The sequence below is a fragment of the Nomascus leucogenys genome, chromosome 7b, assembly GCF_006542625.1.
Source record: "Nomascus leucogenys isolate Asia chromosome 7b, Asia_NLE_v1, whole genome shotgun sequence".
NCBI classification, from domain to species: domain Eukaryota; kingdom Metazoa; phylum Chordata; class Mammalia; order Primates; family Hylobatidae; genus Nomascus; species Nomascus leucogenys.
The window spans coordinates 91476819-91548907 of NC_044387.1; positions in this window are offsets into that span (position 1 = coordinate 91476819).

Genomic DNA, 72089 nt, shown 5'->3' on the forward strand with positions numbered 1-72089 from the left:
ATATGTATATGTATCTATATATATATATGTGTGTGTATATATATATATCCATCAAAAGTTATAAGAATGTTTCTAGCAGCATTATAAGCAACAGCCAAAAATTAGAAATAAACCAAATATTCTTCAACAGAAGAGTGGATATATATATTTTGCAAAATATAATAGTAAAACATCATTGCATGAAAGACAACTAGTACATACAAGACACATACATGAAACATTCAACAAAATACTCAGTAAAAGAAGCCAGGAGCTGATGAGTAAATAATGTGTCATTCTATTTATATAAAGTTTTAAAAATAGCAACTAAACTATGATATTAGGAGTCAGGACAGTGGCCACTTTTGCGTGGGGAGAGAGAAGATAATCTTCAGGGTGATGACTTGCCAGATCATTAAAGTTATATGCTTTAACCTCCCCTTCTTGCAGAGAATAATGCTGGGTAATTTGCCTTTCTCACCCGCTAAGTTAAGTAGAATGGAAAGTCTCTGTGTAACTGGTAAATATTATAAGTGCCCAGACACCCAATAAGAGGGAACTCTGGCCTCTTTTTCTTCGAAACATATATCTGCTCATATGCACTTTGCTTTGTAATAAAATTATTTACAACAGCTAAATATAATAAAAACATGCTACTAGAAATATTTCCATGATATACCATGGAGTAAAAAAAAATAAATTCTTAATTTTTTTGTTTTTTTAGAAAGTCATTTTTTTATACATTCGAGAAACCTTTGACTTTTTGCTTTGTGTATTTGTGTATTTTATTTTACCATGAGCGTATATTGCTTCTATGATTTTAAGAAGTTGTGAATAAGCATAATGATGCCTTGGAAACTTTAAAGACTGTATCAGAGAAACAAATAAGTAGGGAAGTATGACCTAAATGGCAGAGAAAAATCAACCAATAGAAGCAGGTGCAAAAATGAAGCATATGGTAGGATTTATTGACAACGGCATTAACAGGATTATTATAAGTATATTCCATATGTTTAAAAAATAGATCTTCCCATAAACATGTTTAAAAATGTATAGAAGATATAGAAGAGACACAAGTTGAGCTTCTGGAGATAAAAAAACTCTAAAATAAAATGTGATTAAAAGAAGTTTAAATGTTGCAGGAGAAATGATCACTGAACTTGTATACAGACTACTATAAACTATCCAACCTGAAAGATAGTGAGAATAAAGATGGAAAACAAATAACAGACCAACAGTGGTCTCTGGGAAAATATCAAGAAGATAAATGCAAGTGTAAGTATAACCACCAAAGAAGGGAGGACAGAGAAATAATTTAGAAAATAAGATATATATTATTTTTCATATTTGCTGAAAACTGACCCCACAGATACAAGAATTTCAAAAAACATAAGAGATATAATGATAACACAGCAATGCGCATAATAATTAGATTGTATAATATAATAATAAAGAGTAAAATCTTAAAAGGATTCAGAAAGAAAATGACACATTATAACATAGAGTATAATATAACAATAGCAGCTGACTTAAATTTTTTTAGTGAGAAGAGAGTGGAGTATTATTTCAAAATACTGGGAAAAATAAAAGTCCTGTAACCTAGAATTCTGTATCCAGTGAAAATGTCTTTAAAAATGAATGCAAAATAAAGATTATTTAAGTTATAAAAATATAAAATAATTCATCAGCAGCAGACCTATCCTACGGAGAAATGTTTAAAGAATTTCTTTTAGCAGTAGTATGACAAGGTGGCTCATACCTGTAACCCCAGCTACCCAGGAGGCTGAGATCAGAGGCTTGCTTGAGCCCAGCAGTTTGAGATCAGCCTAAGCAACATAGCAAGATCCCATATCTATTTTTTTTTCAAGTAGTCAGGAAGTGGCACATACCGGTAGAGCAACTACTTGGGAGTCTGAGGTGGGAGGATCCTTGAGCCCAGGAGTTTGAGGTTACAGTGAGCCGTGATTGTGCCACTGAATGTCAGATTGAGTGACAAAGCAAGACTCTGTCTCTTAAAACAATAAATTTAAAAAGTTCTTCAGCAGAAGAAAATGATACCAGGTGGAAATCTGGATTCACAGAACGGAATGCAAAGCACCATGAATGCCAAATATACCCATAAACATAAAATACTTTTCCTAGTTTAAAAATATCTTTAAATTATAATAAAGTATTTAAAAACAAAATAATAATGTATTATGAGATTTGTAACATAAATTTAAAGAAGTGAAATATGTGATAACCACAGCAGAAGACCAGGTGAAGGAAAATGGAATTACAGTATTAGAAGGTTTTTATATTATACACTGAGTGATATAATATTGTTTTAAGTAAGGCTTCTATAAGTTTTTAAACTATCACCTAATGCAACAATGAAAAAGGGCAAACAAAATATCTTTATAAATACTCCCATAAAAGAAATGAAAAGGAATGATTTAAAAATACTCAAAAAGAAGGCGGAAAAGAGAGGAAAAGGGGAAAATTGCAGATGAAACAAATTGAGAAAGAAAATACCAAGACGGTAGTTTCCATCTATGTCAATACTCATTTTATATATATGGTCTAAGTACTTAAACAAAAATAATCAATGTTCACATTGGATTAAAAAGTAAGACCCAATTATATGCTTTCTCCAAGTAGCCCACTCTAAATATAAAGACAAAAAATATTATAAATAAAATAATGAACATAGACATAGTAATGAAGAGAAATCTGGTCAAAGTAGATTTCAAGAAAATATTGTTACCTAGGATAAAAAGAGACATTTTCATAATGTTGTGTCAATTATTAAAAGGACCAAAAATCCTAAATCCTTATTCACCTAGTAACAGAACTTCAAAATACATGAGGCGCAAAGTCTAGGAAAACTCAAGACAAAATTACAACTGTTTTCTGAGAAGCAAATAGCAAAACAATATTAAACATGTAAGAATCATATTTGGAAAAACTTGTATAAAAGAAATGTGCGTGAGGCCAGGGAAGACTGAAAGAAGCATCAGACCTTGACTTGTGTTTGACCCTGAGTGTGGAGAATGGGATAAAGTTTGTGTGAAAGCATCTTGGAATACCTTGTAGCCTAGGGAAGATTCAGACAGGCCATCAGATAAGTCCAATATTTTCCAAAAATTGTAATGCTTACTATTTCTGCCACACTGCATTGGCTAGCCCATGGGGATCTACAATAATACATCGTGTAGTTCAGCACTTGGGGCCCTTGGTTAATTAAGCTCCCTAAAATTGGAGGTCTATAAGGTACATTCACACTGGTTACACACTGGTCAACCCAGTTCAACCATTTTGCCACACAGATCCACTTATCCAAAAAGGATTTGTGGCAGCAACACTGTGGTCCTGTGCATTTTTCATCAGGTAAAATTTGAAAGAAGAAAGTTAGTGGAATAAACTACATCTTCATCAATACAATTGATATTGAGGCATCTCTCTCTCCTTTCTCCACTATCCAATCTAAAGTTCCACTCTAAATTTCCTCTTATCATCAGCTATTACTTTGGCATGTTTTGGTGGCCCATCTTAATTTCATTGAGGAAGCTGTAATCTTTTATTATCATACACTCCTCAGTCCGTAGTACCTGTCCATGCTCATTTACACTTACAATGAAGCATGGGATTGGTAAGCAGGATTTCCTGGGTTTCACAAATGCTCCTCCCTCTTCCCATTCTTTAAAAATGCCCTTCCTCCTCCTTGCCAGTATGGTGATTCCTCTTCTCCCTGGTGGTACACAGAATTCACAGTGCTCTGGCAGACATAACTTGTAATTCAGTGGGCCCATTATTGGGCCACCTAGCAAGAATGCATCACCGTTGAGCAGGACCTCCAGTTTTGCAGAACCCATAAAGAAGATGGGGAAAAAATATTCCCTGGTGAGTCACTGGGGATTTTTCCAATGGAGTAGATGGTAAGGGAGTCCCTACTTTTTCCAACCCTTTGTTCCCAGTTTCATGCATTTGTCCTTCCTATGGGAGACTCAGTACCATATAGCAATCTCCTCCTTATGAAATATAGTGTGCCCCAAAGAACGGCACTTCATCATGTCAGAGTTTTCTCTGAGCTGATGCTTTATGTGCACCTTTAGAAAGCCATTCTGGTGTTCTGTATGGTTGACTTCCTTGGGATGGTACAGTACTAATATGACCAGTGGGTCCTACGGGTCATACGCCTACCCCTCATGTCTTCTTCAGTGTTAAACAGGTCCCTTAGTCAGATGTCATATTTCTCAGGATTGTCTGTGCATCAGGTCTTCTTAAAGCCCTAGGATAGTAGGGCTCTTACACATAGTCTGTGTGTAGAAAAAGCAAATCCCACCCGAAATCTTTCCCTTTAAGGACAAGCCAAGTGACCTACTACAGAAAGGAAATGAGGTATCTACTTACCACCAAGCAAGTAGTTGAGATCTTTGAGAAATAATGCCACGTTAAGAGCTCAATGTTGGTCTCTTGCTGGGAAGCTAGTTATTCAGAAACAGTAGCAGCCTCCATCAGCCTTGGTAAGTCTGTGATGTCAGACCCATATGTAGCCTCCCTTTCTGACAGCATGACCAGTCCGTTCATATGCCTGTTGTACCAACTCTGCAGTGACTGATGATGAAGATCAGCTTACATGTATTCACTGAGTCATTTTGTCTACTTGGTTAAGTGACTTGTTCACCATGGATGTTTTCTTGTATGAGTTAACATGTGACACAACAAACTTTATCCTCTGCCATAGGTATATGAACAGGATCTAACCTAGATGCCCTTATCTTTAACTTTCTAGTTCTCTCCTGTCCACTGGTCTATATATAAGCTCAACATGGGCCATTTCTTCTGTCATATACAAGGATGAACAGGGCACAACTTACAGTACTACTCATTAGAAATATTTTTCTTTTCCACCCTCTTTCAAGTCTGCCCCCAAATGTAGCTGTAATGCAGTTGTTGTACCTCTTCATGTTGCACCCATGTTCTGAGCTAACTTGCCCATAAACCCTACTTAGACTGTTCCTCATCTTTCAGGTGGTCATATAGGCCTTCCTATATAACATATGCCCAGGCAGTAGTATGCATGCAATGGTGATAAGTGACATAGGGGTCTGAGAAACCTGCTAATGCAGCTCACTCATACTTTCTGGGCTTGCTTAGGTTTGAGGCTGCATGTAACATTTCTATCTTACTATGGACTGCTACTGGGTTCATATGACTTTAGGAGTTGATAGGCTTGACAGAATCTAGCTCACAGTGAGAAGTTCTAGACATAGTTACTTGGAATCTTGTGGTCAAATATTGGGCCTCAGTAACATGCCAAAAGCTGTTTCTCAAAAGGTGTGTAATTGTTGCAGATGGCATAAACCTGCTCCAGAATTTTAAAGACATGCACTCATATTCTTTCACGAGCTTGTCAATAACCCCATCATTCCCTCTTTTTTCCTTACTGTCACCTCCACTGTGACATGGTCTGCTGGATTGTACGGTCCAGACAGCAGAAATGGAAACACGATGACTTGGAACTTCTGCAAAAAAAATCCCTTCCTACTAGAAGGCACACTAAAAATTGTCAGCTTTCCATATAATTCCAGTATATAAGTCAAAGTGGTGACCTTATATGGGAAATATGATACCTCTAATCCAGTGGGTAAGAGGTGCCGTGTTTCTTTCCTTGTGGTAGGGAATGTAAGTTGCAATAATTTTTATTTCTCATTGCATGAGGTATTATAGCATTGTCTTGACTCCTAAAAACATAACTAAAGTGGCTAGCCCCTGAGTCTTTGTAGAGTTTATCTCTTATCTTCTGAGGTGCATGTATTTCACCAAGACTTTTAACATACTAACCATCTCTTGTTTGTCCTATGTGAAAAGCTCATGCTATTAATGTAATGAATCAGTGTTATGTTCTGTGAAATGTTCAGGTTGTCCAGTTCTACTTGGATTATATTATGACAGAGGGTAGAACACTTAACATAGTTTTGAGGCAAAACTATAAATAAATACTGTTGTCCCTTCCATGTTAAATACAAACGGCTTCTGGTCCTCTTACATTTGAAATGGAAAAGAGCACATTCATCAACTCAAAGTCTGTATGCTACAAATACTAATTAAGAAATGACACGATGTCTTGCATAGCCTCTGTAGTCAGAACTCCTGCCCTGTTAGGTCTTCTGTAGGCTATAGTCATTCTTCAGACTCCATTAGGCTTACAGTAGCTAAATTGACATATTAAATGGAGATAAATTATAGACAACCACACCTGTATCCTTTATTTCTTTAATATTGACACTTATCTCCTCCACTCCCTTCCCCAACAAGAATATGATACTGCTTTTGATTTACTATCTTGGTTGTGGGATGGAAAGAGGAGGCAGTTTTATAGGCTTCTTTTTAATCTTCCCCATCATGATAGCCTTTCCACCACAGATCAGAGATCCAATGTGGCAATTACTCCAGTTACCAAACGTATCATTTCCAAACATGTAGATAGAAACTGGGAACAGGACCACTGGGTGGATACTCAGAACCATTGTGAGACTGACTTTTGCCAGGACTCTGTTATTACCTAGTCCCAGTGAGCCCCAGTGCAACACAGGGCTGTGATAATAATATGAGTCCTGGGGTATCAATATCCTTTTGTAATGTGTCCAAGAGTCCTTGAAATGTCAGTGTACCATCAGCCAAGTAAATGGTTATAGGTCCTTTTGGAAAAGAAATTAAGGCTTGTCACAATATATTCTTGCATCGGTGTTACAGAGCCCTGTGTTCCAGAGACTCATTCCTACTTTTGATAAGTGGGTTCAGGTTCTAAATATCATCTCAGATCTATGATCTGAACAGAGTCATGGCTTTTTAGTGAGGCAATTACCTTCAGTTTCCTGATTCTCTAATATTTTTGTCATTGTTGTTATAGATGTTAAGTAGCACATTTGTTGCCTGTTCAACTATTTTGCCTCTAGGGACAACAGTATTGGTCAAATTCCTTTGGCTCCATTTCTAACCTTGGCAGTCATCATGGAAATTCTAGTCTCTTGGATGCCAGCAGTAAGGGCCACCATGGGCTTTTATTATTAATGGGTATGAAGGGATCCACTTCATCCTAATAGATATAAATGAACCTGGCTCTGTTACAGCATCATTTTCTATCATCTATGGTCTTCAGGGTTGACATCAAATAATTTAGTGATATTATAACTGCCCACCCTCACTTCTGATGGTCTTTGTGAATTATGTATCCTCTGAGACTTTCCATGGAAACTAATCTTCTGGTGGCACTTTGGGACTTACATAATACATCCAATCCAGCATGCCCATCTCTCTCAGCCTCCTCACTTCTTTCTCCACCATCTGCCATGGCAACTGAGGCATTCCCACTTGGGAGAGATTTAGATATTTTTAAATCACATTTCTAATAATTACACTTAGCAGCAAGTTTGTCATATTCTCCGGAATTCTTACTAGATGTTAAATTATATATCCCAAGGAAACACTCTCAAGTCAATACATTCTCTCTTGTCTAGTCTTACATTCCAGTTCCTTTATCAGGCACCCTCAAAAACCAATAAATCCCAAGATTAATCTCCCAGTGACTTAGTATCAGCCAGCTAATTATGGCAATTATTCAATTACAGAGTCTCTTTCCTCCTTTATGAAGCCCAACACATGGCTAGTTTGGTTATGCTGGGATTTCATCTTAGATATCAAGCTGACAATCTGGACGTAGGTGGGGTCAACCTCTGAAGGGTTTCATATTGCCATGCCAGAAAAAGATTTATGCACCATCTTCCAGCCCAGTGGAAGATCCAGTATTTAGCTGTGAAAAACCATCCATAGCCACAATAAGTGTCTCCTTCCCTTTTCTGATCATTTTGCATTAGCTAGTTATACCACATTGACTTTTGCATATAAATTATTTCACCTAATATTGCATGAAAATCTGGTGTTTCATTAAGTCTCGGTTGGAATAATTGGACCAATTATTATGTTTTGTAAAATAAGCTGCCTGTTACAATTATTTATAAAAATACGATACACGCTTCTGTTGCAACTTTCAAAAACATAGACAATCTCATTTATATTCAGTAGTAATATCTGAATGAACATAGCCAGTTGAATTTAGTCTCAACGCTCCAAAAACTTTCTTGTGTCTCTTTAAAAATAAAGTCTGATTACTGTTTTGTGAGTTTGCTTCTAATCATATTTACTTCCTTTACCTGATCAAAATTAATCTTCATTTAATCAAGGACAATTATTAACCATATGATTTAGAACTTCATCTTGCAGATCATCACACCAATCAACTCTTACTATGAGGACAAGTACCTCTGATTTATAATAACTATAAATTAAACAGTATTTACAATGAATAATTCATTCCTGGTAGAGCCCTTGGATTGGGATTCTTTCATTTCTCTCAGTTCAATGCTCTGAGAACCACTGGAAAGAGACTTCACCTGACCTAGCACACCTTTGTCTCCGTGAAGGAGTCAAGGTGGTCTCTCATCAGCAAAAGAGCCTCAGATTGACTTGTTCTCATTTCGATCTCCTGAATATTTATGGAAACTAAAGCCTTTGCAGTATCTCCTGTGTATGATCTACTGGCCTGCTTTGATTTAATGCATGCTTAATTCATTTTCATATATTGAATATAGAGAATTTATATTAAATATCAACATCAGTTAAGGAGGTATAACAGGATATAAAGGAGAGAAAACTTTTCTTCCAATATTACCATGTAATAATTAATATTTATAAGTTTTCTTCCTGAGAGACTTCTCCACTGACCATTACTGATACAGCTGACAGGGGTAACTGAGAACATAAATCATGACTGCTATGTTCAAACCATGACTGCTATGTTCAAACCATGACTGCTATGGTTTGAATTTTTGTCTCCTCTAAAACTCATATTGAAATTTAATCTTCAACGTGACAGTATTGAGAGGAAGAGCATTTTAGAAGTGACTGGGGATGGGTGAGTGGCTCACGCCTGTAATCCCAGCACTTTGGGAGGCTAAAGCAGGTGGATCACAAGGTCAGGAGTTCAAAACCAGCCTGGCCAAGATGGTGAATCCCTGTCTCTACTAAAAATACAAAAATTAGCCAGGAGCAGTGGCAGGCGCCAGTAATCCCAGCTATTAGGCTGAGGCAGGATAATCGCTTGAACTCTGGGGTCGGGGGGCGCAGGCTGCAGTGAGCTGAGATCATGCCACTGCACTCCAGCCTGGAGGACAGAGTGAGACTCCATCCCAAAATAATAAAAATAAAATAAAATAGAAGTGACTGTGTTATGTGAGCTCTGTCCTCATGAATGTATTATTTCGTTCCTGCATTAATGGATTAATGGGTTATCAAAAGAGTGAGACTGATGGATTTCCAAGAAGAAGAAGTTGAGCTAGCATGCTCAACTCTATCATGTGATGCCCTGCACCAGCTCAGAACTCTGCAGAGAGTGCCTGTCAGCAAGGAGGTTCTCACCAGATGTGGTCACTCAACCTTGGACTTCTCAGCCTCCATTACTGTAAGAAATAAATTCCCTTCCTTTATAAATTTTCCAGCTTAAGGTATGTTATAAACAACAGAAAACAAACTACGACAGTGACCACAATACAAATTATAAAGTGTGCTCAGAGTGCACAAAATTTATAAATGCACCAGGAATAAGTGCCTCTACACTGGAAATAGAAATAAAATCATGTGTGGGTGTTTCAAGCTAGAGCAGAAATGGAGCCAGGAGCTATATAGCTATACAGTAATAGTAAGTATTCAGAATAACCAAGGGATCTGGATATCAAATTCTGTATACCTGATGATCAGGAGATGATCAGAATAGCCAGTGAGCAGACCAGGAGGGCAGATGTATGAGGCATCTGCTTTGAAGGGGAATTTAAACACAAAAGGACACCTTCCCCCAGTATATTTTACTTACCACTAAGTGAACGCTTACTTAAATTTCAGTTAAGCAACTTGGTGTGTTAGTCCATTTTCCCACTGCTATAAGAATTGACTAAGAATGGGTAGTTTACAAAGGAAAGAGGTTTAATTGACTTACAGTTCTGTATCGCTGGGGAGGCCTCAGGAAACTTACAGTCATGGCTGAAGGTGAGGCGGAGGCAGACACTATCTTCACAAGAAAATGAATGAAGAGAGAATGAACGAAGGAAGAACTTGCCAAACACTTATAAAACCATCAGATGTTGTGAGAACTCACTCACTATCACAGCAACAGCATGGGGGAAACTACACCCATGGTCGAATCACTTCCCACCGAGACCCTCCCATGACATGTGCGGATTATGGGGATTACAATTCAAGATGAGATTTGAGGACACAGCCAAAACATATCTCTTGGTAACTCCATTAAACTAGAAAGTGGAAACACCTTCCCCAGCTTGTAGTTATTGCTGTTTTTACTATGCTACACTACACGCACTCTGAATATATTTTAAAATATTTAATAGAATGTATTTCCTGGGTGTTGCAAATAGAAGACAAGTGATAAAATATGAGTTTAAGGGAAAAGTAATAGCAATTTTTGACAGAGTTTTTTATTAACATGTCTAATAATTATATTTCATGAGAAGATATCCCCAATAATAATAATGCTAGTGAACAATTTGAAGATTTTACTATCTCTGTCAACAACAGATTAGATAATATAGGTGTTATATTTCTAAATATCTGCAGTAATATCTAATTACATTTTTATTGTGAATGAGGGATTGACTATTCTGTACATTCTGGAGTTAAAAATGTTTGTCTTGGTTAGAAAAAGCAGCAAATTCCAATAATTGACTGAAAACCTAGGCCTAGTTTTGTATATGGAAAGAGTTAAATCAAAGGCTCAAATGACAATCAGAACACTCCCAACTTACAATAAAGTGTAGTTGATTAATAGCAGTGAATGACTATGAAGTATGAGGAAGTCAGCTTTAGAGAGGAGAGGTACGGAAGTTAATTGAAGGACGGAGCTGGAAATCCTGTAAAATCCTTGCATTAAGGACTAACAGCAATAAAAAATATCAGGTGTACACAATTACAAAATGGTAGTTTAAGTTAAAAAAAACCTCAGTCAACATATCAAATACAACTTAAATTTTAATTGCACAAATTATCTTATAAAAATAGTACCTCAAACTAAAAACAAGGTGAATCAAAATGTGTCAATACCATAAAATAAAAATATTATAAATTTCTGGATTTTAATTTTTTTAAAAAAGTTAAATAATAGGTGAATATTTAAAAAGAATCAGAAATTCTTCCAACAATCAAATGAAAACTAACTAGAACCATTCAATGTCTCACTTTCTAGTACAGGCCTTTGACAACATTTGCATAATATCACCATAATTAACGCTCCATATATATGCAGATAGAAGGGTTGTTACAATGACAGAAAAGTGCAGAGGTAGAAAGTTGGATAGAAACCATTGTTCTTAAATGGAATATTTCTCAATATTCCCATTGCAACTGAAATATGAAAAATAAGGTGGGGCATGTTGGGTCACCCCTGTAATCCCAGAACTTTGGTAGGCTAAGGCAGGAGGATTGACTGAGCAAAGTTCGAGGCCAGCTTGAGAAACATAACGACACTCTGTCTCTGCAAAAAAATTAAAAAACTAACTGGGCATGGTGGTGCACACCTGTGGTCCCAGCTACTCAGGTGGCTGAGGTGGAGGATGGCTTGAACCTCAGAGGTGAAGGCTGTGGTGAGCCGTGATTCAACCACTGCACTCCATCCTGGGCAACAGAGCAAGACTCTGTCTCAAATATATATATATATATATATATATATATATTTACAGTGATACCTTACCTTGTTTTGATATGAATAGACTCTCCCTTAGCTGAGAAAGCCGGAGGGACTCCATTTGGCTCCTTCATTTGCAAGTCATCAAGGGCTCCTTACCTACCCCCTTCCTCAAGGACTTAACTTGTGCAAGCTGACTCCCAGCATATCAAAGAGTGCAATTAACTGATAAGGTGCTGTGGCAAGCTACGTCCTCAGTTCCCAGGAAATCGCCTGGGTGATAGTACCCTAAAGCCCCCGCGTTTGTTTCCGGCAGATAGCACCCAGAGCGCCCGCACCTATCACCTTGTGATGAATTTAAAGCCCCTGCACCTGGAACTGTTTGCTTTCCTGTAATCATTTGTCTTTTTAACTTTTTTTTGCCTGTTTTACTTCTGTAAGATTGCTACAGCTAGGCTCCTCCTCGCCTCTCTAAACCAAAGTACAAAAGAAAATCTAGCCCCTTCTTCGGGGCTGAGAGAATTTTGAGTGCTAGCCGTCTCTTGGCTGCCGGCTAATAAAGGACTCCTGAATTAGTCTCAAAGTGTGGCGTTTCCCTATAACTCGCTTGGTTACAACTATATATATATATATATATATAAAACTACTATACTACATATATATCTATATAGAATGTCAGAAACAACAAAAACAGAAGTAAACCTGAAGCAATTGTTAAATTGTAGACACGTTTCTTCAAAAACAAAAATATTACTTTTGAAAAGATACCTATAACATAACATTTTGAATATAATAATATAAGTTGTTATCATAAGTGTTTTTTTTCTGTGACAAATTTTAGTTTCAGGCATTGGTATTAACTCCTACTCTACAATATGAGGTTATATGCACTGCTGCTCAGCTTACCCAAACTATAAATACTGATTGTTTATTAGAAAACAGATTTCATTTGATTACTTTCTACAACTACATTGTTTAGAATTTTCTTACCTTTAATCTATATTTTAAAAGTCAGCGCTTGAAACCAGTGTTTTCCCCATAGTTTTTCTATTCCTGAGATTTTGCTTTTGTTCATCTCTTGATTGGCTAAGTTTATTTTTACTTTTTGCATGCTGATAATTTCTATATTATTTTATTTTAAGTTCCATGGTATGTGTGTGGGATGTGGAGGTTTATTACATAGAAAAAGGTGTGTCATGGTGGTTTGCTGCACCTATCAACCCATCATCTAAATATTAAACCCAGCATCCACTAATTATTTTTCTTGATGTTCTCCCCCAGCCTGCACCTCCCACCACAGGCCCCAGTGTGTGTTGCTTCCCTCCCTGTGTCCATGCATTCTCATTGTTCAGCTCCCACTTATGAATGAGAACATGCAGTGTCTGGTTTTCTATTCCTGTGTTAATGTGCTGAGGATAACAGCTAAATGAGGATAACAGTTAAGTTGATTATCAAAAAAAGGTTTGTTTGTTTTTTAATCAAGGCAGGCTTAAATATGCATTATTTCTTGGAGTATTAAAAGTCTAAATATCTGTTATCAATCCTTCCACTTGAAAGAAATTTTTGGGTCATATTCTGTTTTATCTAGAACTTTGTGTATACTTTTAAATAATCTTCTTTCATAAAATCTTATTAAGGGAAAATCTAGGCCAGCCTAAGTTTTTTCTCAGTTTTATTTTACTTTAGTAGTTATTTTCCTGCTTGGATTTCTGTATTTTTTATTCCTTATTATATTTCAGCATATTCATCTCTATATATTTAGATGCCAATCATTTTGTATCTTTTTGTCCTCATAGAGTGGGTATTCTTTTGATCCACAGTTTTAAATATTTGTCTCAGGAAATTTGAGGTAAGCTTTCTTCTGTAGTATTATTGAATACATTTTGTGGTGTTCTATTCCTCTAAACATAATTTTTGTGAATATCAGATCTTTTAAATCTATCTTTCATATTTATCATATTTTGTCATATACTTCTCTGTTTTGTTTACGTATACATTAAGGTACTTCTCCAACTACCCAAATGTTTCTTGGTTCAATATTTTAAAAATTATTTTTAACATTTTGTTCCAAAAATTTCAGTGATTTATAAAGTAGAGAGGCTAATATAATGACCCAGCCTATCCTTGAAATTTACTAATTATCAATTTGTGACGTATTTTCCATTTATACAGTCATGAACCCCACTTGGAGTATTTGGAATTAAATATATAAGTCCAGGCCAGCTTTATGAGGGTATGACCTGTGCAGTCACAAGTCTAGGTCTTTATGCTTTGAAAGATCTCACACTTGGTTGAATGCTCTGGTATCACTGTCTTGAAATTTGTAATAGTTTTCAAAGGATAAACTCTGGAGCCAGTCTTGATCCCCATTCACTTTGATCTCAGATTCCTTGACTCTTTTAGAGCATACAAGTAACCCTAAAGTTAAAGTTAGTCCTATAAGATATACTGATAATTGTATTAACAGGGAATTAGAAAATGACTTATAAGGTTTTCATGTTTCATATATTTACGCACACTATCTTTAATTTTCACTTGTTCCCTGTAAGAAAATATAAGATTAAATATATTTGAAAATTTAGGGGGAGAAGATAATGCAGTTTAAATTATATTAAATTACATTAAATTAGGGTCAGAGACTCTAGTTTACATTGACTTTGTCATTTAACCATGAATCTCAGCAATCATTTCCCGCTGTTTGATATTCTCTATTGAAAAGAGGGCAGCATAATTCCTGTTACATAAAATTATTAGAACACATTGTATAAAGTATCTTGAAAAGTGCCTCACGTGTTGTCGATGTATGACTTTTCTTATCTCATTTTCTTGTGTTTAATAATAGGAAATGTTATTTGGCTTGAGTATTCTGGAGAATGAAAAGAGTAGAACTCTTTAGTAGGGTTGATCTTAAAATAGATTTTTGGATGCTGCAAACTATGTGCTGTGTTAGTGATAGCAAATCTTTGGAACTGGAGAGAAATGGAATGTATGAGAGAAATGGTCCTAGTTATTTACCTGACCTTTCCATCTCCTCCTGTTCTCTAACCAAACACTGAAATGACAAGCCAGAATAAGAAACAATTTTAGGAAGTACAATAGAAAGATTGAAGTAAATGATTATAAGTAAGATTTTTTTGGCTACAGGAAAAAAATTAATTTAGTTAAGCAGAAAAGCAAATCATTATTGGAAAGATATTTGGGGGCTTATAAAATTCCTTTGGAGGCTAACAAGTTAGTCTGAGAAAACAGGCAGAAATGAAGAAAGGCTTGCCAATGGGTAAGCCAAGGCCACGTTTAAGAAGAATTTGCTGAGGATGCCATTTCTAGCACATGTTGTCAATGCTAATGTTAGATTCTGTCAAGAAGCATTCAAAACCACAACCATGAACTTTGTCACAGTCATTACCAAAAATAATTATCTTTTAATAAAATAGATTTAAAAAGTTCATATCTGTTAATCTGCTTGTGTGTAAGGCTGTATATATTTATGAAGAAATACATGATAGAGCATGTATCAAAATATAAATAGATTTTATCTCAAAGTGTTAGAATTTAATCTTTCTTCATTATGTTTATCTGTACATTATTTATAAGAAGGTAATATTTATACAATTGGAGTATTAATCAAATTCACTCTTTTGTAAAGAAAAAAATTTCTGGCTTTAAAATTAGCCATTTATTACAAGGAATGAATATATCATAAACATATGATTATATTTTGACATGGATAATTATAACATTCTATTACATAACTCTCTAGATAGTGTTAGTCAACAAATAGAGTATAATCTTACTGTATGGATATGCTAGAATTACTTATAAATCAAGAACAAAGATAGAAATGGTCTTTCCCACTGTTCCCCGTGTAAGAAAATTAAATTAATCTGCTGAGAGTGATAAAGAAAATTGAGGACTCCAAAGGTAGGTAAAACTCTTTTCTTTGTAATTTTTAGAGATAGGATCTTGCTCTTTTGCCCAGCCTGGAATGTAGTGGCACAGCGAGCTCATGGCAGCCTTGAACTCCTGGGCTCAAGTGATCTTTTAGCCTCAAACTCCCATGCAGCTGGGACTACAAACCCATGACACCACCCTTGGCTAATTTCTAAAATATTTTGTAGAGACAGAGTCTTGTTATGTTGTCCAGGCTGGTCTGGAACTCTTGGGCTCAAGCAATCTTCCCACCTTCTAAAGCTCTGGGATTTTAAGTATGAACCACTGCACCTTGCCAGGTAAAACTTTTAAGAGGATATTTTAATTTAGTTTTGTTGAGCTGACCCCAAAACATCTCTTCTGATTATTATCACCTACAAAGGGAAGCAACAAATGGAAGCAACAAAAGGGAAGATATAAACATTACCAGGTGTCAGTTATTCTTGAAGTAATTCACTGTTAAAAAGTATGGACTGAGCATTGCATTACTCCCACTGAAGAAAAGTTTTGAGAGCAGATTATGACCACATGGGTCCAGTGGGGAATGAAAGAGCTTTACAAATAGTCTTAGCTTAAGGATTTATTTGACCCATATGAATGTAAAGGCCAATCCCAAAGTATAACTAGTGCCCACTGCCTTGAGCAGCTCAGGGCAGATTCCTGAAAGATTTAGACCCATAAGCTTATTCAAAGTCATAAACTTTATGGGATACTCTGCATTACCTCCCTGACATTAAACACTGATGGCCAAGGTGTAGAAGAAATATGGGTCATATCTAATAACCTCACCAGTAAAGAATGAGTATTTCTGATGTGAGGTCATGAGTCATGTGCCATTTCTCAGGCACTTTGAAAATGATAATTTTATTATTAATTCGGAATTGACAGAAACTTCTGCCACAGTATGAATTTCAGGCCTCTATAAAGTAAAGAAATTCGACTCTATCCCAGCCATCTCCAAACGAAAACACCACAAAGGACCTGGGAGTTTAATTAAATGCTGCTTAATATGCCGTAGAAACTACACTGAAAACAAGATGCAGAATTACCATCATGTGCCTCTGATGGCACTAGGAATGCAGTTATTGATTTTCCTTCTTGTTTCATGATGTTTGGTTGGGAGTCTAGGCTACACTTTGATCACCACTTTGAGCTGGATGAAGGAAGTCAGGCACTGAGAAATGTTTACTCAGTGTGCAGCTAACCAGAGAGGCAAGCTGCAAGAAAATTCTGGTTAGTTACTGTGGTTAGATAATGTAAAAGGAAAAACAAACAACAAACAACAAAACAAAAACAAAAAACAATGGAATTATGTCAAACTGATACTCAAAGGAGAGAAGAAAGTGTATTATTTGCGATGGTCTCTAGATTATACTTTGGTAATCAATCAACTCAACATCTCAGCAGCTCAAAGCAACACTTATTCCCAACTCATGATACATGTCCATTGTGCCACCTGCTGATTTTGCTCTGCTTTATCTTCTCCTGTCATTCAGGCTGAGGAAATGGCCACCGTGGAGTATACTGTCCACCTTCACTTTAGTGGGAAAGAGAGCAACAGACCTAGAAGCATTTTACACCACTTTAGTCCACATCTCATTGGCCAAATAAAGTAACAAAGCTGTAACTAATGTCAAAGAGTCATGTTAAGTACAATTCTGCCATATGTCTAAAAGCAGAATTGGAATATTTGAAAGAGTCTTTATGACTATCATTTCTATTACAATTGTAATTTCAATTACAATGCTGTAGACTTTCAAGTAAAAGAAAGATCTGAACATCTACTCTGTTTCTTATATTACTTGTATACAAAATTATAGAGAAGATTGAGACAGGCTAGTTTGCTGTCTGTAGAAAAATCGATTTCCCACATATGAATTCCAAGAGTAATATTCTCTTTGTAGTCATTTATTCCATCCTGTTCAGAGAAGATGTGCCCAAGAGCAGGGACAGTTGCTCAATGAGAAAGTATATGTTTTATCTCTTAATCTCCAGGAACGAAGAAAGGATTGAACAATGAGTTACTTTCATAAAAAAGGGTGTGATTTTCTGCTAAGTTAGGGAGAATGCTCATTTAATCCACGTGGTACATAGAAGCTACTGCTCTGAAGAAATATATATTAGGTTAAAAAAAAGTCTTGTTTATCTTAGGCATGGTGGTGAGAAAACAGGAGGTACGACAGAAAGCTTAGTGAGAATATTACTGCTCTAAAAGTTATAAAGCATAACAAAAATAATACTTCAATATTGTTTAAGGAGGAGGCATAGTAAATCATAACATTTAACATTTTCCAAAAAAGAATCGACATTGATATATCAGAAATTCAAAGAAAAAATAACTTCTTTTTCAACCAAGATATATTAATAGTTGACAAAACAAAAACGTACAGATATCGAATTATCCATTCAATGAGTTTTGGTCATTGTTTACACCTATATAACCATTATCCCAAACAAGATATAGAATATTTCCTTCCTCCTGGAGTGTTTCCTCATACCTTTTTCTGGTAAATATCCTCCTCCGTACCAAAAGGAACAACTTACTGACTTCTATTACCACTGATTAGTATGTTTTCATATTTTTGCACCTCATCTGCGTGTATTATTTGTCTTTGGCTTCTTGAGTCAATAACATTTATTCATGTTGTTGAATGTATCAGTAGTTTGTTACTTTTATCCCTGAGTAGATTTCCATTTTACCATTATGTCACAGGTGTATACAGATTCACTTGTAGCTGGACATTTGGGTTGTCTCCATTTTGGGACACTATGAATTAGCTGCAATGGTTATTCTTATACAAAACATTTTGTGGACTTATCTTTTAACTTATCATGGAAATAGAATGAAATTGCTAGATCATTGCACAGCTGCATATTTAACTTTATAAGATTTTTTTTATTTCTTACCTTCAAAAACAGGCTCACAAATTCCGCATCAATGAATACATTTTGTTTTCGTAAAGAGTTTGTTAAAAGAAAAAAGAGCAGTCCCAGCTACTCCGGAGACTGAGGCAGGAGAATCATTTAAACCTGAGAGGCAGAGGTTGCAGTGAGCTGAGATCACGCCACTGCACTCCAGCCTGGGCAAAAAAATGAGACCTCATCTCAAAAAAAAAAGAAAAAAAAAAGGCTAAATGTTTATACTATCTGAAGATAAACCAGAGTACATAAAACCAAACAGTGCGTGTTCTCACTCATAAGTGGGAGTTGAACAATGAGAACACATGGACACAGGGAGGGGAACAAGACATGCCATGAACTGTTGTGGGGGTGGCGGGCAAGGGGAGGGAGAGCATTAGGACAAAGACCTAATGCATGCAGGGCTTAAAACGTAGATGACAGGTTGGTAGATGCAGCAAACCACCATGGCACATGTATACATATGTAATAAACCTGCGCGTTCTGCACATGTATCCCAGAACTTAAAGTAAAATTTAAAAAGAAAAGAGTAATGAATATTAAAAGGAACTCATCCCCCCAAAAGGCAGGTTATTGAGTTACTAACTTAATAATGAACTGGAAGGACACTAGAGGAACAGTCCATGTAGCCCATTTCTTGGGACAATAGATGACAGTCATCTGGTCTGAAAAGGGGGAAGCCACTTAATGGGATTTGTCTTTAGTGGAAGTTACTAGGGCTGGAGACAGAAGAGTTTGTGCTTTTCAGGAGTGGATCTTATGGGAAGAAACACAGTGAGGGCCAAAAGTTAGCTACACAAAATCAAACAAATGCCTGTTGACTGTTGCAAACTTGCTCAATCTGTGGCCTGCAGGCCACGTTGTGGCCCAGGATAGCTTTAAATGTGGCCCAACACAAGTTCGTAAACTTTCTTAAAACATTATGAGGTTTTTTTTGGCAATTTTTTAAAAGCTCATCAGTTAGTGTTGGTGTTAGTGTATTTGATGTGTGGTCCAAGACAATTCTTCTTCCAGTGTGGCCCAGGGAAGCCAAAAGATAGGACACCCTTGGTCTATAGATTTTGTCAGCCTAGTGAATTACACCTGTCACCTAAGGTGATTACTAGGTTTTTTTTCTTCTCTTTAATGAATACACTGTCAGCAGCTTCCAGTTGGCACAGTTCCCCTAAGTCATTCAGCAGAAATGATTGTCACTTGTGTACCGTAATTTTCAGATCACTATCACTGTTGTCCTGTCTGGAGCTTCTGTCTTTCAATGGCTTGGAGATTTTTATCTTTATAACCTTCAACATAGAAAAAGAGATTGTGGACATTGAGAGAAGCTGTGGTGGTTTGAAAAAGAAAGTTCCCATGACTTGTACTTAACTGGGACTTCACTGTGGCACTGTGGGTAGAATGTAACCCCATTATACGGAGCTTTCATATTTGCTTAGTATTTCTGGGTCCTGGAAGTAAATGCACTAGCCTTTGAATAACTCTCATAATGTAGCTTTCCTTAAACATTGAGTCTTCCTAGTTGCAATGCAGAGATGTATTTTTTGCTTTGTGGAATGTAGCCACTTCTGATTTCCTTCTTTTTGATTGTATAGAAGGACTCAAAAAGTATGTGTCAGCTGAAATATAAACATTTTTTATAGCCAATTGCAAAGCTTTTGTTTAAAAAAATCTAATTACCAACTAGTTTCTCAATGTCAGTTAGATAATACAGTATAGGTTACTTTTAAATTTAAAATAGTAATTGATCTAATCAACAACTGTTTTTGTTTTTGGAGGAAGATTCCATTTAAACTAAAAAGTTTTGGTCTATGTAATACAACGTTCCTGATGTTGTAAGTTAAGGCAACATTTCTTAGCTATACCTGAGAAATTAGGTATATTCATGCCACGAGTTGGTTTTTGTCAAAAGAATAAAATTCAATGAGGCATCGTTATTCACTTAGAAGGTAAGGATATTTAACACTAACAAGATCATTTAACAAGAAGCCACTCTAGCAGTTTAATATGGCATATATGAATGGAGCTGAATGAAAACAGAAAACGTCTACTATACATAGAAGACTGCAGTAATGGTTGGATTTTTATAATCATAAATAATTTTAATCTTCCTGAAATGAATTGACTCTTATCACATCATAAATGGCTTTCACACTGAAAATGTAATGGTTGTATCTCATTATATTAATCAATTTCTTAGCAGCCAAATTTGTTTCAGTAGACCACTTCTTCCTAAAATCACATTTCTCCATTGGTCTCTTTGACCTCACACTCTTGTCTTTTTCAGATTACTTTATTGTGTCCGAAGTCTTGGCCCAAGTTCCTCTAGAAACAGAACCTGAAGCAAAGATTATTTGCTAATGTTTTATTAAGAAATGAATTCCAAGAAAGTTAGAATAAAGGAACTTATTATTTAATAATAAACAAGGAAAAAGAGAAAAGCAAATAAAAGATTAGTTTCTAAGTTGAACACAGTTTCTCAAGAAATACTTTCTATTCCATTCCCTCTACCCTCGGCAAAATAGCACAAAACAGAAGAATTTCATCTGAGTTCAGTACGTTGTGAAGAAAAAAAAAAAAGGAGAGAGAACAATTTATCTATCAGTTTTATCCAGTATCCTGCCTCTTATTGCTTAAAATGTACCCTAAGGAAAATTATCCTCCCCTGCACTTCTGGAATGTGTTAGCCAGCCTTTATGGGCAGCTGTTAGAGAACATAGAGCTTCTATGGTTACAGTCAAGTCTGAATGGACACTGGTGTTTCTGTGGTCCCAAGCTTATCAAGTACAGCAGAAGTCATGCTGAAACCAGCACTTGACTATAAGAAAGGCCAAAACACTCTGAAGTAATATTAGGATAAAAGTGGCCAGAGTTTTTGCCCTTAGGCCCAGAAGCATGGCAAGCAGTTGAGAACAGGTAGGTAGGCTCAGGCAGTGAGGATGAAGTGAATCATTGCTTTAGTATTCTGTTGTGTTCCCTTTTTGGCTTTCTAACTACCACTCTTATTTATTTTTTTTTTCAGTAGTAGTTGATCTATGGTTTGAAATATTCATTTCTTACTTAATACACTCCATGTTGGTAATGCAGGCCTACAGAACTTGGCAAAGATTAAGGGTGGAGAAACTCATTTGCACGCTGGATGAGTAAAAGGCAGTGACTGGCTGCTGGAAGACAGACATGAAGCCCATCACACCACAGACTCAGGCTGGTACACAGTACGTGTCTGTCACTGAAGGAAAAGCAAGAACCTTGATCACAGGGAAGATTAGAAAAGACCTCCTCCAGAAATACTGGATAAGTTGATAGAAATTGCTCTTTCTCTCTTTTTACTATTTTCTTGACAGTGTAATGCACTCAGATAAAATTCTCGTGCTGTTTTGCAGGGGATAGACAGGCAGGATCAAAAGCTGTTTTTCTTGAGAAACTGTGTTCAGCTTAGAAACTAACATCTCTGTGAGCAAGGAAATGACCCTGATCTGACTGGAAAGTTTTCTACCACAAAGAGAAGTGTAGAAATCCACGCCTCCCCCGCCAATTCCTTTAGTTTTAGGCAAAACTATTACAATGACATTGGCAAAAGTCATCAGCTGCTTGAAGACAGGTAGCAAACTAACTTATGACAAGATATTTTACAAATAAAAAAGAGAGGTCTTCTATCACTGCAGGAGGGGCGGAAGTCCTGTCTGTGTGCTAGACTCTGTATTGAGTAGGTAGAAGACATTTTCTGTTAAGAAGGAAGGGCAAAAACACTGAAAAATTCTCATCTCTGAAGGCCAAACATTGAGTGATTACTTAATATTAAGCCTGGAACAAAATAAAGAGGATAACGAGAATTCCCCTGTTCTCCACAAGCCATGCATGGAGAAACAACAAGAGTAGACTGCCATTGAAGGAAACATCAGAATGTAGAGAGAAAGCCCTTCCATGACAAAGGTTTGCAAGATCTACTGAAAGCTAAAAGTAAGCAGAAAAGTTGCACTAAAAACCAACATTGCATGAACAACACTAAGAACAAGGCAGCATCAATCAACAGTGGAAGGAATTTGAAGATGGTAATACTGAAAGAAACCATGACAACAAATACTCAAACCCAGCTCAACTCAGCTTCCCAGCTAACAGACATACAGAAAAAGAGGCACACCAACATTCAGTCAAAAATTTTACTCTATTGTTCTTTTACAGACAATTGCCAGAATTTAAACATAAATTACTAGACATATGTAAAGCAAGAAAAAAATTTGTCCATTGTTACATTATGAACCAGTCAACAGAAATAGACGCAAACATGGCCTAGGTGTTGAGACTAACAAACAGATATTAAAATAACTATCAATGATATGTGAAATACATTGTGAAAAATGTGGACAACATTCAAATGGGTGGGAAAATTGTGCCTGCAGAGTCTTACCCTTTGTGGCTGGCACCATCCCACATATGTCCCCACTCAAAACAGGAATATACTTTCCACACACTACTCACCATTGAAAGGATTGTCTTTCTCTAGAATTCTGTTTATTAAGACTTTCTTTGCCCTGGCTCTTTACTTATTTATTTATTTATTTATTTTAATCTATTTTATCTAAGCAAGAAATGAACCCCTGGCTCTCTGATAGCACACTAGAAAACCTGGATTTTTATCCTATCTGGTTTTAGCTTGTTGAGAATATGAAAGCAAACATCTTTTGTATCTTTTTTTTTTTCCCTGGGGTAGGGGGCTTGTCTATCTTTGAGTTTGGGCATGACACCAATGAAGAAGACCATGCTAATGAAGATGAAGCAGGGATAGCCCAAAGCACCCACATGATGGACTTCTGCATGTGCTGCTCCAGCTGCTCTCACCCTGTCTTGAGCTTCTATAGGTTCTGTTCAGCCATAGTGAGTGTGACAGGGTCTGATTGTCCTTCTTGATGATGCTCTGTGTAGCCAGTGTCTTGAGACTCTAGGCCAAGCCTAGAATCTCCTGCACCGGTTTTTCCTGGAGATTTTGATGTCGCAGCAGGAGAAGGTCTAGTTCACCCCCAAGTGCTTCTCCTCCGCTGGCTTCTGTCCTGCCACTCCAGCCCTCTTTCTCACTTTCTGCACAGGCTTTGCTGCAGAGCCAGTGCTGGCAGTTCACTCCACATCTCACTGGTGTACCCCAAGGTGACCACACATGCATTGTCATTGCAGCAGGCACTCTCTCTGTGATGTGGCTGCATGTGGCAGGGACCAGACACTTGTTGGCTGGTGCCTTCATGGAGAAGGGGGTCGGTTTCTGTGCCTGCAGCATCTCCTCTGGAAAATCCACCATACAGAAATATTAATGAATCACCTCGGAGACTCTTTTGGGCCTTCAAGACTGGCACTATGTCCTCCAGGGAGCTTATGTACTTTTGCAGATGACATTTGTGCAGTCGCTGTCCTCTCTCAATGCACAGGAGCTACACCAGGCTCAGCTCCAGCCTTGACCCCACCATCACCTCAGGGTGGTGCTCCATACCTTGTATCATTTTTTATAAACAGAACTTGAAATCTTGAATTAATTGAATCAGGAGCAATATATATGAGGAATGTGGTATTATCTGCTTCTCAATTATCTTTTGGAGTTACTTTTACATTATCTAGCTAGGCAACCTCATAGAGTCAGGAGGCTCTTAATTTCATCTATATGTTTATGATTCTAAATATGTATCTTTTGTCCCGATTTTGCTCTTGTATTCCAGTCTTGTATATCTAATTGTTTATTAAGAACCCTCACTTAATCTTCTAAGATGCATGCAAATTAACAAATTTAATGTAGATTATGATTTTTCTTAAATAGCCCCTTAACCCGTTATTTCCCCCAAACTTTCTTACTTCAATAAATAGCACCACTTTCTACTTATCCGTGAAACTCAAAAAGAAAGGACTCATTCCTGATGCTCTTTTTATGCTACTTTTAATTTCATTCATCAGAATATCCTTTATATTTCAACTCAGATCATATTACAAATTCATTTTTCTCCATTTGCACTTTAAGTTTCACCTGGAGAGATGCAGTAATGAAACTTGCTTTCTTGTCTCTATTTTTGCCTCATTCATCCATTCTCCAAATATCTGCAAGAGTGACTTATAAAATATATGAGTCAAGTTATGTTGATCTCTTGCTTAAAATCCATTCTTTGCTCCCTCCTAAAATTAGGAGGAAAATGTCCATATCCAGTATCCAGATTTACAGTGCAGATTTGAAGCACACCTAAGATCCTAACCATATGAACTTTCTTGCTGTCTCCAATCCAGCCACAAAGGCTGGCTAGTTTCCTAAAACTACCAAGGGATTTCTGGGTTACAGTCACTCAAGAGCTCTTTACCAACAAAGATGTTCTCCCTGTTTCCTTGTTTCACTTTTTTTTGGTTTGCTTTTGTGTTTGCTTGTTTGTTTTTGTGGTTACCTCATTTGTTTTTGTGGTTAGCTCCTGGTCTGTTGGTTGAAGCTGCTGAAAAACCTTTTCTAGCCACCAAAGTAAAGCTGTTCTTTAATCACTGTTTAACTTATATATATAACCACATCATTAATACTTTGCTTTTTTGCTTGTTAAATCTATTTTGCAGGTTTTAAAGCATATTTATTTAATTGTTTATTTTGTGTTACCCCGCTATTGTGGGTACATTTTCACAAATATCAAGACCTCCTATGATATTTTTAGGTCTGTGGCTTTTACAAGTAAGAACAGTCCCTGATGTATAGTCGTTTTCAATAAATGTTTAGTCATACAGTTTTAAATATTTGAGAATCATATAGTGTACTGGAATCTTTGAAATAATTGTCACTTCATAAAGTTATTGTACATTGCTTTATTCACTTCCTAAATATTCCTCCAAAACACCTTTGGATTTTAAAAATAGAACAAATTTTCAAGTCTTTGGAGAACACTCTAGGAATAAGTTATTTTTTCAACTGGGCTATAACCTGCTTTAACATACAAATTATGCATCTCTGGGAGAGATAGAATGAAAAAATAAATAAGCCATTAGTATTTAGAAACTTACTTACTAAGCATTGTGGACATCGGTAAAAATACTTTGTTGTTAGTCTTTGACCTCACATAGAAGTGACTGATTCAGTGTGTTTCTATCCCAACAGCTTAAATCAAATATCCAAGCACAGACTAATATTACTGGCAAACAATAAATTATACTAATGACAAATTTTTTTATAAAGACTGAGAATTAACTTCATGTATTTGCAATGTTAAATCAAATTAATTTTCCTCAGTAAAATAGGCTCTTCAATTAGAGTAACTCTGGTCTTATTTCAGCTAGAGATATAATTATTGCATTGTAATTATTATATTAAGATTCCAATTTATTACTAGAACCTAAATACTTATTTAAGTATGTGTTTACTTACATGTGTTAAAGAATTAATGGGAGAAATCACTACCTACCAAATAACTTTCAATAAATCCAAAAGTATACATGTTCCAAGAAAGGGATTTTATGAAATAGACATAGCATTGAAATGGGTTATGAAAGCTTAACTTTATTTTCCCTTTATTGTGATATCATTGACAAAAAATTATATATATTCAAGGTATACAATATAATATTTTATATAGGTAACATTGTGAAATAATTAACACAAACAAGATTATTAATATATTCATCATCTCACACAGGTACCTTAAGTAAAATGCTTAATATCTACTCTTTACACATTTCTAGTATACAATACATTATTATTAAGTATAGGTAGCATGCTGAACATTAGGTCTCTGGAATATTTCATCTTATAACTGTACCCATAACCCCTAGTAACCACCCTTCTACTTTTCGTTACTGTGAATTTAACATTTCTACATTCCACATACAAATAAGATAATTCGGTAGGTGTGTTTCTGTTCCTGACATGTTTCACCTAGCGTAATATCCTCCATGTTCATCCATGTTGTTGCTATGGCAGAATTTTTTTTCTTTTTTTAAGGTCGAATTATATTTCAATGTTTATATATACCACAGTTTCTTTATCCATTCATCATCAATGGGCACTTAGATTGTTTCCATAACTTCACTATTGTGAATAATGATGCAATGAACATCGGGGTGCAAATATCACTTCGTGGTAGTGATTTTATTTTCTTTGGATGTATACCCAGAAGTGGATTGCTGGGTCATACGATAGTTTTATTTTAGTTTATAAGGAAATTCCATACTATATTTCACAATGACTATAGCCATTTACATTCCCACTCGCAAAGCGTAAGAGTCTCTTTTTCTCCACATCCTTGCCAACACTTCTTATCGTTTGACTTTTTGATAATAGACATTCTAACAGGTGTGAGGTGATATCTCCTTGTGGTTTCTATTTGCATTTCCCTGATCATTAGTGAAGCTCAGCACCTTTTCATACACCCATTGCCCATGTCTTCTTTGAAAAAGTCTGTTCAGGTCATCTGCCCACTCTTTGAGCAGGTTATTTGTATTTTTATTATTAACTTGTGGATGTTCCTTATATATTTCAGACATTCACCCCTTATCATATATAGTTTGCAAATATTTTCTCCCATTGTTCAGGTTCCTTTTATTTTATTAATTGTTTTCTTTGCTGTGCAGAAACTTTTTAGTTTTATATAGTCTGATGTGTTTTATTTTTGCTTTTGTTGCCTGTGAATTTGCTCTTAGACCTGAAAAATCATTGCAAAGACCAATGTCATGGAGCTTTTCCCCTATGTTTCTATGTTTTCTAGTTTTACGGTTTTCAATCTTAGATTAAAAATTTTAATCCATGTTGAATTGATGTTTGTGCATGGTGTAGAATAAGGATTCAATGTAGATAACCAGTTTTCCCAAGTATTCTTGGCACTTTTGCCAAAGATTAGTTGATTTTATATGCATGGACTTATTTCTGGGTTTTCAGCTCTTTCTGTTGGTCTCTGTGTCTGTTTTAATGGCAGTATCATCCTGTTTTGATTACTATGGTTTTGTAGTAGAATCTGAAATTAGAAAGTTTGTTGACTCCAGCTTTGTTCTTCTTGCTCAAAAGTGTCTTAGCTATTCATATTCTTCTGTGGCTCCACAATAATTCCATGCTTTGTTTTCTATTTCTGTGAAGAATGCCATTGAAATTTGGAGAAGGATTGCATTGACTCTGCAGATTACTTTGCATAGCATGGACATTTTAATGAAATTGGTTCTCTTGACCCATCATTTTTTGTGTCTTCTTCAATTTCTTTCATCTATGTTACATAGTTTCCAGTATACAGATATTTTACGTCTTTGGTTAAATTTATTCCTAAGTGCTTTGTTTCTTTTGATGCTATTATAAATGGATTTTTTTTCTTCATTTTTTTTCAGTTAGTTTATTGTTAGAGTATAGAAACATGAATGATTTTTGTACATTGATTTTGTATCTTGTGACCTTACTGAATATGTTTATTAGTTCTAACAGTTTTTTTTTTTTTTGCAGTCTTTAGGGTTTAGCAGTTTTCAAAATATAAGATTTTGCCATCTGCAAATAGAGACAGTTTTACTTTTTTTTTCCCTTTCTTATTTGGATACCTTTTATTTCTTTCTCTTGCTTAATTGTTCTGGCTAGGGCTTCCATTACAATGTTGAATAGAAGTGGCAAGATTGAGCATCTTAATCTTGTTCCTCACCTTGTAGTAAAAGCTTTCAACTTTTCACAATTGATTATGATGTTAGCTGTGTGCTTGTGGCCCATGGCTTTTATTTGAAAGTTTAATATTAAGCAGGGGAGATTGCAGTTTTTCATAAGTATGGTCCACCTTCCAATATACATATAAAAATCATTGTATAACAAGGAAACATATCTTTGATTTCTCTAGAACCTTGAGAAGACACATCTTAGTGCACTGCATACAATAAATATTTAAGTGTCCCAGTAATACTGCTATAGTAGCTCATAAAATTTTTCTTTGTTCTCTAATTCATTTTAAATATTGAAAAAGATTTGTATACATTTAAAATATACTCAATCTACACTTACTTATATTATCAAGAGTTTAGCTCAATTATATATGTAATTTTAGTTCAGAAATTACTATGCATATAATTGTAGATTTCAAAGAAATTAAATTTAAAAAGTTATATTTTATTTTTTCAAAATAATATCAAAATGATAAATATCTGAGGATGTCTTGTCCTCTGAGTACTCAGAGGGCTGCTAGTGCATTTATGCAGTCTGCTGAGATAATAAATATCAAACAATGGGCAAGTAAAGAATGAATTTGGTAACTTTATGTAAGCATTGTGATTTTTTTTGGCTTAGGCTTAAATTTTATATGTTCTTTTCAAATCTTGATTATTTCCTATTCTCTAACAATATTTAATTTGTTGTTTTCCTATTTAATGTTGGCACTTATCTTCTTAGCCATGAAGACCACGGCTTATACATAGCCTTTATTTTGTTCAGCAAATGGAAAGCAATTTTAATATTACTGCCAATGATAGACTACCAAGAAAGGGAAATTTGCATAAGAAGGCTTTTATCCTTTTCTTAAGTCAAGGGTCTTCGGAAAGGGACTTTGGAGCTTTTTAAAAATAAGAACACACGAAATAGATTTCCTATAATTGGTCTTAAAATTTTATAACTATTCTAATTAAAAAGAAATTTGAGGAAGGAAAAATAATCTCTCCATATGAGTATTATAATAAAGGTAGTAGAAAATTGGTGCCCTGCTAATAATTTTGCTATTTTTGAAGGTAAGGAGATAATATAATGCACGGTAACTTTAGGTTATCCTAGCAGTAGCTTATGAAGCCCTTGACCCTAAGAGTTTCATTGGCTATTTCTATAAACCACTTTCCACCCCAGCATCATGTTGTTCTCTACGTCATGAAACTCTTGAGTCCCTGCTCTATTTTACTACATGAGAAATTATTCAAATAAGATAATAGGCAGATATTTGTACTCTCCACACAGAATGGTGTGACTTTATTTAGTCACTGATGCATCTGAATGTCATGTTCTATTTTAGTAGAGTATCCCAGGGAGGAAAACATCATATTGTCCAACCAATTTACCTGTATTTTAAAGGAAAGTTTTGGAAGAGATGGAAAGCCAAAGGAGAAGAAACATCAGGGAAGAGAAGTGAAGTGGGAAAGAGCTAAATTTATATCTCATTTGATGCTTTTGGGCCTTCCAAAAAAGCCCTTCTCTTTTACATATAATACCAACATTTTTGATTAAAAAACTGTAATCTTTAACTACAGAAGAAGTTTTACAAGGAATAATATTGATTATTTCAATAGTTATTCCCACAGTTTCTTATTACAAAATAAACTCTATGGTATGGGTTTCATGCTTTTTACAAATTGGTTCTGTTTAAAAGCCTACAAAGGCTTAAAGTGGCATTAATATGCCACTGTTATTGGAATTATTTAAGTTCATTTAACATCATTTAAATTGTCCATAAATAAATTATATACCCAAGATATGAAACTGCATATAAAAAGATTTAAGTGCAGTATGTATCCAGCAGTGCCTCTGAAGCTCTCGCATCTGCAAGACATGGGGAATGTTGATAATACAAAACATTTTCTATCATTTTAAAACAGTTTTATTTCTAGAAATTGCATTGCTTCCTTATGTTTTGTTCTTTATACATAATTTTAGCATAACGTTTATACCCTTCTCTCTCTGTCTCTTTGTCTCTCTGTTTTTCTTTCCCTTTCTATTTTCTTCCTTTCTTTCTTCTTTAATCCAGAAATAGTAATTGTGTATATTTATGGGGTACCCTGTGATGTTTTCATTCATGTACATATTGTAAAAAGATGTAATTCAGCTCATTAACATATCCATCAACCTACCAACTTTTTGTAGTGAGAATGTTAAAATTCTATTCTTTTAGCAATTTTAAAATACAACACATTATTTTTAACGGTAGTCACCATGCAATACAACAGATTACTAAAACTTATTCCTCTAGTCTAGCTCACTAGAAGACATTATGCTAAGTGAAACAAGCCAGGCACAGAAAGACACATACTGTATGGTCTAACTTACATGTAGCAACTAAGAAAGGTAGATCTCATAGAAACAGAGAGTAGAACAGTGGTTGCTAGAGGCTGGAGAGGGTGGGTGGGTGAGAAGAAGTAATGAGGAAAGCAGAGATGTTGATTATAGGATACCCTTCTCTTTTTTAATGCATGCAAGAGTTTCAAATGTTCTTTGGAATAGAACTAATATCAAAACCCCCTTCCTAAGGCCTTACACCTGGTTATGTCCTTTTTGTTTGTTTGTTTTGAAGCCCACTAATTCCTTTCTTTCCAAGTAGGTTCATTCTTACTCTGTCTCTATGCCCACTTCAGACCCTGTGTTGTTCTCACTAATTTGGTGTTACAAGATATCCACCTACTTTTTGAAATTCAGCTCAAAAAATTGTGTCTTCCACTAAGCAAAAGTGATCACAGTATCTTATTTGGTGAATAAACACATGACGTTATTGGTGACTCATTTATCCCAAGAATTATATAGATTTATTTTTAAATATTTCACTGGATTAAAATAGGCTTGATATTTGTTTGCATATATGAATGTACAATTAATTGATTTTCACTAGACTGTAATTTAAATGAATGTAAAGGAATATATTGCCAGTAAGATAGGTATGCACAGCTTATAAACATATAGAATAGAATTTATAAAATGATGGTGAGAGGGAGGACTTTAAAATGCCTATAAAATTCAGAATTATTTGTAAATATTTGAGTGAAAAATTTCCAATCAAATTTTACCTTTCCCTTGATAAGTCATATGTGCTGACCATATTTTTATATACATATGTGCATATATGTCTGTGATTGTGTGTCTTAATATTTGAAGATCATTTTAAATATAAAATGTATTTCCATTATTTCTCCATTTTGGAGATGATTTAAAAGTTTGTGACCTCTGATTTAAACGATAGAAGGGTTTTTACATAGAGTAGTTAGGAATAGTATTCTATAGATGATATTGATGATATCTTAATAAATAAAAGTTCTCTAAATAAAAGTAGAATAAATTTCATCACTTCACCTACCTAATTTATTTTTAACTGTAAATTATCTTAGTTTCTTACCAGAACTGAAATTAATCCTCTTTTTATGAGGATATGTTTGTATTGGCTTATTAAAAAAATCTAATTATGTGCTTATTTTTTTCTAGCATTCAAATGAATATAACAATTTATATTTTGATAATTCTATTTTATTATAAAATTTCCAATATGATATCATAGTATCCAGCATTTTTCATATTGTGAATATCTGCTAAACTTCTTTGAGATGTGAGGAAATTCTATTCTGTATAACTTCTTTAGGTAGCAATCACCTCTCTTCTCCCTTTCTGTGAAGTTTTATCTCAGCCCCAGCTGTAGGTTTAGTGTATACCTCAGGGTTTTCCAGTAAGAGTTCCTAATCCTCTGGCCATCGTATTTATTCTAAGTGTATTTGATTTGAGCTAGGCAAATGTCTTTTATCTGGAGCCTTTTTATCTGTGGCTATTAGGAAGGTTACCTTCACTCTTTTCTTGGGTTGCTAGCTATATGGCTAACATTAGCTGAGAAAATCTGGTGACCATTTTCTTGAAAATAAAGCTACTACAGAGAAAGACAGAACTTACTACTGTGATCATTATTCCCACTGTACCTGAATCCAACTGAAACCTGGATATTCCAGGTACATGGCTGTATTAATTTCCTAAGGCTGCATTATCAAAGTGACTATCAACTGACTGCCTTAAAACAACAGAAATTTACTGTCTCAATTTTGGGGGTTAGAAATTTACAATCATGTTGGTGGAATTGGCTCCTTCAAGATACTCTACAGGAGAATCTTTTCCATGTCTCTCTCCTAGCTTCTGATGGTTGCTGTCAATCTATGGCATTCTTTGACTTGTAGATGCCTCACTCCAATCTCTGCCTCCATCTACATATGCATGACATTCTCCCTGTATGTGTCTTTGTGTATATCTTTCCTCATGTTTTTATGTGGATATTGGATTTAGAACCCATTCTAATCTAGTATGACCTCATTTTAATTTAACTAATTACCTCTGCAAAGACTCTATCTCCAAACAAGGCCACATCCACAGGTTCTACGTGGACATGAAGTTTTGTAGGTACTATTCGACCCAGCACAGGAGCAATTGTATTTCATTCTGCTTCTTCTTTTCATGTAGTTTAATTTGACGTTCTAAAATTTAAGTCAGAGGTTGAATCAACCTACATTCACAACTGAATCTTGTATTTTAAGAAATAGCTATATTGCATATATTTTTTCTTATCTGCCTATACATTGTGCATAAAGTTAATGCCAATTTTGATCATTCTTTGAAGTTTGCTGTTTTATATATTCTTATGCTTTATATTTATTATACATCATTAAAGCACTATTATATCCCCAACAAATTATATTACTTTATTTAATAATTATTCTTGGATACATATTAAATAAAATTCAGTTCAATCTGTAAGAGTTAGGTGAATTTATCACAAATACTAATCTTTCAGTGTAATACATGACTCATTCATATTTTTAAAATAGATCTTTCGGTGCAAGCTGAGATACAATGTCAAAGCAAAAAACAAAGAAGGGAAATATTTGTAATGTTATTTCTGTTAAACTATGTAGCTGGAGAATTTTATTTTCATTAATGTCAATCTTAATTTGTTCGTGTTTAATTTATATGCCCAAAATAAAATTATTTCAAACATTTAAAACATATTTGAAGTGAGTCTCATTTTTCCCAGCTGCTCCTAGATCTTAATTGATTCTGAGGCTATTTTTAATTTTAATTTGTATTTAGTATAGAAAAATGACCCAAAAGTGTACTTTTAAAAATTTTATTTTTGTTTCAAAATGTGTATCTTGATTCGTGGTGAATGTTAATACAAATAAAAAATTTTTAGTCACCTGAATTTGATGTAGATATTATAACAAATTCTACTTTTTACTGCTACCTCATATAATAGAAATATAGTAATACATATTAAGAATAGAAGAAACTGAGATACAAAAACTAGCTATATTCAAGAAAGCAGTAGTTGATTACAGTGAGAGCTTTCTTATTGATAGAATTTATTTATTTACTTAATATACCTGTTATGTAAAAATTTTCATTTTTATCATGTTTAAAAACATCAGGTGTTCAGAAAATTCATTTATATTATCACCATAAAACATGGTCATAAGAAGGAAGCAAATGTCAGTCTTTTACTTATTTTAGTTTTTGCAACATAGACAGGGAGAAGAAATTAAAACATTAAAATATAAGGTATTTTTTAAAGGAAAAATAGCATTGTGGGAAAAATCAAGACTGATAATGTTTATTTTTGTCCTAGAAAATATAAATAGTATATTTGATGAAGTTTATATGTGTGAGGTTATGAAAACAAATTACATATTGGGGGAAGAAAGCCGGTGGACATTTCTCTTTGCCATAGAAAGACACTGTGGAATTAATATTATCAAGGACAAAACACCTCTATTAGACAAGTAACAATTAATTTAATCACTCCTAGACATCACAAATTATCTGTTTAATTTACATTTTAGAACTCTTATTATGTAGTTTTTCTCTTGATGCTATTAGATAATCACCATTGGATATCACTGAGATACTTTTCACCTGTCCCTTGCATGGTACACACAAACTATCAATAGGTTCTCCATCACTGAAGAATGAACAGGCACAATTAACAAGTTTTGGGAGGTCACATGAAAAAACCTCTTCCAACTGGATTGAATGGAAGCAGAAATCATACACTTTGTACTTATTATGAAATTTTATTCAATTTAAGAGGAAAATAGAGATTTGTATTTTCTAAAAGAAAAATTTAATATCGAGGACATTGAAAATCACAGCCAGAGGTTTCTGCTTCTTTTTGAATTGTAACAATCCATTTATAGATACCTGTTTACCACTGCCAGAAGTATTTTAGTATTTTAATAACAAACTTGGATAATATTCGTAATGAAATATGCTATTTCTGTGTATTAAGTGGAGTAAAACTGTTTTCAAAGAAAATAGGTAGCCATTTATCCTAATCACTTACATTGTTAATTAATTCCTGATAAGATTTGCTTCCAGCGATATTATGTTTATGAACAAACAGTCTTTCAGGTATGCCTCATTAACATTTAATTAGTTTATAAAACACTTTGCTTTCCTGTCATAGTTATTGTGAGATTAAAGGGGATTTTAATTGATGACAGAATTTTTTTAAAGTTTAGTTAAAAAAAATACAGAAATACCAAAAAGAAAAGCAGATGAAAATAAACTAAATTAGGTGCTAATAAGTAGCTTTGATTTTGCTAAGCAAAGGTCCTCACTTTTCATTATTTGTACTGGAAGTATACCTGAAATCAGAAGGTAGGTAACTTTGTGTATACTCTGAACTTTAATGTTTGGCATTACTAAGATACAGAATAAATATTTAAGTTTGAAATCTGAGAGGCGTATTTTTAAAGCACATATATTTAAATACTTTTTTCTTGTTGGTGGGGCTTTTAAAGTTATTGCCGAAATTACAAAAAACACAAAATATAATATTATGTTAAGGCTCAGTATGGTGTATTGATTCTATGTCATAATTATTTGGATCTTTATGTTGTACTTCCATGTGAGGCTTTTTGTGTAGTTGAGAAGTCTTACAGACAATAATGAATTTTTTGTTTAATAATCTGCAAACTTGGAAAAATTACTTAAATTTATTAAGCCACAGTGTCATGATCTGCAATATGGGAATTATAACTACCCCATCCCACAGAATTGTGGAAAATATTGTTAACTGAAATAATGACATAATGCAAATAAAGTAGTGTCTGGCATATATTATGCTGTGGTTTAACCTGTTTACACTATAAAGTTGCCACTCTCTCCCACAATGCTCCTCACCACACTTCTTATTCAACAGGAATCCAATGCATAGAGAATTTTTAGGATAAGATCAGAAAGTTAAGATAAGCTAAGTCATGAGCATGATATTTGTTCAACTTTTCCATTGACTCAACCTTATATAAAGCAAAAGACACAATTGGGAGTATGAGAGTCTGAGATGAGGGGACAAAAATTAACTTTTAGACACTGCAGAAAGTTAAAAGGCTTAGTAAACAACCAAGGGTTCTGATTGGGACACTGGGGAACAACATCTTTGTAGTAATTAGACTTTTAAATAAGGGAAATAAGAGAAGTTCAAATAATTTAATTTCTTGATTCAATTAAAGTGACCTTCTCTGGGCTTGCTCCTGCCAAAAGTAAAATAAAACTACATCCAGAGCTTCAAATTATCCCTATTTCTTTTATGTATAATGTCGACACTCAATTAAATGTAATCAATCACATGAGAATATAACACTTAATTGAAAACCAAGAGAAAAAAATAGACAAGAAATACAGACTCACAGGATATACAGATATTAAATTTATCAGATTTAAATTTTATATTAAATTAAGTAATATGCTGAAGGAGTCAAATAACAATATTCAAAATTTCAGCAGAAAACTAGATACAATTAAAAAGAGCAAACAACATTTCTAAAATAAAATTACAATAAATGACATTAAATAATCAGTGGATCTAGTTAACAGTGAATTAAGCATAGCTGAAAACTTAATGACATGTCAAATGATGTCTCTATACTTTAGTATGGGGAAGGAAAAAAAGGATGCAAAAAGAAAAAAAAAAGAAAAGCAGAAAAGAGTGTAAGAAACACCTAGTGGCTAAGAATTTTCTTAAACTGATCTTTAAAAATCCATAGATTTGGTGGGGCACAGTGGCTTACGCCTGTAATCTCAGCACTTTGGGAGGCTGAGGCGGGTGGATCACGAGGTTAGAAGATAGAGACCATCCTGGATGACACGGTGAAACCCAGTTTCTACTAAAAATACAAAAAGTTAGCCAGGCATGGTGGTGGGCACCTGTAGTCCCAGCTACTAGGGAGGCTGGGGCAGGAGAATGGCGTGAACCCAGGATGAGGAGCTTGCAGTGAGCCAAGATGGCACCACCGCACTCCAGACTGGGTGACAGAGCAAGACTCTGTCTCAAAAAAAAATAAATAAATAAAAATAATCCACAGATTCAAGAAGTGCTACCGAGCTAAGAAAAAGATATGAAGATATGATTGTAAAATCAGAAATTCATAGAATCCTGGATTTTATCCATTATTCAAATTTTAGAACTAATTCCAAAATGCAGGCAATGGACATGCTTCTATGAAGCAGAAAGTGATCTGAGACATGAAATGCAGGCTTCAGGTTCATCATCCCCACAGCAGAAATGACTTTTTGAAACCTAGACTAGATGAGGTTTATAAGAAGGTAAGTGGGATATCACTTCCCCTCATTTAGTGGATAATGATTAGCTTATCAATATCCCAATTTTATACTGAAGCTTATGGGAGTTGAGCCCACTAAGCTATAGATTCTAGGTTTATTTACTTGCTAAAATCATTAGTCAGAAATACTCTGTTTAGAACCTTCCATAGATAAGGACCCTGGTCACAAATTTCATAAGTCTACTAACCCTTAGGTTCACTTGATTTTATATTGTTGAAGGAGTAGAATGAACCATCTTGTTTATTTTGTTTCCTCTGGGTGCTTCCTTCCAGTAAGAGTAGTAAATATATGACACAGGCCATTAAGACCTAAGTGATCACTAGAATTTGTTTTACAAAGGAGAGGAGAAATTTCCCCTACAAAACATGTAAATTGTTATTTATAATCCTTCATGGGTATACTGATATTCTTTTGTAAGTTGAGTTACAGTTTATCATCTGTTATACATAATTATTGAACCTTTTATATGTTGGAGGCATTCTATTGGGTATGTAATCTTCATAAGGCCAAACTCACTTCAGTTGGTTTCTACAGACATTATAACAACTCAAGACTTAATCTTAGCATCCAAAATATTTTCTCATCCTGAGGTTATGGCATGCACAACTCAGATTTTCAAGCAAAATAACTTAAAACTCTGTTACCAGGTTTCTATGACAAATAGATTAGTATTTTTCACACTGTATGTCAGTTAAAATTACAGCAATATATTTCATCATTTCCCAAAAGAAGTAAATTTTTCCATATTAGTAACGACTGGAGTGTGAACAGAGACATTTTTTTCAGCTAATCCTATATTCTATCTGGTTTGTGGACATATCTACATTCCAAATAGCATTGTATAGGTTTTTCATGGACACCAGCTTCTGTGTCATCATAATTATGTAACATTGTCCACCTATCCCCCAAGAAATTACACTGAGTGGTTCCCTTTTCCTTCATTTCTATCCTCTTGCACAACAAGATCCAGGATATAGGTAATAGCATAAAATAAAAAGAAGATGGAAATCATTCCAATTTGAGGTGTTTGAGTCGTTGGAAAACAATGAAAGCCATAGTATTCACGATGACTTACCAAAACCTAAGTTTACCAAAGTTCCCCCATAGGTATATGTTTTTGACTTGGCTCTCTAAGGCCCTTTACCAGAGAGCTTTCCAAATAAATCAGATTTCATTGTGATTTGAATATCTAATAGTTATCCCTGGGGGAGGTTAGGACTACTCCCAGAATAGCTCACAAGTGAAAATACAATCATAATTGATCATTCTATTCTATTAAAATGGTGTTATCTTTCTATTGTGAGAGCAGCTTCTAATTCCCTTTAGTTTAAAAAGTCTTTTCCCTTCAAAAAGCCTCTAGTGATATTTTTTAGCCTCATTTAGTATAGCATGACTAGCTCCTAATGTCTTCACTAAATTCTTGTTATCTCCTGGGCAGCTGCTGAACAAGTTACCTCATATTGTTTCATTGTACATTTACAAAACCGTACAATTTAGGAAAATGATCTGAACATCCAAACATTGGATATCTAACAACTGTCAATGTTTTTTTTTTCTACCTCCAAATATAGCTTCAGCTGGGTATATTAAAAGGCTTCCCATAAAAGTTTTTTTTTTTGTCTGCTTCTGGAGGGAAAATATCTATCCTGTCAGATCTCACAATCACACCCATGCCTAACACCTTTGAAGTTATTCAGGTTCCATTTTGATTTTACTTAGGTGAAATCCATGAAATTCACTTTTAACTTAATCAAATGATCATACAAATTGGGACATACTCAACAGGCAGCCACAGTTTGCTTTATATCACGCCCAGGCAGCCATTTGAATCATATATTATCTTGATTTATGAACTCAAGAATGACAGAAGATCAACTCTACAGCATCTTCCACTTTATCCCATTGACTTGACCTTGAGTCATCAGGGTGTACTACATACCATCTTTTCCTCAGATTTACCAGGTAGAATTTCTACTGAAGATCAGTGGAAATCCAGTCTCCTTTCTCCAGAGGTAACCAGTTTAGGATTTCTCTCAGCACTGGCTATTAGTCAGTACCAGATCTAAGAAAAAGCACTGAGTTTATTGTCTTGCTCTGCAGGGCTAACATGGGGAATTATGTAACTACATCCTTCCTTGGGATTAGATTAACTTGTGACTGTCTTTGCCATCTGTATGTTGTCTCCCCTTTTTCCACATTTATTATCTGTTTTGACCCAGACATTTTCCCCATAATTGGAGTTTCTATTTCAGCATAGGTGCTACATATCTGGTAAAATAACAAAAACAAACAACAACAACAAAAAAGAAATAACAAAACAGGCAGTGATATTTGGCAATGGAGCTGCCTTGATGCTTCAAGGCAGTAAAGATATTGCTCACCTACAAAATGCCTTTAGGAATACGAACAAGCAACTTCGATGTAATCAATATTGTGTCTTGAGTATTGATTTCAGCTTTTCTGATAAATGTAAATTTAAACTTGAGCATACAATACTGTATCAAACAAAAAAATTGTCCTATGTGTAGGATGCACAGTTTAGGAATTATATCTCCATTTGTCACTTTCTGTTCAAAAAACGCTTCCATTGTGAAACAAATATTTTAATTATTCATTCTAATTTTCAATGAGGCTTCTGCTCTGAGGTTGTTAAGTAAAATTTATGTAATATTGTTTCCATGTTTTTTTTTCTGTTTTCTACTTTCAAAACAGTGAAATGCATACTGTACTTTGATTAGGAGAAAAATATCCAGATGGGCTGAATTGATAGACAATTCTTTATTTGAAATATTTTCTTGTTTTCATGGAGTTGCTCCAGACAAGATGAGTGAACTCTAGAGGAAAACAGGGTTTGATACTCACATATCATATTTTCTGCCTACTGATAGAGGTCTATAGTCATCCATTAATACAATCTGGTTTGACCAACACCCAGTAAGACTCTAGCCATGTTTTACTTTTGGCTTTTAATAGCAGCTTCCTCAGGCATTTTTGGAGTACAAATACTAATAGGTATTCACTGAGCATCCTATTTCAATATATACCACAGATGCTGGTCTGCAATGTTGCAGTTGCAGATATTTCTAATGTCAGCTAAACAATTGAATCATACAGTCTTACGTAGACTGTGCCACTAATCTCCACCAATCTTATAATGATTATTTTTCTTTAGGACCTCTCTTAAATTCAGATATTTTTTCTATTGATTTTGTGAATAGGGCTTGGAAGGATTCTTAAATAAAAAATATTATTTTTTCAAAATCTGGAAAAGGGGTAGTCTCTGAGCTTCATGTTGATTGGCAGAATCTGTGCAAGAGAACAATGTAATTCTCACAATTTGAAGAATATGTCTGGTTGATCCAGTCCACTTAATTCTGAGAAAGTCCACAGATTGGATCGGGTCTTGGATTTTAGCTGGATTCATTGACTGGGTTATATTTGTCATATGGACAACTATAGTTCTTAACTCTTCTTGAGCTGAGTAGGCCCTGTCATAAATGGGTTTCCGTTCCACATGAATGCAAATTGTGCTTGACTATCCTCCTGCATTAGAATGGAAGAGAAGGTATTATCTAGGTTTTCAATGGCATGCCAGTTCCCCTTCACTTATTGTTGCTTCATAGACTCTACTGCATCAAATACAACAAAAGCAATCAGAGGAACCGTATTGTTTAATCTTTAATAGTCTATCAAATCCCAGGAAACATGTTCCTTGTGCATTGGCCAGAAGGAGTTATTTATATGGGAAGTTGGTGAAACCCCTGTTTCACCCATTCCCTTAAATGGAGCAGTGATCTCTTGTTATTCTCTTGAAATTCTGTTGTGCTTAATATTTACTTCTTTAGAGGGCACAGTTAATTTTCACCTAACGTGTCTAGTTAAAACCGGAAGACAAGTTTATGTAATCATCCATGACATGAATTGGTCAACTGAACTTGAGTAAATTCTCTGCACACTATCCCGGAGCAGAGGTGCCTTCCCCTTTATGTCTGTTATGAGAATGGACATGTCTCTTTTCCCTGGTTCCCTGAATGTGAGGACCCAGAGTGCCACCTGGCAGAGTCATAGCTCATCTACAGCCTACCTATAATTTGAGCAACGCATATAGCTTTCTGTTGAAAGCTACTGAGGTATTGGGGTCATTTGTTGCTATAATGGTATTGATTAATACACTATCTTATGATAAATCTCAACAAATAGAGATAACAAAGGCAAACATTGCCTGGAAACTAATAGTTTCCCTGGGTTATTCTAAATATATTGATTGCATTGATGAACCACATGTCTTATCTTCCTTGGTATGGTGATGCTAAGTTTTCTATTATTGCTGTAACAGATTATCACAAATTTGGCGACTTAAGAAAACTCCACAAATTTATTATTTCACAGTTCTGTAGATTGGAAGTCCAACAGAGATCTCACTGGGCTAAGATAAAGATAACAGCAGGTCCCATTACTTTCTGAAGACTAGGAAAAAATCTATTTCATTGTGTTTTTCCAGCTTCTAAAGGTGGTGATTTACTTGTCTCATGGCCTTGTTCCTCCATCTTCAAAATCAGCAAAGTGTGGCTCAATACTCATGCTGCTATCTCTCTGGTTCTTGGACTCTCTCTTCAGCCTTTATATTCTAATTTCAAGAGCTTTTATGATTACATTATACCTATAAGGATAAATCAGGATAATCTCAATGTTTTTTACTTAGTCACAGCTGCAACACGCTGCTACTGAAAGACTTTGTATTGCTTCTGCAGCCTGAGCCTCAATGATAACAAACCCCAGTGGATTCTTCCTGCATTTTACTGAGCCAGTGTCTTTGACATTGATGGCTTACTGGTCAGCACAGGGAAACGACTGACAGGCTTATACACTTGAGAAACGTGATGAATACAGCACACACCACAAAAGTCAATGCTGTTAATAAAGTTGGCATTATGCAGTAATGTGCAAACCTATGTATTCGCAACATAGGATTAAACATTTTAGATTGAGACAGAGGGTGCTGATACTGGTGGAATCGGCTTGAGAAACTCGTTGACCAGGAGTCAACTGAGATCTATATCTCAGTATGCCGTTTGGGGCCAAATATTCCAGCTGAGGACCCAAGGATGCACTGTTTCCATGACATCTTAGTTTTATTCAGTCTAACAAGTTCCTCAGTCTTTTCTTGATTTTTATGATCTTGATATTTTGAAGACTACAGGCTACTTACTTGTAAAATATCCCTCAGTTCATAATGTCCAACGTTTTATTATGACTAGATTGAAGTCATGCCTTTTAGGCAGGATTATCACAGAAATACTGTTCCAAATGTTGCTGCATGCTCATTGCATCCTATGGGTTGGCACAATATTTCACTTTGCTCTGTCACTGATAATGTTCACTTTGCTCACTTTATTCAGGTATTTCCTGTCTGCCAGACTTCTTCATTATAAAGTTATGCTTCTGTCCATGATTAATAAGGATTATCTGGGAGATATATTATAATTATGTAATTCTCAATATCTCATTAAAATTTCAATTTACTCATTTATTTATGTCTGTATGAAGCTGTGATTTCCTTTCTAAGGAGTTATATTTTATATTATCATCATTATTTACTTTGATGCTCAAATTGCCCCAGATTTGGTCAGAGAAGTTCCATTTAGACTAGCTTTTGTGTCCTTTTTCATATCCCTTTGATTCATTAAGTATTGCTTTTCTTTTTGGTACAAAATATTGCATGTTCTTTTGTATTTTCTTTGGCCCAGTTTAAGAATCAACTATTTCTCCAAGGTCCTCTATTTGTTTTTCATAAAAAATGTTAAGTTGAGGCAAATGTATAGTCATGAAATGTACTGGCTTTTATTCTAATTATGCCCATCTCAGTGAGCATAATTAGGCTGTGCATGTGAATTCCTACACACATATTCCTAAATATGCATGTGCATGTTAATATGTATATTTATTTTTTGATCTATCTTTCTATCTTAAAAGTCATGCATTTATACTTTCATATCCCATTTGTGTCCAAACTACAATATTTATTCTAGATCTTCCTCTTTCTGCACTTACCCTTCTTCCAAATGCAGACTTTCCTTCCTGCACCTAGGTTCCAGAGCTTCATCCCAGGATGACCTTCTCACCCTGCTTGGGCTCTGACATCCTACAAGAGAGTACCCCTCTATGTGAAAGCCCTCCTGAAATTTCTTGGGCTCTAACACTCCACCCCAGGCCACTCACAGGCATGCATGACCCTCTCAAGGTGATCATCCCCTGGCAGCCCCCATTCACAGCTGCTCTCCTCATCCCAGTACTCTTTGCCTTCTGTGTGAACCTATCTCCGTTTACTTCTATTCACTCCACTTACTCTCTAGCATCCCTTGCTGAGCCATCCTAGTGCATGGATGCCCCACTTATCTTTTTGGGGTCCTATGATTCTAAATGCCCACTCTACATGTAATTACCCCCACTGAAGATAGGCACACTCCTCTCCTTGATCAGGTTCCAAGCACTCCTGTCAGCCTGATTATCTGTGTGTACGTCTTGTCTCCCTTCTTTGACTATGCCTCCTATGCTTGGCCTTCTCTGCCCTCATAGAAACCTGCCTCAGTCCACCTGGGCTCCTACAGGGCTCAGCGCCACTGTGCTCCCTAGCCCCACTCCAAAATGGCTGCCTATCTTGCTTTCTCCCACCTAATAGTTTATGTCTGACTTTTTCAGAAAAGGTAAGACAGCTAAGAAAAGAAAGGGAAAAATAAAAGAAAGATATGTTTTTGAATCTCAAATTAATTGTTCTTTGTGCTTCTAATTCTATAAATTAATACAATCTTCCCAATTTTTCAGGGTTCCAGTTATCCGTTTGGTAAATACACCGAGTCTCTATTATTTGCACAGCATTTGAGATGTTTACTTAAAGATCATGAAGTTGTTCATTTGAACAAAGAAAACTACTTCCCTCAGATCAAAGTTTAGGATTTAGGATCTCTTGTCAAGCTGCAAAATTCAGTAAATAATGTAGCCAGATTAGGACCTAACATTTCATTAATATCAAATCACCATGAATACTCATTCAATTATCATCTGTTCATTTTATTTTCTGCTGGTTTACGTACCTGTATGAAATTGGTTGTTAAAAATTTGGAGTAAATCGTGAGCTAGAACTTATTTGAAGTAATATGAATTTCTATATATTCTTTCATTGAATCACTATGTCTTTTAGCTTAAAATTAACTCTAGTATCATGAGTATCATGATACACACACACACACACACACACACATATATACCCTGTATGCCAGAAATGGTAACACAGTTTACAAATGAACCTTATTAGGTAGGTATTTTTATTATCACATTTAGCATATGGAAAAACTGAAGTGTGGAAGTGAAGTGATTTTTCTAAGCTCATCAGACCTTGTAAGTGATGAGGCAAAAAAGTAAGCCTGAGCCAGTATAGTTACTTACTTGAGATTCTTAATCTTTATTTTTCATGTTCTAACTTTCCATCCAGATCTCATTAGAAGTTGTATTTCATCACTTTTCTTTATTTATACGTTAAACATATCAAATTGTGTGTATTACATACAATTCCTTTTTTTAGTGTGGCTGTTCTCATTGTTTAGAACTTTCACACTGCAGATTTCCATCCTATAATTTCTGTCTGTAATTAACTCAGTCTTATTCCTGAAGATGCAGGACAGGAATAATCAGTTCATTTTCAAAGGCAACATTGATCACTGATCTACTTTCAGATTTGAAGTTATACTGCCTATACATTCAGATATGTATACATTCAGGCAACTGCACAAAATTTATAAAATGAAGTTTAATACTTTTAGTGTATTTTTTATTAGTTATTGAGTTTTTTGTAAATTTCTTTCTGTAAATCTACAATATGACCCTTATTTTGGATGGGAATTGCCAATTCACATTAGTTTCTTCTTGATTATGCCTATGGCAGTGCTTTAAAAAGAGAAAATGTTTATTTATAGTGTGGTAAATTAACAAACAAGTGGGCTTAATTTTTAGAAAGAGACAATCTATAAACCTATAGAGCAGAATGGTCATTCTGTAAAAATTCTTAGCATTTTACACAAAATGTTTGTTCCACAATAAATATTGTTGATATACTTTAGATTATCTTTAACTACAATGAGTGAATGTGTTGCTTGTTTTGGCTCACATATTCTAAATATTCTTTATCTGAGGAACACGATTCCTTTCTTTAGACCAGTGGTTTAAAGTGAGGAAGTAAACCTGGGGGTAAATCAGTTTACGTGTACTGTCCAATACAAAATAATTTATTCTGTGTGATAAATTTTAATGCAAAGATGAGCAACTGATGAACACAAAAATGAGATTATACATTTGTGTCTGTTTTCACTCTAGAATAATCAACTTGCCCTGTGCTTGTGAACACAGCCTAAAGTTCAGTGAGGGAGTACCAGTGTGCAGTTCATAAAGAATATTCCAAAATAACAGTGAATGGAGTTGGTGATCTAAGGCCTTTGTGATGAAGGAGAAAAGTCCCCTTTTTATCATATGTGTCTGAAAATAATGATTAATATTACTGTCATAACCTAGATTACACATTTTTTAACAAGTGCTGTAGAAACAGCAGTATATGTTTCTATACATTTTTTCAAATATGTATAGAAAACATGACAATATGTTTGCTAGAAATTTAATGCCCAGTAATTTTTATTCTATATGCATAGGATACCATAAATGGTAGTTAACGTAGTTGACATTTTCATTTTCTATATGTCACTGGATTTTCATTTTGAACACTACCTTTACTTTTGCTTCTCAGCTATTGTGTTTTCAAATTTACTTTTTTCCTTCTGAAGTAATAAATGTTGCTCGCTGATGCTTTGCCTTAAAATGGCAATGATATGTCAGCAAAACGAGGCTCTGTATGTGTAATTGCATACCATGTAGGTACTTTATTTATACTGCATACATAGAGACAGGACTTTCAAATGCTTGCCATTGATTTTAGGGTTATGATAACCATATTTTTATATTTTCACATAAGCAATGTGTTAACCACAATGGCTCTTGAAGTAGAGCTGTCCAGCCTATACCTATGTACAGATGACTTATTAGAGTAAAAATAATATTTATAAGAATCTCTCTTGACAGATTATATAAAATGTTTTATATCTATGCATTATATATATGCACCACGTTATAAAAAATAATCTAACTGCAGAAAGATATTTAGATTAATGGTTCTCAAATTGTGATATTTGAGACCAGCAGTTATTGCCATAAGTGATGAGCTTATTAGAAATGCAAATTCTTGGGCCATACTAAGCCCAAAAGGCTGAATTAGTATTTCTAGGAATACAGCCTAGGAAACTGCTTTAATAAGCTTTCCATGTGATTCTCATAAATGATGAAGTTTGAGAACCAGCAGTGAAAAATCTGTATCTATTATATCTACTCATCTAATCTAATCTAATATTGATTAAACAATAGTAAAAATATGGATGCACATTTTAATATACAAATAATATTTGTTTACAAAAAATTGTCAATATTATATATAAATATAAACCTCCATAGAGCTCTAATTGCTGGGTCTTGTGTCTGCTCTAGATTGCATAAACATAGCTGAAACCTCTTTGGAAAGTAAGAGCGATAGCAGTGGATCATGTTGGAGAAAATATGGAAAGCATGCACCTCTCATGCCCGGGAGTGTGAAAGGAGAAAGAGACTTTACAAAAATTCAAGATCTTGCACTACGGGAGATGAGAATACATGGATCACCTGTAAGAGTCGCCCTGTGCTACAAACTGATTACTCTGTAATTATTATCAAGAAGACTCAGCAAAGACTGACACACATATACAGCCATGTACACACACACATACACACAGACCCATACATACACATATGTAATTTTAGATGAGTTTAACAAAAGCTTCTAGAATAGTCACTTAAACTTTTAAAGGTTAATCTATATTTATATTACTTAGATATGTTCGAAGCATTCACAAAATTTTAAAAAACTTTTTTTTTTTAATTTTGGAAAAGATAGCATTTTCAAGAGAAATGGAAAAAAGTGAAAAATGTTGCCATGTGAACTTCACCCAGTTTCCCCAAATGTGAACATTTTGGGGTGCATTTACCAAAATCAAGAAAATAACATTGGTACAATACTATTAACTAAACTACACACATATTTGATGTCACCAGTTTTCTCACTAATAGCTTTCTTCTGATCAAGATCCAACCCAGGACATCACGTTGCATTTAGACTTCAAGTCTCCTTAGTCTTCCCCAGTCTGTGGCAGTTTATCGTGTTTTCCTTGACTTTCATAACCTTGACATATTTAAAAATATTGGTCGGATATTTTATAGAACACCCCACAATTTGGGTTCATCTGATGCGTCCTAGTGAATGTACTGGCATTGTGAAACTTGAAAGAGAACATCACAGAGGCGAGATGCCCTTCTTACTGCATTATGTCAGGGGGTACATGGCATCAACATGTTTTATTGCTGATGCTGTTAACTTGATTATTTGGGTAAGTTTATGTCTGCTAGTTTGCTTTTATAAAATTGTGCAATCATTAGCTTTCCCTTTCTATGTTTTATTTCTTAGAATAAGTCCCTATATAAAGTCTATATTCAAGGAAAAAGAGAGTCAAGTTTCATACGCTGGTAGAAAAAAAATAATATTTGTGAAAACATATTAAATATACCACAGTAATCAATAAATATTTTGGGCTATACAAATATCCTATTTTTCTTAAAGCTTTTCCAACTAATTTTAGCAGCCATCCATAGATCTTCATTATTAGGTTGGTGGAAAAGTAGTTGTGCTTTTTTTTTTCATTGAAAGCAACAGCAAAACAGCAATTACTTTTGCACCAACCTAATATTATTACTCTAACCATGACTGTAGTGTTCAGAAGACTTTTTAACATTTCTTCAATATTAATTCATTGACATTCTTTTATAAAACAGATTTATGATTTCTCATTTATTTACTCAATCATTTTAATATCAGGGTGTGCTCACCTATGTTATTTAAAGTTATTATTTTGGTTTTAATGCAATACTATTATAATTTATTTTGCTGCTCACATTTTTTCATCTGTGGTTATTGGAAACTCCTTCAAGTTGAACCCAACCCTTTTTTTAAGCACTTTTTTGTTACTGCAACTATAAGACGTTCCAGGTTTACCTTGCTTTTCTTCTTCCCCAATGCTAGAACCAACTACTTTTTGAAAAAGCCATGGTTTCTTTTATTGCAAAATGGTATTTAGAAACCAAATCTGGGTGGTATGTGTGTTCATTGCAACTGGGGTATATACCTCTCAGAGGACAAGGAAGGAAATATAGAGATCTGTATTCATAATGATATGTTTATACTAACCCACATACACGTTTCTATATTTATTTCCTATTTCTTAAAATAAAAATGAGTTCACGCTAATATTTTTTACTCTAATTCAGCATCACAGGGTTTGATCAATATTTCCTCCCTTGTTTGAGTATTTGTAACTTCTTTCTCTTGCAGTGAGAAACCTGGTTCCCATTATTGATAATTTATGTAGTTATTTGTTCAACCCTAGTATAGGTATAAAGGACTTCAAGAATGAGTAATCATATTCCTATATAAAATACATTTACCAACTAGATTACAGTGTTTTAATACAATTGTTTTGCTTTTACCTTTACAGTATCTCATCAAGGTACTCCTTTCCAAATTTACTTAGTTCAGCTAATTTTTCCTTTATCTCTTTAAGTGTAGTATATAATTATAAATCAAATATAGTTAAATTTATTACTATTTTAGAATAATTATTATAAAGTTACTGTTGTTTATTGGTAAGACACATGCATATGTATAAAAAGTTACCTTCCAAAGATAAAGTTGTGCTATAAAATACATTTATTTACTTATATAGAATATTTCTACACTAATTACCAGAAAATTTTACTTGGAAATGTAGGTCTGAAGAAGAAAATTAATCTATGTCACTGAAAAGAAAGCATTTTATTATGAGTGAGACTACATGCAAGTTTCAGGAGCTGTAGCTAGTTGTTTCATATCCTGTGCACTTTAAATACAATGTCATGTCTGACATTTCCAAAAATTTTCTCACTTAGCAGCTGGTAAAAGCAACTTTACTTAATAGTAGGTTTAGAAGAAATCCATATAGTGAGAATAAGAAGAGTCTGATTATCTCACTTACTAGTTGTATAATTATAGATAGATAATAAATTAAATTCTCTGAGCCTCAGTTTGATTATCACTGTATTAGGAATAATCACATTACCCTTATAAGTATCAAAGTTATTATTTCTTAACTTAGGGGCCATTGACATTTTGGGCAGAATAATTGTTTGTTGCAGGGTTGAGTGGGGGTAGAGACTTCCCATTGAATCATGTGATACTTAACGCCATCTCTATCCTCTACCCACTATGTGCCAGTGGCACAAACCCTTCTCCAAATTGTGGCAATGAAAACTCTCTCTAGACAATTGTTTTCCTGGGAAGAAAATTGCCTTTATTTGAGAATCACTGATCTAGTTTACGGACAAAACAAATAAGTATTTGAGTCTGATGAGAAAGGCAATGGTTAAAAATGAAACCAATACTCCTGAGATAATAAAATATCATCTCCATTAAACCTTTAAATAATAAAATTGTGCTTTCTAATTCTTCTGTAGCCAAAATAAAGAAGTAAACAAGAAAATTATTAGGGATTATTATTTAGAAATTTTTTAAGATCTCAACCAAAAATTTTTAGAGGATTTTGAATACCAGTGGGCTTATTAGAGAAGACCAGATATGCTACTCTCCATCCACCCTTCCCCTCATTTGGCAGAGACATTTTCAATACAGTGATTTTCATGTAAGTACCATAAAAAGTGGAGGTATCAAATTACCTGACCTCAAATTATACTACAAGTCTAAAGTTACCAAAACGTCATGGTACGGGTACAAAAATGGGCACATAGAATAATAGAAAAGAATAGACAACCCAGAAATAAAGCCACATGTTTACAGCCAACTGACCTTTATTTTTTTCAACCTTTATTTTAGGTTCAAGGGTAAGTTGAAAGTTTGTTAGATAGGTAAACTCGTGTAATGGAGGTTTGTTGAACAGATTATTTCATCACCAGATATTAGGCTTAGTACCCAAGAGTTATTTTTTCTGCTCCTCTCCCTCCTCCCTCTCTCCACTCTCAAGCAGACTTCAGTATCTTTTGTTCCTTACTTTGTGTTCATGAGTTCCCATCATTTAGCTCCCACTTGTAAGTGAGAACATGCAGTATGTGGTTTTCTGTTCCTGTGTTAGTTTGCTAATGATAATATCTTCCAGCTCCGTCCATGTTCCAGCTTTTGTACGATCTTCAACAAAGCGTACAAAAACATAAATTGGGGGAAAGACACCCTGTGTAATAAATGGTGCTGGGAAAACTTGGTAGCCACGTGTAGAAGAATGAAACTGAATTCCTATCTGTCACCTTATACAAAGATCAACTCAAGATGGATCAAAGATTTAAATGTAATACATGAAAACATAAAAATTCTAGAAAAAACTTAGAAAAAACTTTTTCTGGACATTGGCCTAGGCAAATAATTTATGACTAAGATCTCAAAAGCAAATGCAATAAAAACAACCATAAATAAATGGAATATAATCAAACTAAAAACTTTTGCACAGCAAAAAATAATAATAATCAGCAGAGCAAACAGACAACCAACAGAATGGGAGAAAATATTTGCAAACTATGCATCCGACCAAGGACTAATATTCATAATCTACAAAGAACTCAAATCAGCAAGAGAAAAACAAATAATCCCATCAAAGAGTTGGCAAATGACAGAATAAACTATTCTCAAAGCAAGATAGAGAAATGGCCAACAAGCACTAAAAAAACCTCAACATCACTAATCATCGAGAAAATGAAAATTAAGACCACAATAAGATACCAATTCACCCCTGCAAGAATGACGATTATTAAAAAGTCAGAAAACAATAGATGTCATGGATATGGTGAAAGGGGAACACTTATATATTGCTGGCAGATATGTAAATTAGTACAACTTCCATGGGAAACACTGTAAAGATTTCTTAAGGAACTAAAAGTAGATTGTCATTTGATTCGGCAATCCACTACTAGGTATCTAACCCCCCAAAATAAGTCATTATATCAAAAAGACACCTGCACGTGTATGTTTATTACAGCACAATTCACAGTTGCAAAGATATGGAACCATGCTAACTGCCCATCGACCAATGAGTGAATAAAGAAAACGTGGTGCATCTATATATATATATATCCAGTTATATATTGGATGGAGCTTAAGGCCATTATTCTAAGTGAAGTTACTCAAGAATGGAAAATCGAATATCATATACTCTCACTTATAAGTGAGAGCTAAGCTTTGGGTATGCAAAGGCTTACAGAGTGGTATAGTGGATATTGGAGACTCAGAAATGGGAAGTTGGAGGGGGGTGAGGGATAAAGAACTACATATTGATGTACACTACTCAGGTGATAGGGGCACTGAAATCTCAAACTTCACCAATCTGCAGTTCATCCATGTAACCAAAAGACAGCTGTACACCAAAAGCCATTGAAATTTTTTAATCGAAATTAATTAATTAATTTAAAAAATGCAAACCCCTCTGTAAAAGAGAACTATATTGTGCGAATGAAATGAAGTAATATATTTAAAGCCCTTAGCATTATTCCTGGCACATAATAAAATCTCAGTTAATGCTAACTTCTGCCAAAAAAACCTGATAGTCATATTGTTATTTATTAAAATATATTTACTTATATGCAGTAAAAACCAATAACAAATATTTTTTAAGTATAGGAAACATACTCATAAGAGAAAAAGATCACGACTGACACTATTTATTATAAGTATAAGGACTTTAGTATAGCAAAGTATAGGAAAAATACTCATAAGAGAAAAAATCACAACTGATACTATTTATTACAAGCATAAAGACTTTAATATAGCAAAGTATAGGAAAAATACTCATAAGAGAAAAAATCACAACTGATACTATTTATTATAAGCATAAGGACTTTAATATAGCAAAGGAAGATTTAATACAACATTTGCAAGAGCTGGTGGAGTAGAGGAGATGGAGCCTGTCACCCATGATATCAGTCATAAGCATTTAAGCAGGTGCTTCTCCAGAGTAACCCAGAACTCTCCCAAAACAGCAGTCTATTCTCACAAGTGGGCAGTTGCCTCCAGTTAACAGTAACCTCCCCAAAATCTGCTGCTTCCAAGTCTTATCTGGCTGTATCTTGTTAACTAGCTGACCAGAAACTTTCTGTGGAAAAGGACACTGGGAACATGATTTTGAGTTTTTCTTATGAATAGCATAAAAAGCAGAGAAGGGGAACTACAATAAAGATGCTTCAACAACAGAGAATCAAACCTTGTCTGATCATTTACTAAGTCAATGTTCATTCATGCCACTTTGTTGCTGCTGTTGTTGTTGGAGATGGAGTCTCTCACTCTGTCACCCAGGCTGGAGTGCAGTGGCACGATCTCGGCTCACTGCAACCTCCACCTCCCAGGTTCAAGTGATTCTCCTGCCTCAGCCTCCTGAGTAGCTCGGATTACAAGCATGCACCACCATGCCTGGCTAATTTTTGTATTTTTGGTACAGACAGGGTTTCACCATATTGGTGAGGCTAGTCTTGAACTCCTGACCTCGTGATCCACCCACCTTGGCCTCCCAAAGTGCTGGGTTTACAGGCATGAGCCACCACGCCTGGCCTCATTCAAGTCACTTTTACCAATATTTAATTTAGTAATGAAAGGATCAGAAGCATGCGTCTGCCTAAAATTAAGTAGATTAACCTCATACAGATAAAGACATTCTTAGTCTCTAGGCTGTCGCCACCCAGATCACACCAGAACTTGACCTTCAGAAGCTCTTCCACTCTTGTACTATTTATGCCAGTTCATTGGGGTAAGGAGACATTAGTAGCATTAGTAAATTAATGGGCATGAGTCTAGTGCCATACTCCATCATAATATAAGCTCCTTGGTCAGAAGTAATGCTATTTGGAAAACAATGGTGATAAATGAAATATCCTTCAAGTACTGAATGGGCAGGAAAAAAAAATTCGTATCTGTAGAAAGTTTGTAGTCCAGTGAGGATAAACTGCTGCACCGTATGTTACAAAGCATTCCAATTAAATAAACTTGCCACTGTTGACTGCCATTTGCCCTAGAGCATGCTGCTTCAAGATTTCTAAGAGCCTCCTCAGCAGGAATGCCATTTGAGAGCTTTCCTATCATATCTCAGAGACCCCAGATTTTTAGAGTACACACTGTAAAAAAGTACACACATTTAACTGTGACAACTTGCCTTTCTGTTGTTTCAAATAGTCGCAGGAAGAAGTCTAGCTCCAGCAAAATGAAAACCCATTTGATCCAGAGATGCCTAAGTTGGAGATGAAATTTGGTAATCTCTCCACATTATCATACTAAAAACCCTGCCCAGGGAGGAGCTTGTTGGCCATTTTCAATACATGTGATGTATGAAGAACCATGATCAAGAACTATGCCTATGTGGTCTTTGCCCAGCCTTTACATAGAATAACTCAGCTAACCAGTGCAATAAAAGCTCTGCTATGACCTTTGTCCAGAGAGGCACTGCTTTGGGAACTATCTCAAGTGTTCTCTCTACTTGTCAAATCCTCCTCAATTGCAGTCATTGGGCTGTCACTTGCCAAGCGACTAAACCTACTCATTGTGTATGTAACACCCTGGACACAAATATCTTTGTACCCACTCTTAAAAGTCCAAGAAAATATCCTTTTCTCAGAAGTATTTTTTTTTTTTTTTACCAAATTTTCAATTATGTCACCTTTGTGTCTCTTATTGTGATGGTTAATTTTATGTGTCAACGTACCTGGGCCACAATACCCAGATATTTAGTCAAACATTGTTCTGGATATTTCTGTAAGGGAGATTTGTGGATGAGTTTAATATTTAAATAAGTGGACTTTGAGTAAAGCCAATCGTCTGTGATGATGTGAATGAACCTCATCCAATTAGTTAAAGGTCTTAATAGAACAAAGACTGATGTGCCCTAAGCAAGAAGGAATTCTGCCAGCATATGCCCTTTGGACTTGAACTGCAAAATTGTCTCTTTCTTTTGTCTCCAGGATGCTGACTCATCCTGCAAATGTTGGAATTGTCAGCCTTCATAATCATGTAACCTAATTCCTTAAGAACCTCTCTCTCCCCACACACCCTATGTTGTTTTCATTTCTCTGGAAAACACTACTTACCATACAGACAGTGAATCAGCATAGATCTGTATTCCATTATGCCTTAAAGGGCAAAATTAAACACCTAGGTATATTTCTCAATGTTCTGCACACTGAGAGGATTTCCCTTTGTTGTCCTTCAGGAGCAAACTGAGTGGGACTGTGATGCTGCAACCCTCCCCTTTGTAGGGGTTCTACCATCTTAAGAAAACCATATTTAAATAAGCCCTTGGTTGGATATGGTCCACATGTCTTCTCCTTTTGTTTATTATCTTAATATCCATTAATGAACAAAAATTCTTAGATTTAAAATAATCCAATGTATCTTTTTTTTTTCATTTATAGTTAGTATGTTTTCCTATTTAAGAAACATTTGCTACTTTGAGGCTATAATGATATTTTTCTATGTTCTGTTAAGTAGTTTGCAGGTCCTGGAAATGAAAGTGTGTGGAAGTAAAGCAAATTCCTTAAAAAAAAGTATGAGACTGCACACATTTATTTGAAAGAAGCATTTCAGTGCACTAGAAATCAACCAAAGATGAGAAGTTGAGAAGTGCTTACAAATGAAAACTGCTAGTGGAAAGTTTGTGGCCTGCTAGCCTGAATGCATTCCTATTTTGCTAACTCAGGCTTACCTCCATCTTAGGCTACAAAAACCTGCCCGTTTTTTCTGGATGAAGGAAAGAGATCCCTTTTGGGGTGAATGGTAGAGCCACTAAAAAATTATTTTGGAAGCAAGAGGGCCATAGATAGATTGAGTTGATAAGCTGTCTCTACATCTCTGGTTGACTCGTAAGTCACAAATGCATGCCAGAAACCCCAAATAACCTAGAGAAAATTGGAAGCCTGAGGAAATTTGCAATTTTGCTGTACCTTCAACCCACAATCAGCTTAGGGGGCAGAGAGTGTAAATCTTATAATATGGCATACATTATCTTAATATACCACTGCTTAAATGATTATCCGCTAACCTATTCAGACAAAATGCAGACACCTAGGGATGGCAGGCTTATGCAAAACAAAATAAAAAAAAGGAACCAGTAGCTGTACATTGTGGGGAGAGAGATTTCATATTGGGAATTCAGGCATGATTATTGCTTAACCAAAATGAAAATAATTTAAAAGTCAAAAAATAACAGATGCTGGTGAGGTTGTGGAGAAGAAGCAATACTTATACACTGTTGGTGGGAGTGTAAATTAGTTCGGGTGGTGATTCCTCAGAGACCTAAAGACAGAAATACTGTTCTAACTGGCAATCGCATTACTGGGTATATGCCCAAAGAAATATAACTAGTGGCCAGGCGCAGTGGCTCACACCTGTAATCCCAGCACTTTGGGAGACCGAGGTGGGTGGATCAGGAGGTCAGGAGATCGAGACCATCCTGGCTAACGTGAAACACTGTCTATACTAAAAATACAAAAAATTAGCTGGGTGCGGTGGCAGGCGCCTGTAGTCCCAGCTACTTTGGAGGCTGAGGCAGGAGAATGGCCTGAACCCGGGAGGCGGAGGTTGCAGTAAGCGGAGATTGCACCACTGCACTCCAGCCTGGGTGACAGAGCAAGACTCGGTCTCAAAAAAAGAAGAAGAAAATATATATAAAACTAGTTATGTTAAAAAGATACATGCACACATAGGTTCATTGCAGCACTATTCATAACAGCAAAGACATGGAATCAACCTAAATACCCATCAATGATAGACTGGATAAAGAAAATGTGGTACATATACACCATGGAAAAAAAAGAACAATATCAGGTCATTTGCAGGCACACGGATAGAGCTGAAGGCCATTATCCTTAGCAAATTAATTAGGGAACAGAAAACCACATACAGCATGTTCTCACAAGTGGGAGCTAAATGATGAGAACTCATGGACACATAGAGGGAACAACACACACTGGGGCCTTATGGAGGATGGAGTGTGGAAGGAGGCAGAGGATCAGAAAAATAACTAATGAGTACTAGGCTTAATACCTGGTGATGATATCTATACAACAAATCTCCATGACACTCGCTTACCTATGTAACAAACCTGCACATATACCCCTGGAATTAAAAGCTTTTTTTTTTTTGTTTGTTTGTTTGTTTTGTTTTGTTTTTTTCCAAAAAGAAAATCAACAACACTTATGCTACGGTCTCAATGTGTGCCCCACTTGAAATTTATGTGTTGAACTTAATCATCAAAGTGGTAGTATTTAGAGATGGGCCCTTTAGGAGGTGATTGAGTCATGAGGGTGGGGCCATAACAAATGAGATTAGTGACTTTATAAAAGAGCTGGAGGGAACTAGCTGGGCTCTGTGTACAACTCCATCTCTTTTTCAGTGTAAGAACACATCATTCTTCCCTTCCAGAGGGCACAGAAACAAGCTACCATCCTCAGAAGCAGAGCAGCCTTCAGCATCTCCCAAATCTGATGGCGCCTTGATCCTGGATTTACTAGCCTCTAGAACTGTTAGCAAATAAATGTCTATTGTTTATAAATTACCTACTCTGCTGTATTTTGTTGTAGCAGCAAGAATGAACTAAGACAATTTAGGAGAACGAAACAGAATCCAGAGCTGTCTCAAGACAAAGATATCTACCTTTACCATTTCTATTCAATAATTTATTGCAAATTTTAGGTAGTGCAATAGAGCAAGAAAATCAAAGACATACAGATTAGAAAGGAAAATGTAAAATCTTCTTTATTTGCAGGTGATGTAACCGTGAAAATTGACACTTCTAAGCCATCTATAAAATAGCTACAAGAATTTTATGTGATTTTAGCAAGGGAATATATACCTATTAAAGATACGGATTGATATTTAAAATCAATTGAATTTCTCTCTACTACAATGTAAACGTTCCAAAACAATGTTTTAAATGTTCTATTATACAAAATATCTAGAAATACATTTGACTCAAGATAATCAAGACCTACAAATTATTGTTGAGAGACATTGTGCAAGAGAATACAATAAATAAATATTACAAACTAGTAAGATTGATTACTACAGAGAGTTGGTGGGCATTGGGTAGAAATTGTGGGAAAAGGAATGGTGAATAGGCATCTGAGAGGACAGACACTTCTTAGGACACTTCTTGGACTCTTATGCCTCTACTAGTACCATAGTATTGTGTCATATACCCCAAAGTAAATAAGTAACAACAATCAACCAGTATATGGAGGAAGGACTAAAATGGAATACAAACAATAACACATAACCTAACTGTTTATGAATGAATAACATAACTACACTCAATGAGTTGGGAAAAAAGAAGACTAACCTAAGTGATGCTGGAAAACAATATTTTACCATAGTGTAAAGTCAAACACAAAGTGAAATATAAATATGTACTGCAGCTAGAAAATTTGATTCTCACAGGACTGTGAATTAGCAATTCTGAAATGAATTTATGTGTACACTTGGGCTAAATAAATAAGAAAATGTATTGTGGCTAATGAGAGACAGGTTTCTCACTGCCAAGAAAACAAATAGAAGGGTGGAAGATTAGAATGAACCCTATGGTGTTTCACTAGGATGAGAGGTAATGGTTCACATAAATGTTGGAGAGATGCACAGATCAAATACATGTATGTATATGTACGGTAGTATATATACATATATTTTCTAGCTTTAACTGCTAAGACTAGAATCAATGAGTAAACTCAGGACTCAGGTTCTGTCTCTGAACACCATTATCTAATGAAAGGTGCCGGGACTCCTTGAAGATGTTTAATTCCAGTGCCAGGGCAGGAAAAGTTCAAGAGGAACCTGTAACATTTTGTGGTGTCAGAAAGTAAGAAAGTGCTTATAAACTATGGGGCATGTTGAAAGGACACAAGAGCGACACTGAGAGAGTTTCTCATGGCAAAAATGGGATGCTGGGAGCTAAAATAATGAAAATATTAGTTATAATCTATAAAATAATATAAATATAATTTAACCCATACTCAACTGAATGAATAAATAAATAAATTGATAAGACAGAACAACTCTTCCTTAGAGTAAAATTTCCATTATTACAGGTAGAATTAATGAAGATAATAAGTCACCAGGAGGAAAACACTTCAGTAGTATATGTTATCAGAAAAATCTAATGGGTGTTAAAAATTCATTGGAAAAAGTGTAATGAGAAATTTATATTCATCAAAGTATCTCCCCACAAGGTACTTAATAAAGACAATCACATACAAGCATATATATATATACACATATATATGTGTGTGTGTGTATATATATGGCACCTTTCATTGTGTGTATATATACACATATATATGAATATACAATATATATTCATTGTGTATATATATGCATATATGGCACCAAGCATATATATATGTATATGTATATGTATATGTATATGTATATGTATATGTATATATGGCACCTTTCATTAGATAATGGTGTTTAGAGACAGAACCTGAGTCCTGAGTTTACTCAGTGATTCTAGTCTTAGCAATTAAAGGTATAAAATATGTGAAATATATGTGTATATATATATATGTATATGTACAACTATAGTGGAGAGACTCAGCAGACACCACTTACAACAACTATCAAGGTGATAGGACATATTGGCCTCATGGATTTTCTATTAGAATGCACTGGGAAGAACACAGTGCCACATCTATAGCATTCATATATTCATATCCCAAACTCATAACTATAATTGCAGTGTGAGAAAATTGAATATCTAGATACTCCAGAATTATTAATTAAAAATAATATTTTTCCCTATTGAATTACCATGATTTTATTGAAAATCAGTTGACCATATATGTATCTATTTCTGGACTCCATTCTGTTACTTTGATACATATATCCACCCATAAACCATTAACATTCTTGCTTGATTATTGTAGTTTTATTTGTTTATTTATTTTTACTTTAAGTTCTGGGATACATGTTCAGAATGTGCAGGTTTGTTACATAGGTATACGTGTGCCATGGTGGTTTGCTGCACCTATTAACCTATCTTCTAAGTTCCCTCCACTCATCTCCCACACCCCAACAAGCCCTGATGTGTGATGTTCCCCTCCCTGTGTCCATCTGTTCTCATTGTTCAACTCCCACTTATGAGTGAGAACATGTGGTATTTGGTTTTCTGTTCCTGTGTTGGTTTGCTGAGCATGATGGCTTCCAGCTTCATCCATGTCCCTGCAAAGGACATGATCTCATCCCTTTTTATGGCTGTGTAGTATTTCAGTGTATTTGTATCACATTTTCTTTATTCAGTCTATCATTCATGAGCATTTGTGTTGGTTCTATGACTTTGCTATTGTAAATAGTGCTGCAATAAAAATGCATGTGCATGTGTCTTTATAGTACAATGACTTATATTCCTTTGTTTATATACCCAGTAATGGGATTGCTGGGTCAAATGGTATTTCTGGTTCTAGATCCTTTAGGAATCATAGGACTGTTTTCTACAATGGTTGAACTAATTTACATTCCCACCAACAGTGTAAAACATTCGTGTTTCTTCACGGCCTCTCCAACAGCTATTGTTTCTTGAATTTTTAATAAATCACCATTCTGACTGATGTGAGATGGTATCTCATTGTGATTTTATTTTGCATTTCTCTAGTGATCAGTTATGTTGAGCTTTTTTGTCATATGTTTGTTGGCTGCATAAATGTCTTTTTTTGAGAAGTGTCTGTTCATATACTTTGCCCAGTTTTTGATGGAGTTGTTTTTTTCTTGTAAATATATTCAAGTTCCTTGTAAATTATGGATATTAGACCTTTGGCAGATGGTATATTGCAAAGATTTTCTCCCATTCTGTAGGTTGCCTGTTCACTCTGATGATAGTTTCTTTTGCTGTGCAGAAGCTCTTTAGTTTAATTAGATCTAATTTGTCAATTTTGGCTTTTATTGCAATTGCTTTTGGCATTTTCATTATGAACTCCTTGCCCATGCCTATGTCCTGAATGGTATTGCCTGGGTTTTCTTTTAGGGTTTTTATGGTTTTGGGTTTTAAATTTAAGTCTTTAATCCATTTTGAGTTAATTTTTGTATACAGTGTAAGGAAGGGGAACAGTTTCAGTTTTCTGAATATGGCTAGCCAGTTTTCCCAGCACTATTTATTGAATAGGAGATTCTTTCCCCATTGCTTGCTTTTTTCAGGTTTGTCAAAGATCAGATGGTTGTAGATGTGTGTTGTTATTTATGAGGTCTCTGTTCTGTTCCATTGCTCTATATGTCTGTTTTAGCACTAGAACCATGCTATTTTGGTTACTGTAGCCTTGTAGTTTGGTTTGAAGTCAGGTAGTGTGATGCCTCCAGCTTTTTTCTTTTTGCTTAGGATTGTCTTGGCTATATGGGATCTTCTTTGATTCCATATAAAATTTAAAGTAGCTTTTTTTCCAATTCTTTGAAGAATGTCAATGGTAGTATGATGGGAATAGCATTGAATCTATAAATTACTTTGGGCAGTATGGCCATTTTCATGATATTGATTCTTCTTATCCATGAGGATGGAATGTTTTTCCATTTGTTTGTGTCCTCTCTTATTTCTTTGAGCAATGGTTTGCAGTTCTCCTTGAAGAGGTCATTCATATCCCTTGTCAGCTGTATTCCTAGGTATTTTGTTATCTTTGTAGCAGTTGTGAACGTGAGTTCATTCATGATTTGGCTCTCTGCTTGTCTATTGTTGGTGTATAGAAATGCTTGTGATTTTTGGACATTGATTTTGTATCCTGAGACTTTGCTGAAGCTGCAAATAAATTTCTTTCTGTTTCTACCAGAAAGAGTGTTTATTAGAAAGAGTATGCTACTATATTATGTAACTCAGTGTGCAATGATGACTAAAATTGAGTTGAAGAAACAGTGTCTTTGTCTACCTAAAAGAGTGGCATCAATCTGATAGAGAAATGACTTTCTATTGGATACAGACCAAGCCAGACACTTTTCTTTTTGGACTTAAAAACTGGGTAGGCCACGAAATAGATATCAATAAATTTCTCAATTTTCCAACACAGCCCCACTGCATTTAGAATTATAATTACTGGAATGTTTTCCAAATTCTGAAAAGATATTTTATTAGAATTTTAGATTTTAATTATGTTGTCAGTTGTATCTTTTACATTTTTCTTCTTATTTTTGTTGAAAAGGTGATAGAGCCTCCACCAAGATAGTGTTATGGTTTTCAGTTCAGAAATGTACGTGGTGCTCTAGTACAAGGCTGAGGTTCCAAACTTCTATTACAGCCTGAATGATGGATAGAAGTGAAAAGTAAGAGTATGTGCAAAGTATACATTAGGATAAGATAAAATATGTATAAAGACAAAAGATATTTTAAGTGAAAAATGTTGTCTTCTAATTAGTACCTCTTGCTGTATTTTGCGTATTTTGTATATCTCTTAAAAAACTCAATGAAAAAGGATAAGCAAATAAAATAAAACTATATATATAAATTGTATGCATTAAATGAAAGCAAAAAATAATACATTTTTATTTTATTGGAATTTTGACATATATTTGTATATAAAATGTTGAATAGTGGTTTATAAGTGAGATTATACTTTGTCTATAAAATGTAAAAATGTAAAGTACTTAAAAACAAACTATAAAAATAAAACAAGATGATACTATTGCTGATATATACAATATTTTGTTTTCTTATGGATTAAACATGGTTTTATATACTCCTCTCAGGACTTAAACACTTTTAGCATGTTTTTGGAAAAAAAATACTAGGGATGGACATGGTAGCTTACACTTGTAATCCTAGCATTTTGGGAGGCTGAGGTGCGCGAATCACCTGAGGTCAGGAGTTTGAGACCAGACTGGCCAACATGGCGAAACCCTGTCTCTACTAAAAATACAAAAATTAGCTGTGCATGGTAGTGGGCACCTGTAATCCCAGCTACTCAGGAGGCTGAGTCAGGAGAATCCCTTGAACCCAGGAGGGAGAGGTTGCAGTGAGCTGAGATCGTTCCATTGCACTTCAGCCTGGGTGACAGAGTGAAGACGCTGTCTCAAAAATAAATAAATAAATAACATAAAGAAAAAAATACTTGTTTTTTTTTCTTTTTTTTTTTTTTTTTTTTTTTTTTAAATCTACCAGTAAAGCATGTGAGAAGCACATTACCCTGTGACAGACTCATTGGTATAAAGAAATAAGAAATACAAATGTCTTTGGTGTTGTCATGATGATTCCAAGATGATGCAGAGAGGCTTTCTTTTCTTAGTGTTTGTTTGTTTGTTTGTTTTTTGATACGGAGTCTCACTCTGTTGCCCAGGCTGGAATGCAGTGGTGCGATCTTGGCTCACTGCAACCTCTGACTTCCGGGTTCAAGTAATTCTCCTGCCTCAGCCTCCCGAGTAGCTGGGGATTACAGGCCTACACCACCATGCCTGGCTAATTTTTGTATTTTTTGTGGAGATGGGGTTTCACCATGTTGGACAGGCTGGTCTCAAACTGCTGACCTTGTGACCCACCTGCCTCAGCCTCCCAAAGTGCTGGGATTACAGTTGTGAGCCACCATGCCCGGCCTTTTCTTAGTAGTTTTTAACCTAGGAAGGTACAATCATTAAATTCATTGTGTATTTTTCAGAAACCTCTATATATGTTGTATTAAATTTATTGCTTTGCTTTGTATACTTGATTTGGTATCTTGTAACTCTACTGCATTTGTTTATTCGTTTTAACAATCTCTTGTTGGAGTCATTAGGGTTTTCTGTATATAAGATCATGTCATTGGCAAACAGGGACAATTTTACTTTCCCCTCCCCAGTGTGCATGTCTTTTATTTATTTCTCTTGACTGATTGTCTGGGTAGTATTTTTAGTACTATCTTGAATAAAGTGATGAGAGTGGATATCTGTGCTTTGTTCCTGATCTTGGAAGCAGAGCTTTCAGTTTTTCATCTTCAATATGATGATAGCTGTTGGCTTTTTACATATAACCTTTATTAAGTTGAGGTAATTTTCTTCTATTCCTAGTTTATTGAGAATTTTTATCATGAAAAGGTGTTGAATTTTGTCAAATGCTTTTTCTGCATCTGTTGAGATGATTATGTGATTCTTATTTTTCATTCTGTTAATGTAGTATACCAAGTTAGCACATATAAGAATACGATGGGATGCCTATTGGTCATGATCACATCTTAAATGGTTATCTATGTCTAGATATGAAGCCTAAATATTGAGCCTAAATCACTCTGCTGAGGCCCACATCTGCCTGATGGCATCCACCCGCAAGAGTGGCCAGATACTAAAAGGGTAATTGCTACCTCATAGACTCTCCTTACTACCTATTTAACATTGCTAAAAGTCCTATGCAGTACACAGTGCTACCTTTTTCTGTTACAGGATAAGGAGAATATGAGGCAGGGAAGTTTACGACTAACCCTGGTGTCTATGGGACTAGATCCCTTTCAGTGAAATCCTGCATCTACTCCTCTAACCTCTACACTACATTAATGTGATATGAAACTTCTCAAGGGCTTTCTCCTCTTTGTAATTCTCTATCAGGGAAAGCAAATATATATTTTACAAGGAGGTTATTTTCAATTCATATTCTAGTCTACTTTAGAGAATAATGAACTTTTATTGAAACTTTCCACATATCAATTGATTGTGTAAGGCTTGACAAAACCTTACAGAATTCATAGAGATATATTGTCTTTGTGGTGAGAAAGAGAGTTATTTAAACAAATATTGTTAAGTTCAAACACAAGTCCTAACATTTTGTACCTAGAAAATTTCAGGTTTAGAACATAAAATCTGAATGAAGTTTTACTTCATCTTATTTTTTTGGACTTTTTAAAAAATAACAGTTAAAATAGTGCTTTTAAAAACTGGAAGATTTTTTAGTTCCTTTTTCTTTCCTCAGTAATTAAAAAATATGATGCCAGTCTAGAAGTCTAATATCCTGGAATCTCTTGATAATTAGACCACAGATGGAAGGGAATATCTTTTGCTAGATGTCTTATTTAACAAAAAGATTTTATTCCACTGTTCTTGGTTTTTACAGCATCTGTTTCTTCAGAATGAGTAATAAGCTTCTTGGGATTAGTTCTGCATGTTGAAATGAAATTATTTGGAGTCAGAAAATTTTAAATGAAATATATTTGACAGACAGATTTACTAATAATTACTTTCTTTGAGTCACACACACCTGATTTATTAGTGTCCTATTTGTATGCAGACAACTTTAGAGTGCCACTGATAATTAAGTCTTTTTACATTGATCCACATGAAGTTCCCTAAATAATGATAATAAGTTGGAGGTTAAATAAGGGAAATGTCTTATTTACCACCTTCTATTATTTCTTTCTGATCTTCTCAGTGTGTGACTGTTAGGTACAAAACTTTATGCTAGGCAAACAAACAAAAATCATGTTTGCTAATTAGTTATGTGCATTCAAAAGTAGGTTAACCACAAGCAAAAATGTGATAGATGCAAGTAAAGTTTAAAACATTGTAAGAATTTAAAATGAAAATGATACAAGTTCACAATTCAAGGAAGAGATTGTATGTGAAGCATGACTTGAATAAAAATATGATTTGTACCAATGAATCCACTTAATTAAAAGAAAGTATTTATTGAAGTCAGGCCTTTATCTAGGACTTCGGTGAACATCCTAAACAAATCACAGTCTTTATCTAAAGAAATGGTCAACTGACTGAAAGACATGGAGACAGAACCAGAAAAATATAATCGAAATTTATTAGTTTCTGGTTTAGAGATGTATGTGGAGCCCTAAATAAAGCTAAGTTACCAAATCTAGAACCTGAAGAATTAAAGTTAAAGGTAAGAGTGAATGCAAAGGGTATATCAGAAAAAATATGTACAAAAGCCAACATGTTAATGAGAACATAACATATTCAGCTAACTGAAAAAAGGTTTATACTATTTCAAGACATTGAGTGCAAGACTTCATTGTGAAGAGATGAGGCTGGTGGGTAAAGTATAAATAATTATGCAAAAATGCCATGAAGTATGCACATTATTTTCAGAATACTTGATTTGGACAACTGACAGGTGTCATGATTCAACAGGTAATTTAGCAAAATCACTGACTGAGGTGTCCAAAATAGAAAAAAAGAGAAGAACAAAGTTTGTTTCAGTAAACGATAATCTTTCAGGTTAGTAAAGATAGAGATCAGGAATCAGATTGGCCTTAGATTTCTCAACAGAAATACTAGAAGATAAAAGAAAATAGAAGAATTTCATCAACATTCTAAGGGAAAATTATTTTCAACCCATTATGTTATATTCAGCTAAATTTCAATTATGTGTTAGGTAAGAACTTTTTTTCCAAAAGTGGGATGCCTCAAAAATCTACCCTTCATATATCAGAAAGTTAACATAAGATGTGTTCCAAAAATGATAAACAGGGAGGAAGGAATGATGGAAGAAAGGAAAAAAAGGGAAGGAAGAAGGGAAAACTTGGAAGGGAGGGAAGAAGAAAGACATAGGAACTAGGAAAGGGAAACTTGACAAAGGAGAGAAATAATGAAGTTCCCACTCTTAAGAGCCAAGAAAATGTCCCCAAATAGGAAAGGGGCAGCCCATACAATTAGAGTAAGAAGGTAAAGCGTTTCTCAAGATATTTATGTAGGAAAAAAGGAATGCATCCATTACTTCATGTACCTGACCATATTAGGAGAAACCTTTTATATTCTCATATTCATTCATTATTGATGAGTAGCTATGTAACTCAAAGGAAAATAATTCTTTCTACCAAAAAGACACCCGCACTGATATGTTCATTCCAGCACCATTCACAATATCAAAGACATGGAATCAACCCAGGTGCCCAATGGCAGTGGATTCAATAAAGAAAATGTGGTGCATATACACCATTGAATACCATGCAGCCATAAAAAATAATACAATTATGTCCTCAGCAGAAACATGGATGCATCTGGTGGCCATTATCTTAAGTGAATTCATGCAGAAACAGAACCAAATACTACATGTTATCACTTATAAGTGGGAGCTAAACATTGGGTATACCAGCCACAAAGACAGGATCAATAGACATTGTAAACTCCAAAAGAGGGTAGGGAAGGAGGGGGACAAAAGTTGAAAAACTACCCATTGGGTACTATGTTTGCTACTCGGATGACGGAATCTTTAGAAGCCCAAACCTCAGCAGCATCCTGCAGTATAGCCATGTAACAAACCTGCACATGTATCCCCTGAATTTAAAAAATATGAGGTAATTAGTAACTTCAGAAAAAAATGATGGACAAGAAGGAAATTTTAATCATCTTATCCAATATAGGTCTACATTGAACATTATTTATTAGTAAAATAATGTTAATACTGAATAATAATTTTATAGTAAATTTTTACCTAACATTACAAGGAGAACAAAGGGACCATATGTTTTGGGGGAAAAGGGACACTAATATAAGAGAGATACATTTTTCTCTTTTGTATTTGGAAGATACTAGATATTGTCTAATATTAGAAAATCAAGTAATATTTATTATGTTGCATTAAGAAGTAAATAGAAGAAGTAAGTAGAGAAGGAAAAGTGGTTTACTAGAGATGGTGGAATTTGTTGGTGGAAAGTGTGGGGTAAGGCATTGATTATTTTTAAATCTTAGGCTATAATATTAAAAAGCAATTAAAGGTAAAAGACTTATAGACATAAATGATAACTGCCATTCTGAAAGTTTAGCAGCAAAGCAGCAGAAATGAAGAAAAATAGTGTGAAATAGCCTCAGACCCTAAAAATTATTATTTTTTAAAGATTTGAATATCTGAGCATATATGGAAATAGAGGGAAAGGAAACAACAGAGTCGAAACTGTAAAGACAGGAGAAAAAATCCAGCTAATTGATTGAAAAAGTGCCCTGGAAGGCAGAAAAGACTAGAACATGCTTATGCATCATTGTAATAATAGTTCTCTTTGGCTTCTGTTGACTATTGTTTAATAATAGTACAGAAAAATCTGTCACGTTCCTTTTTTTTCCAATCTACTTATGTCTGTGAATTAATAACTTTAAGCATGACATCAGTTTCAGTGCAGTGCTAGATTTATATCTAGCAAAAGAAAAGTTACTGGTTGAAGTGACAACAGTTATGAGAACCAGTATCAGCATTTGATGCATGTAAAAAGACTTAGGAAGACATATCTAAATGCAGTGTGCAGGGTGAATATGAAAGAGAAAAATAGTTCAAAGAATTTATTCTGACTCCTGGGGAGAAGGCTCTCACTGAAATCATTGAGGAGGCGAGACTTGGAGAAACTAAGGGAAGCAGATGATGCCTGCATATTATTGGAGAAAGATAAAAGATTGTAGGAGAAAAAGGAACTTTTCCAAAAGAAAGTTTATGCTGTATTTTTCTCCTACATTCGTGAATCTTTAGTGTTCCTGAAAGGCATCATATTTTGGTTATAAAAGAAGGAGTTCCCACAAGGATCTGCTTTTCAGTTTTCCTGTGGAAGCTCTTGATTTTGTGAAACTCAGAAAGATAGAATGTTTTGCATATCCTCTTCTGTATCAACCTCCCTGACGAAAACCACCTCTTACCCTCTCTTTCCTCAGGGGTACTAACCAGGCTACTCCTTGCCTGTCTAGTGCTTTCTTTCTTTTAAACTGAAACTGAGCTACCCCAACACCATTCTCAGAAAACAAACCAAAAGAAAAACAAAAAAGAGGAAAAAAACAACAATAAAAAATAAACAAACTTAAATGGATGTCAAAATAAAGCTCACTTATCTTCTTTAGGAACTTCACTGCTAATTAATCTATTAGATACTTTTTCAAATCCCACTATTTGGATATCTGGACAAAACATTTATTACTTCCTGTTACCTATGTATTTAATCAGAAATAAAGAAATATAGTTTTGTTTGGTTTTTCCTGCCAGAAGATTTCTACTGAGTAAACTAGAACAGATTCATCCTGCTTATATATTTCTTTGGGTGTTGGTAATTGAGTTGCCAAATACAGGTTTGTGGACATGGACAGGTCTGGTCTTCTTGGACTTTTCATTTATTAAATGTGGCCTCAGGGATATCATTTATTTTCTATGAGGATATATTATTACCTGTCCATAGAAGTATTTTGAAGACTGTATTTTCCCTGATGTCCCATGTGGAGTTTGTCTTATTAATTCATATTTATTTGTTTTTTTCTGCATCTAACACGACACTTCATAGCTATTAGGTAATTCAACACATGGCTCCTACCCTGAGCCAACTGATCATGACTGTGATGTGCAGAGCGTGATGTCTGGCACGAGTTAGAGGTTCCGTGAGAAATATGCCTTCCTCTCCCTCCAGAATCATCATCTATGAAAAGTCTACGGGCCAGTTTATTCAGTTTTTTCTCTTTTAAAAATATATATTATCCCAGCCGGGCATGATGGCTCACACCTGTAATCCCAGCACTTTGGGAGGCTGAGGCAGGCAGATCACCAGGTCAGGAGATCAAGACCATCCTGGCCAACATGGTGAAACCCTGTCTCTACTAAAAATATAAATATTAGCTGGGCATCGTGGCGCATGCCTGTAATCCCAGCTACTCAGGAGGCTGAGGCAGGAGAAATGCTTGAACCAGGGAGTCGGATGCAGTGAGCCTAGATCATGCCACTGCACTCCAGCCTGGAGACAGAGTGAGAATCCACCTCAAAAATATATATATTTTATTTTTATATATATGTAATATATATATATACAAATATATATATATATATAAAATCCCTTTTGGCCTAGCCTGACAAATTTCTTAGATGTATATTATTTCTGTTAAGAAGTAAAATAGATTTCAAAGTGTTGTCTTATGTTTTTTCAAAAAGATACGACTCCATTTGTAAGCTGGAGACTGTCAATTATAAATAAGCAGAGAAATGTTCTTTTCTCTTTACGTTTTATATTATACACATATAAGAAAATCTTGTACAGAAGAGAGACTTAAAGTTATATTTTTAAAGATCTATAAAAGAAAATCAATCTTTCTTCCAAAGTCCAAGCTCATGCCAAGGCAAAAGAGGTGGACAACAAGAATGATGGAGAAGGTTTGTGCAAACTTGGAAAATCTCATCTCGTATTCCTGCAGTATAATATGCTAAGCTAGAAGCAAACAAAGGCAAAACGTCATGGAAGAGACTGTGGCATATTTGTGAAGTTAAAATAGTGTGGTCTGAGAAGGGGAATAAGAAACAGATCGAGGAATATGGATAGAGTTTGTTTTTAAAATTCTTGAATACTTGCTCTGGGCCAGGCACTATGCTGGTTTACACAAAACAGGCAATCTTTGCTTCAGTGAGGTCACATCTAGTAAGGGGAGAGAGGAATAAGGACAATGCCTTATGATAAATGCCGTTGTAAAACATATAAAAAGAACTATATGAGAAAATCCTTAGTCTCAAAGAATAAAAGAGTCCCACTAAGTGACAAGAACAAACAGAATCCCTGAAGAAGAAATAACCGTTGCAGAAGATAAGCAAGAAATACAAGTAGTGTTTGGATGACAAGTGACATAGTTTGGATATTTGATTTGTCCACATCCAGATCTCATGTTGAATTGTAATCTCCAATGCAGGTGGTAAGGCCTGGTGGGACGTGTTTGGGTCATGGGGGTGGATCCCTCATAGCTTGGTGCTGTCCTTGTGATAGTGAGTGAGTACTCATGAGATTTGAATGTGTAAATGTGTGTGGCACCTCCCCCCATCTTGTCCTTGTTCCCACCATGGGATGTGCCTGCTCCCCCTTTGACTTCCATCATGATTGCAAGCTTCCTGAGGCCTCCCCAGAAACAGATGCCAGCACTATGCTTCCTGTACAGCCTGCAGATCTGTGAGCCAATTAAGCTTCTTTTCTTATAAATTATCCAGCCTCAGGTATTTCTTTATAGCAATGCAAGAAGAGCCTAACACAGAAAACAAGTGACTCCATATGCCATGTAAAATATTTAGAATTCTAACTTATTGAAAATGGAATCATAGAACAATTTATTATCTTCCTTTTAGAAATAACACTTTGAAAGAAATGCAGGCCGGGCATGGTGGCTCACACCTGTAATCCCAGCACTCTGGGAGGCCAAGGCAGGTGGATCATTTGAGGTCAGGAGTTTGAGACCAGCCTGGTCAACATGGTGAAACCCCATCTCTAGTAAACATACAAAAATTAGCCGAGCATGGTGGTGTCTGCCTGCAGTCCCAGCTACTTGGGAGGCTGAGGCAGGAGAATTGCTGAACTCAGGAATAGGAGGCTGCAGTGAGCTGATATTGCACCACTGCACTCCAGACTGGGCAACAGAGCGAGACTCTGTCTCAAAAAAAAAAAAAAAAAGAAAGGTATTCGATGTATTGATTTGTGGGAGATAAGACTAGAGCTATGGAGACATTACTTTTCATCAAAAATTTATTTAGTGCTTGCAATGTGTCAGGAACTAGGTTAGGTTAAGAAGATAATTTTTACAAAGGACTTTGATAAAACAAGTAAATCACAAGATTACCAGATATTTGAATGTATAATTAATAATACAGTGTTGTCATTTGTATACAGGGTTTACAGGAAGAGGATCAGATTTTTAAAGATGTGAGATTGTCTAGTTAGGATAATGGTCCCGGGGAGATCCTGAACTGAGCATCTCAAATCTTTGGTTAATTCTGAGAAAAAGGAGTCTGGTCCTGTCTAAGCAAGACAGGATATATAGGTAAAGAATACAACCAAGAAATTCAGCCAGAAAAAAAGAAATATATATATATATATATATATTTCTTTACTTATATATATATTTCTTTATTTATATATATATATTTGGGTGTATAATACACATATAAACACACATATATATAGCGCTGATTTTCAGTCTGAGATCAGCCCTAATCGATCCAGATAGAGCTGAGTGTAACAAATAGAAGTGAAGTCTTACCACACAATAAGAGAAGCATCTCAACACTCAATCTAGGACAAGAGACCAATTAAAGATCAGAGCAGAGAGGTAATTAAGACTGAGCATCTCAGAATCCAGCTGCCACAAGATCATATCAGAAGATCATAGAACGCAACTCTCTTTTTGAGCATCTGTATTAGTTTATTCTCACATTGCTATAATGAAATACCCAAAACTAGGTAATTTATAAAGAAAAAAATATTTAATTAGCTCATGGTGCTTTCAGACTATACAGGAAGCAATCTGCTCCACTTTTGTGGAAGCCTCAGGAAACTTACAATCATGGAAGAAGGCAAAAGGGAAGAGAGGTGTCTCACATGATGGGGGAAGAGGAAGAGCAAGAGTGGGAGGTGCTATCCACTTTTAAACTACCAGATCTCATGAGAACTTACTCACTATCATGACCAAAGGGGATGATGCTAAACCATTTATGAGAAACTGCCCCCATGATCCAGTCATCTCTCACCAGGACCCACTTCCAACAGGGGATTACAACTGAACAGGAGTTGTAATTCAAAGGGAATTACAACTGAACAGGGAACACAGATCTACAATATCAGTATCCTCTCTTGAGGAGGTGATTGAGAACTGACTTGTGTGCAGTTGTTTGGGGGGTGTGTGTGTGTGCACGTACATGGGGATACATGTGTAAGCATGATAATTAGAGCACAAATACCTGAGCCAGCTAACATGTGCATGTTGTTCTTCTACTGTGTGTTCACAGTGGGACAGTGCACAGGATAATGCTCAGAAGAGAGGGAAAAACATCTGGCAGGGACAGTCCTTTGATGTGCACAATAAGCCTTGGTCCCAGCTGTCAACTTTTCCATTAATCTCTGTCTTCAGTTCGAGGCTGGAATTCCTGGTCATGACCATCTGCCTGAATTTCTATTGTGTGGAGAAATTGAATAAAACTTTGAGTCTGGAATAACTTTTTGTATGACCTTCTTTGGTAAAAATATTGAAAGATTTTAAATTGTGTGGGAATGAGGTAGCCATAGATATAAATTACATCTGTGATCATTGAGTATTTATTGGGTGATATTCATTTTCTCTCTCCTTTTACCCCCTCTCCCTGTCTTTCTGCCTGCCTAACTCATTCACTGGCCTCCTCTTTTCTT